This window comes from Triticum aestivum, chromosome 1A (assembly GCF_018294505.1).
Source record: "Triticum aestivum cultivar Chinese Spring chromosome 1A, IWGSC CS RefSeq v2.1, whole genome shotgun sequence".
Taxonomy (NCBI): Eukaryota; Viridiplantae; Streptophyta; class Magnoliopsida; order Poales; family Poaceae; genus Triticum; species Triticum aestivum.
Genome location: NC_057794.1, coordinates 17289041 through 17361129, shown reverse-complemented (window position 1 = coordinate 17361129; position 72089 = coordinate 17289041). Strand labels below are relative to the sequence as shown.

General features: G+C 44.7%; 2 protein-coding genes and 1 non-coding gene across 3 annotated transcripts; 2 read left to right on the top strand and 1 right to left on the bottom strand.

The window, feature by feature from the left end:
• The first annotated feature begins 964 nt into the window (after nucleotides 1-964).
• LOC123072059 (5.8S ribosomal RNA) lies at nucleotides 965-1119 on the top strand. The gene has a single exon (XR_006434821.1). It is a non-coding gene; the product is annotated as a 5.8S ribosomal RNA (ribosomal RNA).
• Nucleotides 1120-33760: 32641 nt separating this feature from the next.
• Nucleotides 33761-36932, top strand: LOC123187029 (putative F-box/LRR-repeat protein 23). The gene is made up of 2 exons (XM_044598784.1): nucleotides 33761-34231; nucleotides 35985-36932. The coding sequence occupies exons 1-2, from the start codon at nucleotides 33900-33902 to the stop codon at nucleotides 36637-36639; spliced, it is 987 nt and encodes a 328-aa protein (XP_044454719.1). The 5' UTR covers nucleotides 33761-33899; the 3' UTR covers nucleotides 36640-36932.
• Nucleotides 36933-37672: 740 nt separating this feature from the next.
• Nucleotides 37673-45538, bottom strand: LOC123187021 (protein RAE1). Its single transcript, XM_044598771.1, has 12 exons — nucleotides 45324-45538; nucleotides 44335-44413; nucleotides 44146-44232; nucleotides 43996-44061; nucleotides 43696-43889; nucleotides 42351-42492; nucleotides 42134-42214; nucleotides 39956-40084; nucleotides 39188-39265; nucleotides 38544-38615; nucleotides 38233-38313; nucleotides 37673-38094 (listed from the first exon to the last, which is right to left on the bottom strand). The coding sequence occupies exons 2-12, from the start codon at nucleotides 44386-44388 to the stop codon at nucleotides 38047-38049; spliced, it is 1032 nt and encodes a 343-aa protein (XP_044454706.1). The 5' UTR covers nucleotides 44389-44413; nucleotides 45324-45538; the 3' UTR covers nucleotides 37673-38046.
• Nucleotides 45539-72089: the final 26551 nt, after the last annotated feature.

The window sequence follows — 72089 nt, the reverse complement described above, 5'->3', positions numbered from 1 at the left end:
AACCAGCGCCCCCTCATCTCGATGTCCGACCCGCACGCCATTGTCACACACCAACTTCCTGCCTTTCGTCCTGTGCCCGTAGTAAGACAGCCCTTTGCATGTAAGAATGTACTCACCGTACACAAAGTGCGGCCGCGGGATACCATGCGTCCCGAAGTTGTAGCGGTGGCTCCACCGCTGCCCCTCTTCCAGAACCCATACGTTACAAAACCAAGCCTTCCATGCACCTCGCCCAGGCGGTAGTGATCGCGTGGGACGGGTACTGGTGTGGTAGAGGAGGCGACACACTCGTCCATGAGGTCAAATGGCACGATCTTCCCGATGTCGTCGGCCTCCGTGACCTTAACCCAGTATGTTGTGCCATCGACGCTGACGATGCCAGCAGCGTGGTTGAAAGTCGCGTCGCCATGCCCGACTAGTACCTTCCACCACGTGGCCTCCCCCTATGGTGAGCACGTAAACAGCGCCGAACTCGTTGACCCCATCGTTGCCTCCCGAGACATGCACCAACTTGTATCGTCCCGTGATCGGGTGGTATGCGAAGCTGTACGAGTCGCCCCTGACCCCTGTTCTGCCAGCCATGGTGCCCGACATAGTGCAGCCGTGGGACGACCAGCGTCTCTACGGTGGCCGGGTTTAACAGGGTAAAGGCGCCGCCTTGCACACTGTTGTCACACAAGCAGAGCAGACCATTGCAGGTGCCGATGAGCTCCATGCCTTCGTAATGGTGGCGCCAGGGATCGGATGCCCTCCATATCTCGGTGCAGCTCCCAGTTGTGGACGTCGGCGACGGCATTGTCCATCGCTCGTCCAATGCCTCGACCACCTCCCCTCCTCGAAGTGGGTGGGGGCTCGGGGTAAAAGAATCCACGGCGCCGAAGGCATCAAGGAACACTGTGTCTAACCCGGGGGCATGGCTAGCTTGCTAGTCATCCCTCGTGTTGCAAAGCTATTTAATCCACACGACTCTCGGCAATGAATATCTCGGCTCTCGCATCGATGAAGAACGTAGCAAAATGTGATACCTGATGTGAATTGCAAAATCCCGCGAACCATCAAGTCTTTGAACGCAAGTTGCGCCCGAGGCCACTCGGCCGAGGGCCGTTTTTCTTCTTTTCCATCAAACACGGTGCCTTGTGCTGTTCTACAGATTAGAAGAAGATCAAAGGTCTCCCCTAGCACAGCTGAACCGATGAATATATGTACTAGAGAAAATTATATTTTTCGTCCCTCAACTTTCGATGGAGTCTAAATTTGGTCCCTTAACTTTAAAACCGGACAACTTGCACCCTCAACTACCGAAACAGGACAAGGTTCATCCCTGGTCTCGGCTTCGAACGGTTTTGGTGCTGACTCACTCCGGTTTTGACCGGTGCTGACTTAAATACGTGTATATATTTCAAATCCGTGAATCTTTTGAAATTAATGTACTTTTTTCAAATGTGTGTACTTTTTCACGTTCGCGTAAAAATTTCACATTCACATACCTTTTTGAAATCCACGTAACTTTTCCAAATTCGCATACTTTTTTTAGTCCGCGTTTTTCTCAAATATGTGTACTTTTTCAAGTTCGTGTACTGCTTTCAAATCCATGTACTTTTTTTAAATTCATGAACTTTTGTATAAAATACGCGGATTTGATAAAAGCACGTGAACTTGAAAATGGTATGCGGACCTGAAAAAATAAACGGATTCGAAGAAAGTACACGAATTTGAGTCAAAACACGGTCAAAACCGGGGAAGTCAACACCAAAACCGGTCAAAACCGTGTCCAGGGACGAACCTTGTCCGGTTTTAGTAGTTGAAGGTGTAAGTTATCCGGTTTTAAAGTTGATGGACCAAATCTAAACTCTGTCAAGAGTTGAGGGACGAAAAATATATTTTTTTCTATGTACTAATACAAACGAGATTCGAATCCAAGTTGGTTCCCAGCTTGTTCTTACGGCTGGAACTTAGGGTTAGTTATTTAGTTCGAGGAAGAAGAAAATTAACAACAGCTGGCCTAGCATGGGAATTTTTTACGGACCCGGCACCAACGATAATCCAAGGAATTGTCTAGCACCTGCTGAGTTGAAACAAAATCGAATACTTTCTCAAAATAAAAGGAAAAACAAACGGAAATGTTAACACCCACACGTGTGGGCGTTTGCACATCGCCCACACGCCTCCATCACCACCCATTTTGCCACGTATAAATAGATGACATCAGCAGAATTTTTTTTGGTTTTCTACTTAAAAATGTTGTATCTCCTAAATAAAAAAACGAACTAAAAATCCGTTTTCACCATTAAACCCGTCTCGACGAGATCTTCAAAACTAGACCCCATGTTGATATGTTTCGACGATTTTTTTTACCAGAAGTTGCCACGATTTTTACACTGCAGTTGCCATAGGGCTTAAACTAAAGTTGCCATGTGGCAATTTTAGTTTGTAAATCATGGCAATTTTAGTATTTTGATGATGGCAACACCAGTACTTTGACCATGAAAATTATTTTTTGTATGAACCATGGCAATTTTACATGCATGTATCATGGCAATTTTAGTTTATGGTTCATGGCAAGTCTAGTTTCTTAATTCCCCGTTTTATAAATGTCAAAATTTACTTTTAAATGTAGAAGAAAATAGCTGAAACATATCATGGCAATTTCAGTGTAAACATCATGGCAATTCATATGCAATAGACATGGCAACTTTTAATTCAAAAAAAATTTTATCAAAACATATCAACATGGGATCTAGTTTCGAAGATCTCATCGCGAGGGATTTAATGGTGAAAACGGATTTTCAATCGGATTTTTCGTTTAAGAGATAAAACATTTTAAAAACTGAAAATTCAAAAAGATTCCTATATGCATGCATGCGATGACGTGGCAATCTGTTTACATTAGAGACGTGTGGTGCGTCTCCCTTCCTACCACACGTGTGGCAGTTAGCGCGACCCAAAACAAATCCTTCCTACTTACGTGCACCCACGTGACGTGGAGAATTTCACTTCTCCGTTACAACTTGTTTTTGGCTTCCATACTCTCAGCTATATATGTTTATTTAGAAACTTTTGATACATTCATCTTCAATCATGACCGTAAAACAAACAATAGTTTTTTCATAAAAAAGCTTGATTTCATCCGACTGATTACTTTCTATTCATAAGCTGTGTCCGACGCCATCGGATCTCCCGTAATCGTGTGGCCGTCACCTTCCGTTTATGTGCACACGTGTCTTCCTCTCCAACCTTAGGCCAACTCCACCGTACGACCCCAAACGGACGTCCATTTTGTCTGGATTCTGTCCGTTTGGGTAGCGATTTGGGGTCATGTCCGGACGTGTCCTGAGATGCGGTGGCCGCGCGATTTAAAATGTCAACCCCAAACGGACGTGTCCTGAGATGCGGTGTCCTGAGATGCGGTGGCCGCGGTGACCGCATCCATTTGCCCCATCCTGTCCGTGTCTATTTAAAAAAATAGAAGCAACGTTTCAAATGCCAATCCCTAGTTCAGGCCAGCGGCCCCGGTTCATCACGCCGGCAACAGAGCCAGCGGCCTACACGTCCATTGTCAGCATCAGCCAGCGACCGGCAACACAGCCAGCCTCCAAAATAAATAGTTTTCCTCGCCGGCAACACAGCCAGCGGCCGGCAACACAGCCGACCACCAAAATGAATGTTTTCTCGCCGGCACACAGCCAGCGGCCCAGCGGGCGGGCGCCACCCATGTCAGCCTCCAAAAAAAACGGCCACGGCCGATCGGACGACCTAGTTTAGGCCTTCGTCTTCGAGCATCTCCTTCTGCTTGACCTCGAACCAGACCCTCGTCTTGTCGCTCATCTTCGACAAGTCCACGCTCATGATCGCAAGGGCCACCTCCTTCGCTTTGGTGGCGGCGTTCGTGGCCTCGATGTAGAGTTGCCTCTGCCTGGCCTTGACGTTGTCGGCCTCGATGTCGAGCTGCCTTTGCCGGGCTGCCTCCTTCATGTCGATCTTCCTCCTCTTGGCCGCCTCCTCCATCTCAAGCTTCTATGTTTGAAGGTCTAGGTATTGCTTCATTTGCTCCTCCTTGCTTTGTCGCTTCTTCTCGTCCCCCACATCCTTTTGGGACATCATGCCATGCAAAGTGGCATGCAATGCCATGGATGAGGCATCACGTATGTCATCAACCTTGGAGCTGGTCTTGCCCCTCGGCCTCTTCAAGGCCTCGCCATCTCCACCTCCGGGGTACTTGGCCGTCTTTAGTCCTCTCTTCCTTTGTAGTTCACGGTATTGGTCTTTGAACTTAGGGCAATTGTTGATGATTGTCCAACAATACGTAAGAGTGAATGGCTTGTCATTGTGTCGGGCCTTGAATGCCTCCAAAGATTGAAATGCCTAAGTCACATGATCAACAACAAGTGAACATGCAAACATATACACGGCTCGACGACCAGGCCGCCGGAACTCGGCGGGGCGTCGGCCATGGACGGGGGAGAGATGGGGCGGCGGGAGGGACGTGGGAGGGTTTGGGGGAAATGGCGCCAAATGGGCGTGGGGGTGGGGGGTTTGCTTTCTTCCACCGACAGGCGGGCCAGGGAAGGACAAGCGCACGCGTCCCGCCTGTCCGCGCGCTGTCTGTTTCACCCCAAAACCAGCGCAAACTTAGGCCGGAGATGGGTCAAAAGCGAACACAAAACGGACAAAAATTCGTTTGCTCCCGCGCGCTGGACCGTCTCGTTTGTCCCTTTTACCTCAAACGGACGGAGGCAGACAGGATAGGGTCACGCGGTGGAGTTGACCTTATCTCTTCGTTTCAACCGCTTCTCTCGATTCTTCCTCTCCCACGTTGTCTCGCTATCCCTCCTTAAATCCATTCCACCCACGGACACAACAATGGCGTGGTGTGAGCCGTGCAAGACCTGCAATCATCTTTGTCGATAATCCAAGCCGTCGTGCGCTCGCTGCTGCGAGCAGCCGGTAGTGCCACAAGCCTAGGAAGCAATGAGCCGTCGTGCGTCGTTGCTGCGAGTAGTCGACGGTGCCCCAAGCCAGCCCGCGTCTCTACCGCATCTTCTAGCCGTCGGAAGCAGTGAATCGTCGCATGTATTTACTGCAACCGCGAGCCATCAAAAGCAGTGAGCCGGCCGACTCTGCAAGGCGGCCGTCAACGTGCTGTGTCTACTACCAGATGTACACCTCAAGATGCAAGACGGTGGTGCATGCCCACCGGTGGCACCTTCTCCTTGCAGACATGCACGGGTGCTTAATGTTAAACGTAGGATTTGTGAGATCTGGCTCAACCCTTTAGGGATGGCCTATCACATATATTTATAAGGTTACACAATATACAGATTACACAGTTGGGCTACGTTACAAAGTCTAACACCCTCCCTCAGTCTCAACTCACTCCTGATGCATCTAGGAGGTTGAGATTGCGCCTACAGACCTCAAACATGGGAGAAGGTAGAGACTTGGTGAAGATGTCGGCAAGTTGATCCTTCGAGGAGATAAACTTGATCTGTAGTAGCTTCTGTGCAACACGTTCCCTCACAAAATGATAGTCAATCTCAATGTGTTTGGTTCGTGCATGAAACACCGGGTTTGTCGGAAGAAACGTAGCACCGATGTTGTCACACCAAAGAACCAGAGGATGTGACTGGGAAATTCCCAGCTCTCGAAGGATAGACTCAATCTAGATAAACTCAGCAGTCGCATCGGCAATGGCTTTGTACTCGGCTTCTATGCTGCCGCGAGAAACAGTGGCTTGCTTGCATGCACTCTAGACGATCAAATTAGGACCCAAAAATACAGCATATCCCCCCGTGGATCACCTGTCATCCGGACACCCAGCCCAATCAGCATCTGAGAATACAGATAGAACAACAGAGGAACTAGGTCGCAGATGAAGACCATAGGAGACAGTGAGACGCACATAACGAAGAATGCGCTTCACAGCAGACCAGTGCACATCAGTAGGGGCATGAAGATACTGACACACCCTGTTAACCGCAAAGAAAAGATCAGGACGTGTGATAGTCAGATATTGCAAGCCACCAACAATACTCCGATACTCCGTAGCATCCATAGAAGACAGAATAGTACCAGCAGTAGCCGAGAGCTTATCAGTAGAGGACATATGCGTGGGGGATGGCTTACACTTGAGCATATCAGCACGGCGCAAGAGGTAAAGGGAGTACTTCTGGGTGAGAGTTAAGCTGCCACGAGACTGATGTGCAACTTCAATGCCCAGGAAGAAGTGTAGTTGGCCCAGATCTTTCGCCGCAAAATCTTTGTCAAGTGCAGTCACAAGAGCATCAGCAGCCGTTGCAGAGGAGCTGACCAGAATAATGTCATCCACGTACACAAGCAAATACACAGTCACACTGGGGCGCTGAAATAAGAACAACGATATTGAATTCATGCTCCAGCCAGTTGCTTCAAAAGTCCGAACTAATGGAGGGAGGTGAGAAATATATTTCAACACTCTCCCTCACGTCTAGACTATTTTAGTCCTTAGAAGTGGGTTCGATATAGGCCACAGAATCGTTTTATTTAATATTGCGTTGGCAGGGTCTTGAACTCAAGACCTCTTGACTCAGATACCATATTAAACGTAGGATTTGTAGGAACTAGTTCAGAGGTGGCCTATCACATATATTTATAAGGTTACACAATATACAAATTATACAGTTGAGCTATGTTACAAAGTCTAACACTTAATCACAGGCCACCCCACGGCGTCACAACTCACAAGATGGAGGGATGCCGCTGCTGTACGCCAAGGGGGAGGAGACCCACGATACTTGGATGAGCGGCCGCTGCTGCAAGTGAAAACCGACAACTGCTGCGACATTCGGAGGTCTGCTGGTAGCCGCGGGTGCGCTGGATGGGCGACCGTTACCGCTGGGTGTGTTTGGTGTTTGACGCATCATCTCAGCATCAGCTTGTAACTAAGAGCAAACTCTGGTATTCTTTCTTCTTCTAATCGAATGGGCAGAACTCTTGCTGGCCATTCCAAAAAAGGGCCGCGTAGCGGCTGCTGCAAACCGGCCGGGGACATTGCGACCGGTGCGGCAAAGGCGATGCATGAGGGCGAGCTTATCGCTAGTTGCTATGACGATAGGCGATGAGCGAGGTGGGCGTAGACTTGAAGCATCTTCAAGGCGTCGGAGCATCACCGGTGGTGCGACGGAGCATTAGTCCAGCCGCCAGAATATCGCCAGTCCTTCGAAGCATCATTCGCAATGCGGTGGAGCATCGTCTGGCTGGCGGAGCATCGCCAACGATGCAATGGAACATCATAGGTCTTGTGATGGAGCATTCGTCAGGCCGCGAGAACATCGCTAATCCTTCAGAGCATCGTCGGTTCTACAATGGAGCATCGCCGAGCCGCCGGGGCATCGTTGATGATGCAATGGAGCATCACTGAGCCGTCGGAGCATCATCAGAGCTGTAATGAAGCATCGCCGAGCCATCAGAGCATCGCCAGAGCGGGCTGATAGGGCGCCTGGCTGGGTAGGAGGCATGGGGATCATGCCCTGTGCCGGCCTAGGTATAAAAGCCCCATGATGATTGTTGTAATTGCCGGAGCGACGGAGGTTGAGCTATGGGAAAAAATGCTTTTCGTGCAACAGACATTCGTGTGCGGGAAAGAAACATTGTGTCCATGGTGCTCCCGCTTCCTTCTTCTTCCTTCGGTTTGAGCCAGCGAGAGTGTTAGTGACGAGAGGTGAACTTGGGGAAGGCTTCGGTGCCAGCAATTAGCATCAGAGCTTTGGTAAGATTCTACCGGTGGCCATGGCGATTATCCAGCACGGCGTCGGAGGGGGCACGATGTCGTTCTCGATGCCAATGCTCATGCCGGACAATTACACTGTGTGGGCGACCAAGGCAGAGGCGATTCTCGATACCCAGAGTCTGTGGGAGGCAGTGCCGCCGGCGAGCAACACGGCGGTCGACAACAAGAAGAACAAGGCGACCATGGCAATGTTGTTCGGCGCGCTCTTTGAGATATCCTAATGCAGGTGTAGACGAAGAAGACACTGGCGGAAGTGTGGACCAGCCTCAAGACTCGCTTCTTCGGAGCCGAGCAGGTCTGGGCAGCGCGGCTGTCCACCCTTCGCGGTGAATTCGAGCAGCTGCGCATGGTGGACGGGGAGACATTGGACGCGTTCGCCGGGAAGATTGGCGGCATGGTAGCACGCTACGCAGGGCTAGGGTCGACTCTGGAGGACCCGGCAATGGTGAAGAAATTGTTGGACTCGGTCCCTGACCGCCTCTACTCCAGCGTCGCTGGGATGGAGCAATTATGCGACGTGGAGAAGATGTCGCTCGAGGAGGCTTCGAGCCGCCTGAAGGCGTTCGACGAGAGGTCGCGTTGGCGCGCAGGCCGGCGGCGAGCGGGCGGATGAGCAGCTGATGCTCACGGCTGCTCAGTTGGTGGCAAGACGGCGTCAGCACGGCAGTGGCTTCGACCACGACCACGATGGCGGCAGCAGCACGGCTTCGGGCGGCAGAGGGAGGCGGTGCGGTCGCTGCTACAATTGTGCCACCCGGGCCAGGCCTGGCGCCGGACGCCAGCGACAGCACCAAGAAGGGAGGGAAGGGGGAGTGCTCGGGAAGGAGGCGCTGGGGGTGCGGCCGGTCGCCCGCGGGGGCGACGCGGTCGCGAGAGCCTGTTTTCTCCTCACCTCAATCAAAATCCAGCCCTAGTGTTTTTCAATGAACCAAGAAACCCTACCTAAACTCTAGGATTTTGTCAAAAAGCCCTACATAAACTCTAGGTGTGAGTGACAACTGTGGATGGATCTCAGGAACTTGGCGGCAGATTCGGAAGCTCGGCTGTCCAACGAAAGAACAACATTTTGATCAGAGGAGTCTATATATTGACACAGGGCGTGTCGTTTGTTTTAGGTGGTTGCTCGGTTTGCAGTGTAAGGCGGAAGCAGTAGCAGCAGGCGTGGTTTTCACGTTGGAGGAGGTGTATTTGTTGAATGTGATGGTCCTATGAGAAACGGGTAAAGTAAATTAGTTGCAGGCCTTCTGGTGGTTAAATCTGTATTTCTTGTTGGGATGTACGTTAAGGTGCGTAGACTGCAATAAAAAATTTCTATTCACGAAACATCCAAGAACATGCTAGCAGAGATAGATCACGGATCGTTACCACTAAACCTGTAGTGCCGTGCAGCGAAAAAAGAGTTGGGGCAGCGCGTCCACGGTGTTCTTCTTCTCCTCGTCCGATCTTCCTCGAACAACCGGTCATCGGATCCCACGTATAGGTTCGCTGAAACAGCGCAAGTGCACCGCCTATAACGGTATTCTCGCGTGCAAGAGGAACACCGTACGGCGAACTGCTAAGTTCGATCACACAGCCGGCGGTGAGTGGAGGTGACTAGTTGCAACACATGGAAAACCCTAGTGACAGCACTGAAACGGTCAACTGAAACCGTATGCCACACCTACAATATATATAGGCATCTGTCTCGGGCTCAACATTTGAGCCTCGCACGGATCCTAAAGTCCAAATTTTGTTCGGCCTAGATTCGAATCCGAGTAGGATCACATCTGACTCGTGGAGTCGGATCCAACCTCACATGTTCCTTCTCTTAAGCGCGCGACCCCTTAGATTCAAGTCAGTTTGGTCACAGGTCGGATCACCTCCGACCTGCCCGGTTGGTAGCATCCTATAACAAGGCGTGCCAACCACCAAGTAAAAAATGAAGCATGTTGGCGAACCTATACAACATACACTTGAAAAACCATTTAGGTAACAAGTGTTCTAACCTGTTGGCGAACCTGGCACCGCCCATAGAGGTAACCAAGTATTTATATATGTCAAATGATGTACATAATTTATTCTCAAATTTGTAAATCTCACAATTGAAAAACCATTTCCTAATTTACAAGACCGTGTAGGTGCATGAGTTGATAATTTGTGTAACTAAAACTAAAACAACGTCTCATAGTACTAAAACTAACTATTTTCACCATAGAGGTAACCAAGCGTTCTATTATTCAAATATATTTAATGATTTATTGTGTAAATACTTAGCGGCTCAGTGGTCTCGACATAGGCAAACGTCTCCTAGTTGCCCTTTCTACCTAAATCTGCATTTCTTGTTGGGATGTACGTTAAGGTGCGTAGACTGCAAATAAAAAATTTCTATCTGCGAAACATCCAAGAACATGCTAGCAGAGATAGATCACGGATCGTTACCACTAAACCTATAGTGCCATGCAACGAAAGAAGAGTTGGGGCAGCGCGTCCACGGTGTTCGTCTTCTCCTCCTTCGATCTTCCTCGAACAACCGGTCATCGGTTCCCACGTATAGGTTCGCTGGAACAGCGCAAGTGCACCGCCTCTAACGGTATTCTCGCGTGCAAGAGGAACACCGTGCGGCGAATTGCTAAGTTCGATCACACAGCCGGCGGTGAGTGGAGGTGACTAGTTGCAACACGTGGAAAACCCTAGTGACAGCACTGAAACGATCAACTGAAACCGTATGCCACACCTACACTATATATAGGCATCTGTCTCGGGCTCAACACTTGAGCCTCGCACGGATCCTAAAGTCCAAATTTTGTTCGGCCTGGATCCGAATCCGAGTAGGATCACATCTGACTCGTGGAGTCGGATCCAACCTCACATGTTCCTTCTCTTAAGCGCACGACCCCTTAGATTCAGGTCAGTTTGGTCACAGGTCGGATCACCTCCGACCTGCCCGGTTGGTAGCATCCTATAACAAGGCGTGCCAACCACCAAGTAGACAATGAAGCATGTTGGCAAACCTATACAACATACACTTGAAAAACCATTTAGGTAACAAGTGTTCTAACCTGTTGGCGAACCTGGCACCGCCCATAGAGGTAACCAAGTATTTATATATGTCAAATGATGTACATAATTTCTTCTCAAATTTGTAAATCTCACAATTGAAAATCCATTTCCTAATTTACAAGACTGTGTAGGTGCATGAGTTGATAATTTGTGTAACTAAAACTAAAACAACGTCTCATAGTACTAAAACTAACTATTTTCACCATAGAAGTAACCAAGTGTTCTATTATTCAAATATATTTAATGATTTATTGTGTAAATACTTAGCGGCTCAGTGGTCTCGACATAGGCAAACGTCTGGTAGTTGCCCTTTCTATCTAAATCTGTATTTTTTGTTGGGATGTACGTTAGGGTGCGTAGACTGCAAATAAAAAATTTCTATCCGCGAAACATCCAAGAACATGCTAGCAGAGATAGATCACGGATCGTTACCACTAAACCTGTAGTGTCGTGTAGCGAAAGAAGAGTTGGGGCAGCGCGTCCACGGTGTTCGTCTTCTCCTCGTCCGATCTTCCTCGAACAACCGGTCATCGGTTCCCACGTATAGGTTCGCTGGAACAGCGTAAGTGCACCGCCTCTAACGGTATTCTCGCGTGCAAGAGGAACAACGTGCGGCGAACTGCTAAGTTCGATCACACAGCCGACGGTGAGTGGAGGTGACTAGTTGCAACACATGGAAAACCCTAGTGACAGCACTGAAACGGTCAACTGAAACCATATGCCACACCTACACTATATATAGGCATCTGTCTCGGGCTCAACCACTTGAGCCTCGCACGGATCCTAAAGTCCAAATTTTGTTCGGCCTGGATCCGAATCCGAGTAGGATCACATCTGACTCGTGGAGTCGGATCCAACCTCACATGTTCCTTCTCTTAAGCGCGCGACCCCTTAGATTCAAGTCAGTTTGGTCACAGGTCGGATCACCTCCGACCTGCCCGGTTGGTAGCATCCTATACCAAGGCGTGCCAACCACCAAGTAGACAATGAAGCATGTTGGCGAACCTATACAACATACACTTGAAAAACCATTTAGGTAACAAGTGTTCTAACCTGTTGGCGAACCTGGCACCGCCCATAGAGGTAACCAAGTATTTATATATGTCAAATGATGTACATAATTTATTCTCAAATTTGTAAATCTCACAATTGAAAAACCATTTCGTAATTTACAAGGCTGTGTAGGTGCATGACTTGATAATTTGTGTAACTAAAACTAAAACAACCACTGGTGGAAAAACAGGCTTCCGTCCAGCCCCATAAGTCGCGAAGCTGTAGGAACCGCGACTAATGGGACCTTTAGTCGCGGTTCTGGAGGTGAACCGCGACCAAAGGCCTGGGCCCAGGGCGCTCGGTGGCCAGCTGGCGCACGTGAGGGTCTTTAGTCGCGGTTGGCCAGGACAACCGCGACTAAAGGCCTTCGGGCACCTTTAGTCACGGTTTGCCAGGCCAACCGCAACTAAAGCCCCTCCCCTATATATACCCATCCAGCAGCCAACACTTAGCCATTTGGAGCCATTCTCTTCACAAGTGGGTGTAGGTTTGCTTTTGGTTCCTCTTATGCACATAAGGTGTTTGATGAAATGCCCCAAGAGCATGAAACAAACATGACATGAAGTGTTGGAGCCACACTCCTCGATCGCGGTTAGCAACTTGATGAACCTTTGATGTGTCATTGATAAAATATGCATGTGTGCAGTTCATTGTTTAATTTATATTGTTTGTAGCTAGTTAGTTTAACAAATGCATGATGGTTAATTATATATTTTATATTATAATAATGCAGATGAATCGGCAATGGATGTACGGTAACCGACTCTCCGGCGAGTTCACTACGGGTTTGAAAGATTTCCTCGTAGTGGCTAATGCGAACAAGCAGGGGGGTTTTGTTATCTGTCCATGTGTTATCTGTAAGAATCAGAAGGGTTACTCTTCCTCAAGAGATGTTCACATGCATCTGCTTCGGCACGGTTTCATGCCAAGCTATAATTGTTGGACCAAGCATGGAGAAAGAGGGGTTATAATGGAAGAAGATGAAGAAGGGGATGATTTCATCGATGAAAGCTATCTTGCTCATTTCGGTGATACTTTCATGGAGGATGCTGAAGGTGAAGGGGAAGGTGAAGAAGAGGCACGTGATGATCCCGTTGATGATCTTGGTCGGACCATTGCTGATGCACGGAGACGCTGCGAAACTGAAAAGGAGAGGGAGAATTTGGATCGCATGTTAGAGGGACCATTGCTGATGAATTGAATTAGTTTTATTTTTCTTAATTTTTTGATATATTATTTGTATTTTTAGAATTTTGAATTGAATTAGTTTTATTTTTCTTAATTTTTTGATATATTACTTGTATTTTTAGAATTTTGAATTGAATTAGTTTTTTTTTCTGAATTTTTTGATATATTATTTGTATTTTTAACATTTTGAATTGAATTAGTTTTATTTTTCTTAATTTTTTGATATATTATTTTTATTTTTAGAATTTTGAATTGAATTAGTTTTTTTTTCTGAATTTTTTGATATAATATTTGTGTTTTTAACATATTGAATTGAATTAGTTATTTTTTTCTGAATTTTTTGATATATTATTTGTATTTTTAAGATTTTCAAAAAGAAAAAGTATTTGGAAAATACCTTTAGTCGCGGTTGGCCTGCCCAACCGCGACTAAAGGTGGTTGCGCGCGGGAACGAAAAACCCGCCAAAAAAGTCCTTTAGTCGCGGGTCGCCTCCCCAACCGCGACTAAAGGTTACCCTTTAGTCGCGGCTCGCCTCCCCAACCGCGACTAAAGGTTTCCCTTTAGTTGCGGGTCGCCTCCCCAACCGCGACTAAAGGCCCTTTAGTCGCGGGTCGCCTCCCCAACCGCGACTAAAGGGGGGGGGCTATAAATACAACCGCCCGACCCGTCGCCTCCATTTCTCTGCTCGTTCTCTGCCGCGCCGAAGGCCTGCCGCCCTCGCCCTCGACGCCGCCCGCCGTCGACCTCGCCCTCGACGCCGCCCGCCGTCGCCCGCGCCCTCGACGCCGCCCGCCGTCGCCCGCCGCCCCCTCTCGCCCACGTACGGCGCCCGTCGCCCCCTTTCGCCCTAGTACGCCGCCCGCCGGCCTCCCTCGCCCACCGCGCCGCCTCGCTGCCCTCAACGCCGGCGGCCGGCCTCGCCGCCCTCAACGCCGCCCCCCAATCCATCCTCGGGCCGCCGGCCTCGCCGCCCTCAACTGCTCTACTGCTCTACAGAGCGATGATCGAGAGAGAGAGAGAGAGAGAGAGAGCAGAGAGAGAGAGAGCAGAGAGCAGAGAGAGAGAGAGAGAGAGAGAGAGAGAGAGCAGAGAGAGAGAGAGAGGGAGAGAATTTTTTAACTAGTTAATTAACAAAAAAAACGGTAAAATTTGATAATTAACAAAAACGGTAAATAACTTAGTTTAACAAAAACGGTAAATAACTTAAAACTTGATAATTAACAAAAAAAACCGTAAAATTTGATAATTAACAAAAAAAACGTATATACGGAGAGGGGGCGGCGAGGGGGGCGGCGATGCGCGCGGTGTTTTTTTAGGGATCGAGAGGGGATGGCGAGGGTTATAAATGTGTTGTCCTCGCCTCCCTCTCCGTGACGCCGTCGTCTGCCGCCCCGTCTCGCGCTCTACCGCGACACCCTCTCCCACCCCTTCCTCGCCCCCTCCTTTTGCCACCGCCCTTTCGCCACCGCCACCGCCACCGCCCCCCTTCTTCACTTAATTAATTTGTTTTTACTACATGTTTTCAGGACTGACATAATGGCGGACGATAGAGCTGACCCGATTATGGACAACTATGATCCGGACGGTGAAGCACATATGTTCGGCATCATAAACGGCGATATTCTATATGTGCCGACCGGAGAAGAAGAAGATGATATCTCTTCTTATCTGAACCTTGACGGTGAAGATGAAGGGCGCCGTCAGCAAGATGATGCCGAACAAACGTCGATAAACGACGATCTTCAAATGGAAGTAGCAACCACCTCCGGCGCCGAGGTATATATATACATTGAGCCTCTGGTGATACAAACTAACTGATTTGAATAAATATGTGTGTACTAACGCGCGCGACTCTTTCTTATTTTAGCCCTCGGCCGGATCGTCGAAACAATCGAGTACGTCGTCAAAGCGTGGCGCAACCAAGACGATGAAACAAGGAGAAACATGCACCATCGAGGTTGTCGACAGTGCAACCGGCAGGCCGCTGGAGCCCCGCAAGAACGCCACCAAGTTTGTCAGCCAATGCGGAGCCATTGTTAGAGACAACGTCTCGATCACCGTCCAGGAGTGAAATGAGCCAAAGAAGGCACGAATTGATGGTTTCACTTTTGTCGATAAGAGAACAAAAAAAGATTGCTTCAAGAAGCTTATGGAACATTTCATTCTACCTCCGGAATACAACAAATTCGATGAGGAGGGTAACAAGATTGAGGAAAACAAGGAGAGGAGGAGGCTAGTCAAACAGTTCGCTCTTCATAAGATGGCCGACGCATTCCGGAAATTCAAGCAAAATCTAGCCCATGACTTTGTCAAGCAGAACAAGACTCCGGATTTCAAAGGACAATATGAGAAACTGAAACATGATTGGCCAGAATTTGTGAAGCAAAAGAAATCGGAGCAGTTCATTCAAATATCGAAAAAAAATAAGGAAAATGCGGCTAAGAAGGAGTACAATCATGTTATGGGGCCAGGAGGGTATCGCATTTGGGTGCCTAGGTTGGAGAAGATGGAGAACGAGCTGAGGGCGCGAGGAATCCGTCCAGGTACGGAGGGATGGGACCCAAGGGCCAAAAGCTGGTGGTACGGGCATGGGGGAACGCTGAACCCGGAGACAGGGGAGTGTGTTTACCGGGGCAAATTAATTAAACCCACCCAAGCCCTTATTAACGCAATGAGGGATGCTCAACAGGGGAAGATCAAGTTCAACAGAGAGAACGACGCGCTGACAAAAGCCCTCGGGAATCCTGAACACGGAGGACGTGTACGAGGCATGGGGCACATTCCGTGGAAAATAGGGTTCCCCCAGAACGATGACCCGTACGGTTACAGAAGCCGTAAGAGAAAGATGGATCGGGAAGCAGATGTTGTGGCGCGGTTGGCATCGGAAATGGATGTGATGAAGAAAACCATGAGTGTACTAGTAGCCGAAAGAGATGCAGCTCGGGTGCAGCATGAAGATCATCCAGCGGATCTCGGAAGCCAGCAGCGGAGAAGCAGCGTGGCTTCCACGGAGGCCCCACCGGCTGGTGCAGATGCACCGACGGTCGAAATTACTGCACCGGAGCCTCTGGTGGTCGAAATTACTGCACCGGAGCCTCTGGTGGTCGAAATTACTTCACCGGAGCCTCCTCGCTACCCCGTGGACGATATAAAGGAGATGAAAGAATGTCATCTGTATTATCCTATCGGGAACATGTCCATGAAGGTAGCCATCGGCAGTGCTTTACCATGTTTACCTGGAGCACTCCACCACAACAACCCCATTCAAGATGGCTATGCTCGTGTCACGGTGGAGGACATAGTCCAAGGGTTTGAGGACCTGGAGATTGACATTGCTACACCTGAAGGGGAGAAAAGACTTGGAGATGTCAAGCGCCATTTCATTCTATGGCAAAAGAAGTTTATCAAGTTTCCAGGCGAGGCGCCAAGGACAACAAGTCCACCCCCCTACGGTGGTGGTGGTGGCGGTGGCGGTGGTGGTGGTGGTGGTGGTGGTGGCGGTTCACCTACACCTCCGTCACGTCAGCCGACGCCGCCCCCCAGTCCACAACGTCCGGCGGGTGATCAGCCGCCGCCCCCCAGTCCTCGTCCGGCGGGTGATCAGACGCCGCCCCCCAATCCACCTCCGGCAAAGAAGCAGAAGCAGTCCTGGATTATTAACCCGGACCCTTATGTACCTAAGATCACAAAGGTACCGGAGCCATCACTGAAGCCTCTCCCCACAAGGCCTTGGGAACGTAGTGCCGAGGAAGTCGACGCGGCCGCGGCTGCTGATTTGGAGAAATGGAAGGAGGACTGCAAGAAGAAAAGAGAGCCCGAGCCCAAGCCAGTATTTTCTGATGAGCAAAAGAAGTGGGCTAAGTCATTTTTGAGCACACCGTCCCAAGCCGCGAAGAATCTGCCTAACGACTATGCACGTGAACTTCGCAGGCAGGCACTCATGTTCAAGGAGAACAAAGAGCGGGAGAAGACCGAAAGTAAAAAAAGCGGGAAACAAGTTGCCCAGCTCGGGGAACAAAGTAAACAATCGATTGCCCCGCTTATAGTGGAAGCCTTCTGTCCGGATGCCCCCGAGATCATACAAGCTGCGGCAGCACAGGGATTGACTGTAACGAGTGCCAGAGAACAAGCGGCCAACTTAGGTATTACTCTTCGTGAACTGTTAGGCCTTGATGAGGCGCCAGTGAAGGAGGTAGTAATTACATATGTCAAGAATGGGCCTCTCATCGAGCCTGCGCAGGAAAAGGATCTACCTCCACAAATGAAAGGTCTGCTGAAATGGTACAAGGGTTACATAAAAAATAAAAACGCCAAAGAATATATTTATGCGGAAGTTAGACATGAGCATCACTTCAAACATTACTATGTACAAATTGAACTGAGTGAATTGTTCCAGCTTTTCAATCTGCGCGAGCTCGATAAATCTATCATCAGTTGCTACGTTCTGTAAGTGATTTATTAATTTCTACCCCATCTCGTTCATATTGCCTGCACTATATATATGTCCTAACTATATTGTTGTGTCCGCTATTATACATGCAGAATGAAGATTAAGGAATGCAGAGTAAGGAACATTCATGATGTTGGGTTCATTGACCCACACATCGTTAATGGACATGTGTTGGAGCGTCACCCCGCCGACGTGGAGGCAGACCTGTGGCAGTTTCTTACAAAGCAGGAACTCAAAAGTGATATTCTATTTCCTTACCATTTTGAGTGAGTGTTTCTGTCTTGAGCACATTCTCTTTTGTTTACTCCATGCATGGTATGTGGCCGGCTAATCGATGAGTTATGCATGACGTACTGTGCATGTATCGTGTCCGCAGGTTCCACTGGATTCTGCTAGTAATTAAAGTTAACACCTCAGAATGTCTCGTCCATGACTCTGTGAATATGGATCCAAAGCTTTGGGGCGGCATGAGAAGAATGTTGCAGAAGTAATTATTTTCATTCATTTGCGCTCTATATCGATCGGCCTATTTCGTTCATTTCCTAATATCAAGTAACTAATTAATAACTCTCTTGTTCATTTAATTTTCTTTGCCTCGTAGGGTTTGGAGACGGTTCGTAGATACAAAGGTCGGTGAATTCAAAAAAGAGCTAGAATTCAAAATGTTAAAGGCTAAGAATGCTGGGGATATTCAGCCACCGGAGACCAATCTATGTGGATACTATGTCTGTGAGATGATCCGGAGATACACCTCTGAGCGGGTTCCGAGTGATACCAATGCTCAGAGGAATAACCTCCGGTGGATGCTTAGTCCAGAAGCTCGCTTCCGACCACTTCAAGAGGAACTAGCTGGATGGTTCAGCAGGGAAGTCCTCCATCCTAAAGGAGAACACTATTACGAGGACGTAGAACTTTATATGCATTAAATCATGTATGGAAACTTGTTCAAAATTGTATATGGTCATCCGATGATATTGAATATATATTGTATATTCCTCTTGAATTCTTTTTGGTTCTAATTTCAAATTTATTTGAAATTGTACATTCATATGCATGTATGTAGTACCGTAGAATATATGAAACTCCTTCAAAATTAAAATAAAGCACAAAAAAATAAAACAATACAAATTAAACAGAAAACAGGTTTAGGGGGGGGGCTAAAACCCTAAACCTGTGGCGGCCTTTAGTCGCGGTTGGCCAGAAGAACCGCGACTAAAGGTCCTCCGCCCCGACGGCCGCCTGGTGCCCACGTGGACGGGCCGTTAGTCGCGGTTCTTAAGCAGCCGCGACTAAAGGTGGGGGGCTTTAGTCGCGCTTATTTGGTCGCGGTTGCGCAACCGCGACTAATGGCAGTTGCGAACCGCGACCAAAGGCCTTTTTTCCACCAGTGAACGTCTCGTAGTACTAAAACTAACTATTTTCACCATAGAGGTAACCAAGTGTTCTATTATTCAAATATATTTAATGATTTATTGTGTAAATACTTAGCGGCTCAGTGGTCTCGACATAGGCAAACGTCTCGTAATTGCCCTTTCTATCTAAATCTGTATTTCTTGTTGGGATGTACGTTAGGGTGCGTAGACTGCAAATAAAAAATTTCTATCTGTGAAACATCCAAGAACATGCTAGCATAGATAGATCACAAATCGTTACCACTAAACTTGTAGTGACGTGCAGCGAAAGAAGAGTTGGGACAACGCGTCCACGGTGTTCGTCTTCTCCTCGTCTGATCTTCCTCGAACAACCGGTCATCGGTTCCCACGTATAGGTTCGCTGGAACAGCGCAAGTGCACCGCCTCTAACGGTATTCTCGCGTGCAAGAGGAACACCGTGCGGCGAACTGCTAAGTTCGATCACACAGCCGGCGGTGAGTGGAGGTGACTAGTTGCAACACATGGAAAACCCTAGTGACAGCACTGAAACGGTCAACTGAAACCGTATGCCACGCCTACACTATATATAGGCATCTGTCTCGGGCTCAACACTTGAGCCTCGCACGGATCCTAAAGTCCAAATTTTGTTCGGCCTGGATCCGAATCCGAGTAGGATCACATCTGACTCGTGGAGTCGGATCCAACCTCACATGTTCCTTCTCTTAAGCGCGCGACCCCTTAGAATCAAGTCAGTTTGGTCACAGGTCGGATCACCTCCGACCTGCCCGGTTGGTAGCATCCTATAACAAGGCGTGCCAACCACCAAGTAGACAATGAAGCATGTTGGCGAACCTATACAACATACACTTGAAAAACCATTTAGGTAATAAGTGTTCTAACCTGTTGGCGAACCTGGCACCGCCCATAGAGGTAACCAAGTATTTATATATGTCAAATGATGTACATAATTTATTCTCAAATTTGTAAATCTCACAATTGAAAAACCATTTCGTAATTTACAAGGCTGTGTAGGTGCATCACTTGATAATTTGTGTAACTAAAACTAAAACAACGTCTCGTAGTACTAAAACTAACTATTTTCACCATAGAGGTAACCAAGTGTTCTATTATTCAAATATATTTAATGATTTATTGTGTAAATACTTAGCGGCTCAGTGGTCTCGACATAGGCAAACGTCTCGTAATTGCCCTTTCTATCTAAATCTGTATTTCTTGTTGGGATGTACGTTAGGGTGCGTAGACTGCAAATAAAAAATTTCTATCTGTGAAACATCCAAGAACATGCTAGCATAGATAGATCACGGATCGTTACCACTAAACTTGTAGTGCCGTGCAGCGAAAGAAGAGTTGGGACAGCGCGTCCACGGTGTTCGTCTTCTCCTCGTCCGATCTTCCTCGAACAACCGGTCATCGGTTCCCACGTATAGGTTCGCTGGAACAGCGCAAGTGCACCGCCTCTAACGGTATTCTCGCGTGCAAGAGGAACACCGTGCGGCGAACTGCTAAGTTCGATCACACAGCCGGCGGTGAGTGGAGGTGACTAGTTGCAACACATGGAAAACCCTAGTGACAGCACTGAAACGGTCAACTGAAACCGTATGCCACGCCTACACTATATATAGGCATCTGTCTCGGGCTCAACACTTGAGCCTCGCACGGATCCTAAAGTCCAAATGTTGTTCGGCCTGGATCCGAATCCGAGTAGGATCACATCTGACTCGTGGAGTCGGATCCAACCTCACATGTTCCTTCTCTTAAGCGCGCGACCCCTTAGAATCAAGTCAGTTTGGTCACAGGTCGGATCACCTCCGACCTGCCCGGTTGGTAGCATCCTATAACAAGGCGTGCCAACCACCAAGTAGACAATGAAGCATGTTGGCGAACCTATACAACAAACACTTGAAAAACCATTTAGGTAATAAGTGTTCTAACCTGTTGGCGAACCTGGCACCGCCCATAGAGGTAACCAAGTATTTATATATGTCAAATGATGTACATAATTTATTCTCAAATTTGTAAATCTCACAATTGAAAAACCATTTCGTAATTTACAAGGCTGTGTAGGTGCATGACTTGATAATTTGTGTAACTAAAACTAAAACAACGTCTCATAGTACTAAAACTAACTATTTTCACCATAGAGGTAACCAAGTGTTCTATTATTCAAATATATTTAATGATTTATTGTGTAAATACTTAGCGGCTCAGTGGTCTCGACATAGGCAAACGTCTCGTAGTTGCCCTTTCTATGTAAATCTGTATTTCTTGTTGGGATGTACGTTAGGGTGCGTAGACTGCAAATAAAAAATTTCTATCTGTGAAACATCCAAGAACATGCTAGCATAGATAGATCACGGATCGTTACCACTAAACTTGTAGTGCCGTGCAGCGAAAGAAGAGTTGGGACAGCGCGTCCACGGTGTTCGTCTTCTCCTCGTCCGATCTTCCTCGAACAACCGGTCATCGGTTCCCACGTATAGGTTCGCTGGAACAGCGCAAGTGCACCGCCTCTAACGGTATTCTCGCGTGCAAGAGGAACACCGTGCGGCGAACTGCTAAGTTCGATCACACAGCCGGCGGTGAGTGGAGGTGACTAGTTGCAACACATGGAAAACCCTAGTGACAGCACTGAAACGATCAACTGAAACCATATGCCACACCTACACTATATATAGGCATCTGTCTCGGGCTCAACACCTGAGCCTCGCACGGATCCTAAAGTCCAAATTTTGTTCGGCCTGGATCCGAATCCGAGTAGGATCACATCTGACTCGTGGAGTCGGATCCAACCTCACATGTTCCTTCTCTTAAGCGCGCGACCCCTTAGAATCAAGTCAGTTTGGTCACAGGTCGGATCACCTCCGACCTGCCCGGTTGGTAGCATCCTATAACAAGGCGTGCCAACCACCAAGTAGACAATGAAGCATGTTGGCGAACCTATACAACATACACTTGAAAAACTATTTAGGTAATAAGTGTTCTAACCTGTTGGCGAACCTGGCACCGCCCATAGAGGTAACCAAGTATTTATATATGTCAAATGATGTACATAATTTATTCTCAAATTTGTAAATCTCACAATTGAAAAACCATTTCGTAATTTACAAGGCTGTGTAGGTGCATGACTTGATAATTTGTGTAACTAAAACTAAAACAACGTCTCATAGTACTAAAACTAACTATTTTCACCATAGAGGTAACCAAGTGTTCTATTATTCAAATATATTTAATGATTTATTGTGTAAATACTTAGCGGCTCAGTGGTCTCGACATAGGCAAACGTCTCGTAGTTGCCCTTTCTATCTAAATCTGTATTTCTTGTTGGGATGTACGTTAGGGTGCGTAGACTGCAAATAAAAAATTTCTATCTGTGAAACATCCAAGAACATGCTAGCATAGATAGATCACGGATCGTTACCACTAAACTTGTAGTGCCGTGCAGCGAAAGAAGAGTTGGGACAGCGCGTCCACGGTGTTCGTCTTCTCCTCGTCCGATATTCCTCGAACAACCGGTCATCGGTTCCCACGTATAGGTTCGCTGGAACAGCGCAAGTGCACCGCCTCTAAAGGTATTCTCGCGTGCAAGAGGAACACCGTGCGGCGAACTGCTAAGTTCGATCACACAGCCGGCGGTGAGTGGAGGTGACTAGTTGCAACACATGGAAAACCCTAGTGACAGCACTGAAACGGTCAACTGAAACCGTATGCCACGCCTACACTATATATAGGCATCTGTCTCGGGCTCAACACTTGAGCCTCGCACGGATCCTAAAGTCCAAATTTTGTTCGGCCTGGATCCGAATCCGAGTAGGATCACATCTGACTCGTGGAGTCGGATCCAACCTCACATGTTCCTTCTCTTAAGCGCGCGACCCCTTAGAATCAAGTCAGTTTGGTCACAGGTCGGATCACCTCCGACCTGCCCGGTTGGTAGCATCCTATAACAAGGCGTGCCAACCACCAAGTAGACAATGAAGCATGTTGGCGAACCTATACAACATACACTTGAAAAACCATTTAGGTAACAAGTGTTCTAACCTGTTGGCGAACCTGGCACCGCCCATAGAGGTAACCAAGTATTTATATATGTCAAATGATGTACATAATTTATTCTCAAATTTGTAAATCTCACAATTGAAAAACCATTTCCTAATTTACAAGACCGTGGAGGTGCATGAGTTGATAATTTGTGTAACTAAAACTAAAACAACGTCTCATAGTACTAAAACTAACTATTTTCACCATAGAGGTAACCAAGTGTTCTATTAATCAAATATATTTAATGATTTATTGTGGAAATACTTAGCGGCTCAGTGGTCTCGACATAGGCAAACGTCTCGTAGTTGCCCTTTCTATCTAAATCTGTATTTCTTGTTGGGATGTACGTTAGGGTGCGTAGACTGCAAATAAAAAATCTGTATTTCTCCGACTAGCCGCATGCCTTTGAGCCCATGGCGCCAAGGATCGGAGGTCCTGCATATCTGGGTGGAGTTCCCTGTCGTCGCGGTCGATGACAGATCGTCGGAGACGTAGCGGTCGATGACAGATCGTCGGAGACGTAGGCAACAGCATAGCTGACGTTCCAGTGGAGGACCCGCGCGCCGGTATAGTGCAGACCTCTTGAGAAAAGTACAGACCTCTTAAAAAAAAGTAACAGTGGAACGTGACGGATACAGGACAGTCTGTCTATCCCTAACAGACCGTTTACAAGAGTATGGCTCGGAAATCATTGGTGATATTTTTTTTACTAGCAAAAATGATCGTGTGTTGCAACGAATGAAAAAAAAAACATATGCCCCTAGCACCATAAGCATGGTTCAACCCTCACAGATCCAGTTTATCTCAAGGTGTTTGAATGTGGTCAATCTCAAGACAACGATTTTAGCTACTGCAAGATACACTTGTCATTGAACCACGCTAGTGTAAAGGAATGCTTTAAACTTTAAAACTAATCCAGTCAAGCTCGACGTGAGGGCCGCCCTCCACAAGCTAGACCATGCACCTAGTTCATACACCGTCCCTCATACTCTCACTTACTTCTAAAATGAATTTTCTTTTAAATACATCATCTTTCTTTCTAAAACATATCAACACTTTTTAAGTGATATGATCTTTTTTCAAAGGCATACTTTTTAAATTACAAACATCTTTTTAAACAGGAAAAAGCATTTCATAATTATATGAACACATTTTAAATAAAAAGGTAAACATTTTCCAAAATGCATCAACATTATTTCAATATGCGAACATTTTTCTAAAAAAAACAACGGGATAAGAGTTCCTCGCATTCCTAATCCAATCATATGGTTTTTGTAAAAAATAATAGTTTGATTTATAAAACAATGTGCATTGACGGGGCATTGAAACTTTTTCGTATGCCCATATAATTTCGTTCTAAAGAAACTTTTTTTATGCCGAAGAGCTCTCCATATATACAGCCTTTTGGATCAAAGTAGCTTGCCAAAGGCGAAGCCACTACGGTTGAAAGAATCTAGCCGGGTAGCACCTGTTGGGGAACGTTGCAGAAAACAAAAAATTTCCTACGGTTTCACCAAGATCCATCTATGAGTTCATCTAGCAACGAGTGATCGAATTGCATCTACATATCTTTGTAGATCACGCGCGGAAGCGTTCAAAGAACGGGGATGAGGAAGTCGTACTCGACGTGATCCAAATCACCGGAGATCCTAGCGCCGAACGGACGGCACCTCCGCGTTCAACACACGTACGGTCAGCGTGACGTCTCCTCCTTCTTGATCCAGCAAGGGGGAAGGGGAGGTTGATGGAGATCCAGCAGCACGACAGCGTGGTGGTGGATGCAGGAGTCACCGCAGCAGGGCTTCGCCGTTCTACTGCGAGAGGGAGAGGTGTAGCAGGGGAGAGGGAGGCGCCAAGAGTCAAGGGTGCGGATGCCCCTCCCTCCCCCCTCTTTATATAGGCTCCCCTAGGGGGGCACCGGCCCTAGGAGATGGGATCTCCTAGGGGGGCGACGGCCAAGGGGTGGAGTGCCCCCCAAGCCAGGTGGGGCGCCCCCCACCCTAGGGTTCCCAACCCTAGGCGCATGGGGTGGGCCGAAGGGGGCGCACCAGCCCAGTATGGGCTGGTTCCCCTCCCCACTTCAGCCCATGGGGCCCTCCAGGATGGGTGGCCCCACCCGGTGGACCCCCGGGACCCTTCCGGTGGTCCCGATACAATACCGGTGACCCCCAAAACTCTCCTGATGGCCGAAACTGCAGTTCCTATATATAATTCTTCACCTCCGGACGTCCGGGATCTCATCCGGGACTCCGAACAACTTTCGGGTTACTGCATATTCATATCTCTACAACACTAGCGTCATCGAACCTTAAGTGTGTAGACCCTACGGGTTCAGGAGACATGTAGACATGACCGAGATGGCTCTCCGGTCAATAACCAACAGCTGGATCTGGATACCCATGTTGGCTACCACATGCTCCTCGATGATCTCATCGGACGAACCACGATGTCGAGGATTCAAGCAACCCCGTATACAATTCCCTTTGTCAATCGGTACGTTACTTGCCCGAGATTCGATCGTCGGTATCCCAATACCTCGTTCAATCTCGTTACCGGCAAGTCACTTTACTCGTACCGTAATGCATGATCCCGTGACCAGACACTTGGTCACTTTGAGCTCATTATGATGATGCATTACCGAGTGGGCCCAGAGATACCTTTCCATCATACGGAGTGACAAATCCCAGTCTTGATTCGTGTCAACCCAACAGACACTTTCGAAGATACCCGTAGTATACCTTTATAGTCACCCAGTTACGTTGTGACGTTTGGTACACCCAAAGCACTCCTACGGTATCCGGGAGTTACACGATCTCATGGTCTAAGGAAAAGATACTTGACATTGGAAAAACTCTAGCAAACGAACTATACGATCTTGTGCTATGTTTAGGATTGGGTCTTGTCCATCACATCATTCTTCTAATGATGTGATCTCGTTATCAATGACATCCAATGTCCATAGTCAGGAAACCATGACTATCTATTGATCAACGAGCTAGTCAACTAGAGGCTTACTAGGGACATGTTGGTGTCTATGTATTCACACATGTATTACGATTTCCGAATAACACAATTATAGCATGCATAAAAGACAATTATCATGAACAAGGAAATATAGTAATAATCCTTTTATTATTGCCTCTAGGGCATATTTCCAACAGTCTCCCACTTGCACTAGAGTCAATAATCTAGTTACATTGTGATGAATCGAACACCCATAGAGTTCTGGTGTTGATCATGTTTTGCCCTAGGGAGAGATTTAGTCAACGGATCTGCGACATTCAGGTCCGTATGTACTTTACAAATATCTATGTCTCCATCTTGAACATTTTCACGAATGGAGTTGAAGCGACGCTTGATGTGCCTGGTCTTCTTGTGAAACCTGGGCTCCTTGGCAAGTGCAATAGCTCCAGTGTTGTCACAAAAGAGTTTGATTGGCCCCGACGCATTGGGTATGACTCCTAGGTCGGTGATGAACTCCTTCACCCAAATTGCTTCATGCGCTGCCTCCGAGGCCGCCATGTACTCCGCTTCACATGTAGATCCCGTCACGACGCTCTGCTTGCAGCTGCACCAGCTTACTGCTCCACCATTTAACATATACACGTATCCGGTTTGTGACTTAGAGTCATTCAGGTCTGTGTCGAAGCTAGCATCGACGTAACCCTTTACGACGAGCTCTTCGTCACCTCCATAAACGAGAAACATGTCCTTAGTCCTTTTCAGGTACTTCAGGATATTCTTGACCGTTGTCCAGTGATCCTTGCCGGGATTACTTTGCTACCTACCTACCAAACTTACGGCAAGGTTTACATCAGGTCTGGTACACAGCATGGCATACATAATAGACCCTATGACTGAGGCATAGGGGATGACACTCATCTCGTCTATATCTTCTGTCGTGGTCGGACATTGAGCTGAGCTCAATTTCACACCTTGCAACACAGGCAAGAACCCCTTCTTAGACTGATCCATATTGAACTTCTTCAATATCTTATCAAGGTATGTGCTTTGTGAAAGACCTATGAGGCGTCTTGATCTATCTCTATAGATCTTTATGCCTAATATATAAGCAGCTTCTCCAAGGTCCTTCATTGAAAAACTCTTATTCAAGTAGGCCTTAATGCTGTCCAAAAGTTCTATATCATTTCCCATCAAAAGTATGCCATCTACATATAATATGAGAAATGCTACAGAGCTCCCACTCACTTTCTTGTAAACGCAGGCTTCTCCATAAGTCTGCATAAACCCAAACGCTTTGATCATCTCATCAAAGCGAATGTTCCAACTCCGAGATGCTTGCACCAGCCCATAAATCGAGTGTTGGAGCTTGCACACCTTGTCAGCATTCTTAGGACCGACAAAACCTTCCGGCTGCATCATATACAATTCTTCCTTAAGGAAACCATTAAGGAATGCCGTTTTGACGTCCATTTGCCATATCTCATAATCATAGAATGCGGCAATTGCTAACATGATTCGGACGGACTTCAGCTTCGCTACGGGTGAGAAAGTCGCATCGTAGTCAACCCCTTGAACTTATCGATAACCCTTAGCGACAAGCCGAGATTTATAGATGGTCATATTTCCATCCGCGTCTGTCTTCTTCTTAAAGATCCATTTATTTTCTATGGTTCGCTGCTCAACGGGCAAGTCAGTCAAAGTCCATACTTCGTTTTCATACATGGATCCTATCTCGGATTTCATGGCTTCCAGCCATTTGTTGGAATCCGGGCCCGCCATCGCTTCTTCATAGTTTGAAGGTTCACCGTTGTCTAACAACATGATTTCCAAGACAGGGTTGCCGTACCACTCTGGTGCGGAACGTGTCCTTGTGGACCTACGAAGTTCAATAGCAACTTGATCTGAAGTTTCATGATCATCATCATTAACTTCCTCTCTAGTCGGTGCAGGCACCTCAGGAATATTTTCTTGAGTTGCGCCATTTTCTGGTTCAAGAGGTAATACTTCATCAAGGTCTACTTTCCTCCCACTTACTTCTTTCGAGAGAAACTCCTTCTCTAGGAAGGATCCATTCTTGGCAACAAAGATCTTGCCTTCGGATCTGAGGTAGAAGGTATACCCAATAGTTTTTTTAGGGTATCCTATGAAGACGCATTTTTCCGACTTGGGTTCGAGCTTTTCAGGTTGAAGTTTCTTGACATAAGCATCGCATCCCCAAACTTTTAGAAACGACAACTTAGGTTTCTTCCCAAACCATAATTCATACGGTGTCGTCTCAACGAATTTTGACGGAGCCCTATTTAAAGTGAATGCGGCAGTCTCTAAAGCATAGCCCCAAAATGATAGCGGTAAATCGGTAAGAGACATCATAGATCGCACCATATCTAATAGAGTGCGATTACGACGTTCGGACACACCATTACGCTGAGGTGTTCCAGGCGGCGTTAGTTGTGAAACTATTCCACATTTTCTTAAGTGTGTGCCAAACTCGTGACTCAAGTATTCTCCTCCACGATCTGATCGCAAGAACTTGATTTTCCTGTCACGTTGATTCTCAACCTCACTCTGAAATTCCTTGAACTTTTCAGAGGTCTCAGACTTGTGTTTCATTAAATAGACATACCATATCTACTCAAGTCATCAGTGAGGGTGAGAACATAATGATAGCCACCGCGAGCCTCAACACTCATTGGACCGCACACATCAGTATGTATGATTTCCAATAAGTTGGTTGCTCGCTCCATTGTTCCTGAGAATGGAGTCTTGGTCATTTTACCCATGAGGCATGGTTCGCACGTGTCAAATGATTCGTAATCAAGAGACTCTAAAAGTCCATCTGCATGGAGCTTCTTCATGCGTTTGACACCTATGTGACCAAGGCGGCAGTGCCACAAGTATGTGGGACTATCATTATCAACCTTACATCTTTTGGTATTCACACTATGAATATGTGTAGCATTACGCTCGAGATTCATTAAGAATAAACCATTCACCATCGGAGCATGACCATAAAACATATCTCTCATATAAATAGAACAACCATTATTCTCGGATTTAAATGAGTAGCCATCTCGAATTAAACGAGATCCTGATACAATGTTCATGCTCAAAGCTGGCACTAAATAACAATTATTGAGGTTTAAAACTAATCCCGTAGGTAAATGTAGAGGTAGCGTGCCGACGGCGATCACATCGACCTTGGAACCATTCCCGACGCGCATCGTCACCTCGTCCTTCGCCAGCCTCCGCTTATTTCGCAGCTCCTGCTTTGAGTTACAAATGTGAGCAACCGCACCGGTATCAAATACCCAGGAGCTACTACGAGTACTGGTAAGGTACACATCAATTATATGTATATCACATATACCTTTCGTGATGCCGGCCTTCTTGTCCGCTAAGTATTTGGGGCAGTTCCGCTTCCAGTGACCACTTCCCTTGCAATAAAAACACTCAGTCTCGGGCTTGGGTCCATTCTTTGGCTTCTTCCCGGCAGCTTGCTTACCGGGCGCGGCAACTCCCTTGCCGTCCTTCTTGAAGTTCTTCTTACCCTTGCCCTTCTTGAACTTAGTGGTTTTATTCACCATCAACACTTGATGTTCCTTTTTGACTTCTACCTCTGCTGATTTCAGCATTGCAAATACTTCAGGATTGGTCTTTTCCATCCCCTGCATATTGAAGTCCATCACAAAGCTCTTGTAGCTCGGTGGAAGCGACTGAAGGATTCTGTCAATGACCGCGTCATCCGGGAGATTAACTCCCAGCTGAGTCAAGCGGTTATGTAACCCAGACATAGTGAGTATGTGCTCACTGACAGAACTGTTTTCCTCCATCTTATAGCTGAAGAACTTGTCGGAGAATTCATATCTCTCGACCCGGGCATGAGCTTGAAAAACCATTTTCTGCTCTTCGAACATCTCATATGCTCCGTGTCTCTTAAAACGCTTTTGGAGCCCCGGCTCTAAGTTGTAAAGCATGCCGCACTGAACGAGGGAGTAATCATTGGTACGTGTCTGCCAAGCGTTCATAACGTCTTGTTCTGCAGGGAGAGCAGGTGCTTCACCTAGCGGTGCTTGTAGGACATAATCTTTCTTGTCAGCTATGAGGATGATCCTCAGGTTCCGGACCCAGTCCGTATAGTTGCTGACATCATCTTTCAGCTTGGTTTTCTCTAGGAACGCGTTGAAGTTGAGAACAACGTTGGCCATTTGATCTACAATACATGTTACAAAAATTTTAGACTAAGTTCATGATAATTAAGTTCATCTAATCAAATTATTCAATGAACTCCCACCTAGATAGACATCCCTCCAGTCATCTAAGTATAACATGATCTGAGTTAACTAGGCCGTGTCCTATCATCACGTGAGACGGACTAGTCAACATCGGTGAACATCTTCATGTTGATCGTATCTTCTATACGACTCATGCTCGACCTTTCGGTCTTCTGTGTTCCGAGGCCATGTCTGTACATGCTAGGCTCGTCAAGTCAACCTAAGTGTTTGCATGTGTAAATTTGTCTTACACCCGTTGTATGTGAACATTGGAATCTATCACACCCGATCATCACATGGTGCTTTGAAACAACGAACTGTCGCAACGGTGCACAGTTAGGGGGAACACTTTCTTGAAATTATTATGAGGGATCATCTTATTTACTACCGTCGTTCTAAGTAAACAAAATGCAAAAACATGATAAACATCACATGCAATCAAATAATAATAGTGACATGATATGGCCAATATCACATAGCTCCTTTGATCTCCATCTTGGGGCTCCATGATCATCTTGTCACCGGCATGACACCATGATCTCCATCATCGTGTCTCCATGAAGTTGCTCGCCAACTATTACTTCTACTACTATGGCTAACACATTTAGCAATAAAGTAAAGTAATTTACATGGCGTTTCTCAATGACACGCAGGTCATATAAAAAAATAAAGACAACTCCTATGGCTCCTGCCGGTTGTCATACTCATCGACATGCAAGTCGTGATTCCTATTACAATAGCATGAACATTTCATACATCACATATATATCATTCATCATTCATCACAACTTTGGCCATATCACATCACAAAACACTTGCTGCAAAAACAAGTTAGACGTCCTCTAATTGTTACTGCAAGTTTTTACGTGGCTGCAATAGGGTTCTAGCAAGAACGTTTTCTTACCTACGTGAAAGCCACAACGTGATTTGTCAACTTCTATTTACCCTTCATAAGGACCCTTTTCATCGAATCCGCTCCAACTAAAGTGGGAGCGACAGACACCCGCCAGCCACCTTATGCAACTGGTGCATGTCAGTCGGTGGAACCGGTCTCACGTAAGCGTACGTGTAAGGTTGGTCCGGGCCGCTTCATCCCACAATACCACTGAAGCAAAATAAGACTAGTAGCAGCAAGAAAGTTGACAACATCTACGCCCACAACAAATTGTGTTCTACTCGTGCAAAAAGAACTAAGCATAGACCTAGCTCATGATGCCACTGTTGGGGAACGTTGCAGAAAACAAAAAAATTTCTACGGTTTCACCAAGATCCATCTATGAGTTCATCTAGCAATGAGTGATCGGATTGCATCTACATACCTTTGTAGATCACGCGCGGAAGCGTTCAAAGAACGGGCATGAGGAAGTCGTACTCGACGTGATCCGAATCACCGGAGATCCTAGCGTCGAACGGACGGCACCTCCGCGTTCAACACACGTACGGTCAGCGTGACGTCTCCTTCTTCTTGATCCAACAAGGGGGAAGGGGAGGTTGATGAAGATCCAGCAGCACGACGGCGTGGTGGTGGATGCAGGAGTCGCCGCAGCAGGGCTTCGCCGTTCTACTGCAAGAGGGAGAGGTGTAGCAGGGGAGAGGGAGGCGCCAAGAGTCAAGGGTGCGGCTGCCCCTCCCTCCCCCCCTTTATATAGGCAGGGGGCGCCGGCCCTAGGAGATGGGATCTCCTGGGGGGCGGCGGCCAAGGGGTGGAGTGCCCCCCAAGCCAGGTGCCCCCCCCCCCACCCTAGGGTTCCCAACCCTAGGCGCATGGGGTGGGCCAAAGGAAGCGCACCATCCCACTATGGGCTGGTTCCCCTCCCCACTTCAGCCCATGGGGCCCTCCGGGATGGGTGGCCCCACCCGGTGGACCCCCGGGACCCTTCCGGTGGTCCCGGTACAATACTGGTGACCCCCGAAACTCTCCCGATGGCCGAAACTGCACTTCCTATATATAATTCTTCACCTCCGGATCATTCCGGAACTCCTCGTGACGTCCGGGATCTCATCCGAGACTCCGAACAACTTTCGGGTTACTGCATATTCATATCTCTACAACCCTAGCGTCACCGAACCTTAAGTGTGTAGACCCTACGGGTTCGGGAGACATGTAGACATGACCGAGACGGCTCTCCAGTCAATAACCAACAGCAGTATCTGGATACCCATGTTGGCTACCACATGCTCCTCGATGATCTCATCGGATGAACCACGATGTCGAGGATTCAAGCAACCCCGTATACAATTCCCTTTGTCAATCGGTACGTTACTTGCCCGAGATTCGATCGTCGGTATCCCAATACCTCGTTCAATCTCGTTACCGGCAAGTCACTTTACTCGTACCGTAATGCATGATCCCGTGACCAGACACTTGGTCACTTTGAGCTCATTATGATGATGCATTATCGAGTGGGCCCAGAGATACCTCTCCGTCATACGGAGTGACAAATCCCAGTCTTGATCCGTGTCAACCCAACAGACACTTTCGGAGATACCCGTAGTATACCTTTATAGTCACACAGTTACGTTGTGACGTTTGGTACACCCAAAGCACTCCTACGGTATCCGGGAGTTACACGATCTCATGGTCTAAGGAAAAGATACTTGACATTGGAAAAACTCTAGCAAACGAACTATACGATCTTGTGCTATGTTTAGGATTGGGTCTTGTCCATCACATCATTCTCCTAATGATGTGATCTCGTTATCAATGACATCCAATGTCCATAGTCAGGAAACCATGACTATCTATTGATCAACGAGCTAGTCAACTAGAGGCTTACTAGGGACATGTTGGTGTCTATGTATTCACACATGTATTACGATTTCCGGATAACACAATTATAGCATGAATAAAAAACAATTATCATGAACAAGGAAATATAATAATAATCCTTTTATTATTGCCTCTAGGGCATATTTCCAACAGCACCCTAGATGCACCATCGAACTCCTGATTTGGCACCTTCGCGCGACAATATCAGAGAAGGAAACCTGACCTGTCAACCTTGAACCATGAATCCACCGTCTCCTAGTTGTCGCCAACAGAGAACAACACCAGCACACGCTCCTGAACAACCTATCGTCCTCCACGTCGATGCAGAGCAAACGTCGTCGTAACGGCAGAGACCGAGGACACAAATTCACCATAGGAATGATGTCGCGGCCACACCATCCCCACTCGAACAAACTAACACCCGGATCCAACACCCATCAAAGAACGGAACACCATGTCGGGAAAGGACACGAAGCTTTCCTATTCGACGCGGCCGACGCCCTCGCTTTAGCCATGACATCAAGCGTCCAAAACCAAAACTATCAGGGCCCTACAAACTACATGATCTGCATGCGTGGGATTCAGTTGCCCCCTTACGAACGACAACCAAGAGGTTGGCAGCAAGGGGAGCCGCGGAAGTATGGCACCGGAAAGCTCTAGTAGCTCTTGACAAAAGAGATCATCTTTTTCTCTTTCACTACACACGGGTTTTGATTATACCGTTTCTGTTTCAAAATAAGTGTCGTTGATTTGGTATATACTAATTTAACACAAGCACACTCATGTATGTAAATATCTGTGGGGCATACATTGTTGTGTTTTTGGGGAGCGGGCCGTAAAAATTACCGCTGCATGATTGGTGAGTGAAGTCTCTCCGTCCTCCTCCTCACCCACCCCCACGCCGACCACCTCTCCTCCCCTCCCCATTCCGGCAAACCCTAGCCTAGCCCCGACTCACCGCCGCCCATGGAGGAGGACGCGGGCGAGGGCGAGGGCGAGGTCGAGATCCGCGACTGGGCGGGGATGCCGTCGGACGCGCTCTTCGCGGTGTTCGGGAAGCTGGACGTGGCCGACATCCTGACGGGGGCCGGGCGGGCGTGCCGCGCGTGGCGCCGCCTCGCCGACGGAGACCCCGCGCTGTGGCGCCGCCTCGACATGACCCACCACGGGGACATCCTCGAGACCGAGGAGGCCGAGGCCATGGCCCGCGCCGCCGTCGACCGCGCCGCCGGCACCCTCCAGTCCTTCTGCGCCGACACCTTCGTCACCGACGCCCTCCTCAGCTACATCTCCGGCAGGTCGCTCGCCGCGGCTCTCCCCCTTCCTGTTTCACATGCCCATTTCTCTCATATACGATGGGGATTTTTTTTCCCCAATTTGTTGATGCGGCGCTTCATTTATTCATTCAGTTAGACGGACGGTTGCTGGTAAATTAAAATGCATAGAAGAACTCTTGAACTGAAAATAAGTCTGTATTCTTTAGTTGGAAATGGACCTTTCTGCTGTTTGATTTGACAAGTTAAAACAAAATTTCTTGGTAACCTGACAGAATTGGATGAAGTAGTAAAATGGTACCCAACGGCAGATTGCTTGCAAGTTGTAACATATCACATGAGTCTCTAGTGCTATGTCTTTGTGCGACCCAATGTGCCTTGCTAAATTCTGTCTATTCCGTAGCGTTGGATATAATGTGGAGCAACCTGGAAAATGTATATAGTGTAGCACACTGAAGGTTTGTTTTCCTGGAGGGAATTGGCCTGTTCCCACTAATCTCAGCTAAGACCCGGATTTTTGGGACTGGTCAGAATGGGGGTATCATTGTGCTCTTGGATGTAACATAGGGACCGACCAATCCCTAAAACATACAAGGATAGTTGAGTCTCAGCATGGAGACTTTACAGGGGGAAAGGCCATCTGAACTTTTCTGTTGGTTTCCAGCAGATTACTTGCTGTAAAAGGTCTGTAGAAAACCAAATGATCACTTTGACAGTTGAGTACCATTTTTTTCTGATAAAGATGTAGGCAGTTTCACTGCAAGATTGATGCATGATGGAATTTGGCATTTCTGACAATCCTGCCTTCGGTAGCTGCAGATTTCTCTGTTAATCTTCCAGTAACTGTTTTTGGTTCATGCATCTTCCAATACCTTTCACTTGTACACAGTTCTCTCCTGCATTTAGTTTATCCAGAAACTTGCAACCTGGGAAACTTTCACACTTTTATCCAACAATCCATCAGAATATTTCCAAAATAACTCTTGTACTTCAGGATGAACGTTTTCGTGTGCCTGCACTCTTCATGTATAGTTAGCTTACATATTGGGTGGGCCCACTGCCTGGGTTCAAATCATCATTTACTCGAATTGGGTCATATTGATTATACTGTTGGAGCCACCACTACAACATTTCCTTGTATACAAAAAATTAAGGGCCTTACTGAATGCCCATCCAGTTACCACTGGTGTAAATCTGTATCGCATAGTATTAACAATCAGTCAACAACTATGCAGTGAAACGATAAATATGTAAAACTGTTACTGGCTACTTTCTGTTATGGTATTGCGACTGTTATATCCCCTCACTGAAGCAAAACCCCTAAGCTGTCTATAACTCCATATTCGTGTGACCATTTGTTTGCTTGGTCAGCGTAGTGGTAGTCAGAGTTGCTATTTTCTTTTCGTTGTGTTGATCTTTTGGTGCATTGAAATAAACAGATCCCACTTCTTTACCACCTAAAACATGGCTCGTTGTCCTCTTCTTCTAATGGTTTGACTAGATGTGATATGTAGAGCTAAGACTTCAGATACAGTATCAAGTCATGTCGTATTTTGTTTAGAACTGCATGCTGAAGTTCATTTGCATGTGACTAGAGTTAGACTTATTTGAAGACTATGATGAATCTAACAGCATGGAATGTTTTACTTTCACATGGTTATTTCAATCAATTCTGTTGTTCTAGTGTTATTTCTTGTCCTGAGCTTGGAAGCATGATTGGGTTTCGCATTAGCTTAAATGTTTGTGTTAGATAAGAACTTGCCATGTCTCAATGCAGGGCACCCTCGCTGAAGAGCCTTCAACTCAGCTTGTGTGATGAAGTATCCAACGAGGCGCTGGCAGAGGCAGTCAAGGGCTTTCCTCAGCTTGAGGAGCTGGAGATCACATTCTGCTCACTGAACAGCAACGTGTGCGAGTTAGTCGGCAGAGCCTGCCCACAACTGAAATCATTTCGGCTGAACGAGCGCTGGACGATCCTCCAAAGGGGGTTCGCGGCCTTTGAGGGCATGGATGATGACACGGGAGCGCTCGGGATCGCAAGCAGCATGCCTGAGCTCCGAGACCTCCAGCTGATCGGCAACAACCTGACCAACACCGGACTGGCCGCGATCCTCGACCACTGCCCCCGCCTCGAGTCCCTCGACGTGCGCCGCTGCTGCAACCTCCAGATGGACGACGCCCTGAGGTCCAAGTGCGCCAGGATCGGGAACCTCAGGCTTCCTCGGGACCCCATCTCCGACTTCAAGTACCGGGCTTACCTCACTATCAGTGATGACTACCCCGGCGGTTCCGACATCGAGGTCGACATGTACGATGATCTGCTGGACGTGGTCACCGACGACGAGGATGCTGATTTCGATGACATGGATGATTATATCGACGGCGTGGGCTCGGATGCTGACATGTATGATGACGTGTTCGATGATGTCTGAAGGAGCTGTGACCAGGACCGGGTTCTCACGTGGAAGGACAGGGAACTTGGTGCCGAAGCAATGTGGTCTTTACCTGTGTTGAGATTCTTGAAGCTGGGTTCACGCACTTTGTTATCGAAGGTCGATTCTCGTATGTTTGTGTCTCCGGTGTGTTAACTGGTCTACTCTCGCTGTGAGACTGGGTTCGCTTTATATCTGTGATTGTAATTTACGCCGCACTTGTGATTCGGTCACGCAATAAAATCCTGTAAATTAAGTATTGACACCAATGTTATGTCGTGTTAGGTTGATGATGTCCTAGTGTTTGCCCGTGTCGTGGTTATCGAATCGTGTTGAGCTGAATCTGTTTAAACTGACGGCATAAAGCTCACAAGCTTGTGCAGTTGTTGCTTGCAATAATGAAATGCCGGCTTGTGCACCCAGTGACAGATGAGACTTCTGTGGAACTATTGCAACTCAAACGTAACTGTGACGTGGCCGGTACTGAAGGACGGATTTTTGGAGCACATTATGTTAAACAACTCGAAAATGGCATTTGGAAGTTTTGAAAAGAGTTTTCTTTACACGGATATATGTATGGATGTTTGCTACGCTTCTGTTAACTTTCGTTCAATAATACACTGCACGATAAAAGAAAAGAATCCAGCCCCAAAACATCAAAAACAAGCCAATCTTTTGCATGTATTTTGTCTTTTTGGTAGTCTCACATACAAACACATATATTGATGAAACTTGTATAGATACACTACACATCTATATATAGGCACGGAAAATACATCGGAATTTTTCTAGCCATATTTTTTTTTCAAACATAAAACATAGCATGCTCGATGTGGCCATGCTCCAAGTCCAAAGTGACTTGCGGCTGGCACGACTTACAACTTAGATAAACTGGGTTCACGAACATGGTCAGTGTAATTTTATACGTTGTAAATAAGATTCAAACCATAAATCGTCAGAACTACTTGTCTTAGATTTGTCTAGATACGGATGTATCTAGCACTAAAATGAGTCTAGACAAATCCAAGACAAATAATTTAGAACGGAGGGGGTATATATTATATATATGGTCTCAGAATAACTCCACCAAATATCATGCCCATATTTCCAAAGATCTACACCACATACAAGGCACTGAAGACTTTCTCCTTTTCAAAAGACTACGCACTGACCTGACTATATCACAACAGAAGAACACCGGAAAACATTCCTTCGGACAACTATGCATTACAGGAACAGCTATGTGCTACGACCTACGGCTAAGTAACCTATCACTGGTTGCTGGGAGTAGACTTTTCATCTAACAGGTGGCCGAACCAAGAACAACCAGAGGACACGTCAAGGCAAGGCCCTTGAATATACATCATCTCTTGCACAACTATCGACTTTTCAGCAGGCAGGATGCCATCACTTCCGTCCTGTTGCGATTCTTGGCTTTCCTTTCACCTCAGCTTCCTGTTCAGAATGAGGCAAGTTGAGTGCCAAAAGATAACATAATAAAATAAAATAAAAACAGGAATGGATGTCAAATTATATCCATGATCTCGAAAATATAAGGGGAATTTCACAGTGATATCAGCACTCGAAGACTACCTGGGGACTGTGGAGATAGATGGATGTCTTTGCATTTGCAGGATTATGGTTCTCAGCACCACGGCTCCAGTCATAGCAGACCTACTCCCCAGCAATGATAATTATGGTTGTATTCAGAACTTGGAATTCAGAGGACACGACAAGATAGCAGTTCAAAAGGAACATGAATTATTTATCGAGCTGATACATCAGGAGCTGATTTCTTCCGCATATTAAATAAGGCGCAGGAAAAATAACAGACATGTCACATATCTAAACTGGACCCAATCCAAAAACATGGTGATAACAAGACACTCAAAAGCATCACTTACCCCGTAAGCAAATATTGAGCCATCATTATTGAAGCTACTGCAAGGAATGGGTTGAGGACACCGACTGAAAGCCTGTATAGAAGCAGTGTAGGGCAAATGTAAGAATATGTTATGTGCAAAACACCAGAAGGTGTATGATAAATGAGAGAACTCAAGAAATAAAACTTGGGCACACCCAGATAGCCCTCTATGCTAAGCAAGTAAGCAACTGTCAGAATGCAACACTCTGTATGCTATGTCTACAAGCTAAAATGTTATCTGATCACAAATTACACAGATGCCTCTTACTGCAGAGGTTCCATGCAGTTGAGTAATAAATGTATAACATGCTTTCATCAAGAATAAAAAGAAGTGCATACTAAACGCCAAAGAAGGCAGGATGACAGGGCTGGGAAAATCAGAATTGGTGATAACATTTATGAACTAATATTTTTTCTGCTCATGGCCATGATAGTGAGTTTATTATCTTGAGCTCAGGTTGATTTCACCTATGCATGCACATCCACAAAGAATTTATATGCAGACCATCAATGTCCACAGATCACAACAAAGTGAAGCCATCTTGAAATCATTGAATACAATCAAGAAAACATAGGCTAACAAGAGGGGAAAACAGAAAGAAAAAAAAATAGGAATAGACAAACCTTAAGTCTCTGCTTGCTATCCTTATCCCAAAAGTTGAAAGCACCATCAGATCCAGCTGTGGCAAACGTGTGATGAACCTGTGCCAAGTGGTAAATAACATGAAATCCCATAAAGTAACTTCACTAACTGAATTTCCATACTTCACAATTATCACCAGTCAGTTGCATTTTCCAGTGAAATATATAGCCAATAAGAACACTCAACTAAATGGATGTAAAGTATCATCACCCAAGCATATACCAATCCAATGAATAAGATGCCAAAGTTAGCAAAAGAAGAATCAGAAACGCTTCTCTTCGATGTGTCTGTAACAAATAGGTACGATTTTGAGTTGCTCAATTAAACTGAAGCTAATCTGTTGGGATTTTTATTTGTGCAAAATATTGCTTGATCAATTTGGAGTAGTTTACAAACATATGTATGCCTTCACGCATAGTGGTTATTATATTAGTTTGAGTATGGTAGGTATCTGTATCGAATAAAGCTCAACACATATTGTGGAAGACAACGAACTGAGCTTTCGGTATTTTAGAAATCATGATGACGGAGACATATAGACTAAAGCTCAACAGAAGTCGCCATTAGCATTTTCCATAACAGCAAAAGTGGACTAATGAAATACTCCCTCTGTCCCAAAATAAGTATCTCAACTTTGTACTAACTTTAGAACTTTGTACTAAAGTTAGTACAAAGTTGAGACACTTATTTTGGGACGGAGGGAGTAGAAGAATGACACAGAGATAAAGAGAACAAGATAGAGATCTTACAGGGTGAAAGTTGAGTGAATTGACAGAGAAGATATCATTTCCTTCCCTGTGACATTTGAATGTGAAGTTTTTGCTTTGCTGTGAATCATCAATATGATGCACACCAACTCTTCCTTCTATGGAACCCACCTTTAAACAAAATCAGGTGTCAGTTACATGTAAAAAAATCCTTTTGCCCAAGTCATATGGAAAGAACAATAAATAAAACTATTGCCAGGTATCGACCAGCTTTATCCAATATAGGCAGTTCATTGATGTAGAAAAAGATCATTGTGCAACAGCAAAATTTGATTGATCAAATCCCATGATGAAACCACCACCCATTATAAAAACACCCACAAGCAGATGAAGAGTAGGCAAATGTGGAACCATACACATCTAAAGATTTGTAGTTCAAAAACAATTGCTTAAAGCCTTGAATGCTTTTACTATTTGTAGTTCTGTCACACCGGCATCATCAGGACCTGATGCGGTGGACGTGTGATTCGGTGGGCCCCGCTGCCTACTGGCACGGACCCACCTGTAAGGCGAGTTGCCAAGTGTTGCCTGGCTATATAGCCAACTGGAGCAAGTAGGTGTGCGTGTGTGGAAATTATGTCAAGTCTCTGAACCTCTCACCTAATCTGTACCTCCTCCCTTGGGAAGAAATCCCCCCTTCTCCAAGTCTCGATCTCATCCCCCTTCCCCTCTCCGATCCCCTTTGCAAGGATGGGCTCGTGACATTTGCTATAGACTAAGATCCGTTTCTACAGTTTTGGTGAAGGAAATTGTTTGCAACACAATTGGAGTTGGTCAAAACATTAAGGTAAACTGCATCCTCTTCTTTTATGCAGCTTTTGAGACTAACTAGAAAGATGCCAATTAGTGACATTTATATTGGATTAACATTCCTAGAATACACCCTCCGTCCAGATATACAAGGCATATTTTGACTGCTCGGGTTCAATCTTTGGCCATAAATTTCTTCTATCATATTTTATCAAAATCATAACAAAGTACTTCTGAAAACGAATCCAATGCTATCAATTTTGTGTCACTAAATCACATATTATAGGATTTATAGTCAGTCAAGTTTGATTTCACAATCAATATGCCTTATTTATCCGAATAGAGGGGTAGGAAGTTTGAATGCAGATCACTGAAGGAACAACACCCATTAGGGCACCCAAAATGCTTAGAGGCTGGCTTGCCTCCAAACTGGGACCCACGTCTGGCTGTTAGAGTCAGCTCAAAATTCCTTAGTGTTATAGCAAATGTTCTCTGCCTCTAAGGTGTCCCCACGAGGAATAATACATTGATTACCCAAGGGGCTCCTTCTCATCCTCTTGACATGAGATGCAGTCTCCTTCTATGACATGTAGGGCCAGCAAATTATTTAATTTCATGGAAATAATTGGAGGCAGCCTCCAAGCATAGCGTCGATGCAGTCTCCTTCTATGACATGTAGGGCCAGCAAATTATTTAATTTCATGGAAATAATTGGAGGCAGCCTCCAAGCATAGCGTCGACACTAAGCAAATTTAGCTTAGAGGCTATTCTCAGAGTGTATGGTGCCTGCGTCTATGGCCTTAGAGGCTGCCTTGGAGGCAGCAAAACGTAACACTGTGGATGCTCTTACACAGCAAATGATGGCAGGCCAACGCCTAAAGCTAATTCAAGTAAGGTTGTAACATATCGACCAAATGTTTAATGTTGAAAACTCATGCTACTAGATAAAATTAACGTAAGGCAACATAAATACTCCCTCCCTTCTGGTTTATAGGGCTCAATTTAAAAATCTCACCAACCAAGGTAGATGGTGAGTGGTGGAATAATTTATGGGGCTCGTCTTCCTCAAGAAATTGTGTTTACCAACGTATTAATTGCAATGCATGCATGCATGACCAATAAATGAACAAGAACTTTTTACATGCATTGGTGGGTTTTATCTTTTCCCTTCCATGCAATGATTTAATGCACCTTGAAATCTGAACATGTGAATGGGAGCAATAAAATTGAGACATATAAAATGGGGAAAAAATGACATAAACCCTATAAACCGCAGAAAGCAGGGAGTAATTATGATGGGATAGGTAGAGAAGAACATGTGATTAAACTTCAAGCATAGTAACAACCAGTTATGTATTCGAACAACGGAAGTATGCTTAGAGTAAAAGACACAAGAAAATATGGCATTACCAGGAATCCTTGTTGATCTGGAAAGGCAGCAACGCACCGTGTCTGGTATTTCAGAGGTGATTGAATACGCTTAAACTCAGTCTAACATCACACCAGAGATGAAATTAAGTCAGTCAGTTCAAAATATAAGTCAATGACAGTAAAAGCATGAGCACCACCACCAAAAGAACTGAAAATAAAAGGAGCACATGCATAGTCAGTTAGGAAGCAAAATTACCTGAGGATTCTGCAAGTTGAAGATCACAATATTGCGATCAGCTGTTCCCACAATCATAAGGGGATAATTCACAGCAAGTGCGTAGCAACGATCAGGAAGTTGCTGAACATGGGCAGGATTTGGCTGTCTTGTGTCCCAATACCTACAATAGTATGATGGTCAGCATTGACAGCGGACTAGAAACAAGTCATAAGGATCAGAGCTAAAAGTTGTAATGAGAAGGAAGATCAAAGCACAACCCAAATGTATTACTTTCAGCATGATACAGACAAAGGAAAATAAGCAGACAACACGAACACACAACAGAAGTGCCACATGAGGTCCATGTATCAAAGAAGGCACCACGCATCCAGACCTCCAGCTGAACAGGAGTTGCCCCGGGAAACCTAGGACTAGTCAGTTTCAGCTTGTCCTTGTCCCACTCTGTTTTGGCATGTCTGAGACCTAGATGACTTCAGCCTGAGCCCGTGCCCTAAATGGTGTCTTGGTATTTGCAGCATTCAGTTTAGGGAAGAGTCTTTGTTTGTTTTGTTTCTTAGTCATATGTTAAGGCCAACCTCTACAAAATGATGCAACCACATTTTTTATGAATTGGCTACGAAGTCTAATCCCCAATGTTTCTTTCTCTGTTTCTTCCTGCCTTAATTCCAGTGTCGTGTCCCATGCACCCCTTCTGCTATCACGGGTACGCCGGCAGGTCCCACAAGGTTCCCGGTCACTGGCCTCCTACCTACCATGATTATCGCCTATGCTCAATCTGTGCTCATGTTTAAACTGACAGCCAGAACCTAACTTGATGCTTCCTAAATAATCTTCATAAAGATGATGATAAAACTTGAAACGAACATTTCTAACACTAATCACAAGATGTACATTTAATATAGTAACTGTCTCTACGTCAACAGTTACTTTTATAAAAACTTCTGCCGAAAAATCCACTGCGGCCATAAATAGTACAGATGATACCCAGAAAGTGCACAACCTTTGATAAGAATAGGGCAGTATGATTCAACAAGCAGTAGAAAACTCTTCAGGATCAAAGAAGGCATACAAAATGAGTGGAAATATAAACTGCTTGAGATAGACCTTCTACAATATTTGGTTAGGGCTTGTGAAACTCCATAATTGCAGTTTCTTCATAAATTGCATGAAATCGCCATTAAAATTGGCCAATGTGTGAACATTAATGCAAAACACATGAAGTACAGAAAAGATACCACAAACAACACGAATTCCATAACGCAAAACAGCCATAAATAACAATTTAGGATCAGACATGGGTGATATGCGCTCAATTTCCATGTAAAAAGAATACCGAGGGTGGAGAGGAATATTGTTCTTGCACCTTAGCGTCTTGTCCCAGCTTCCCGAGACAAGAAGATTCATCTGAGAAATCCAAGAGACCTCCTTGACAGGTGCATCATGCATTGCAACCGTCTGAGCCTGCCCACCAGACAGCAGAGGCCACATTTTGACCTGTTTATCACACCCTCCAGAGAAGACAGTAGTCCCATCATCTTTCCAGGCTGAGCAGAGCACCTGATGGAAGGAAACAAATCAATCATCATACCAAGTAAACAGGTAAGGAACCACTCTAATATGTAAGATGAAAGTACTATCAGGAGAAATATGTTTGAGAACATACTGGCTGATCATGTGATATGGATGCCTTTGGCTGACTGTTACCATTACCTATCTCCCAACACCTCACCTGCACAAAACTCAAAAGACACTCCTAGTAAGATACATCACAATAATGAAAGCTCACTGAAAATTACAGCAGAAACAAAATTACCTGGTTATCCCAGGAAGTTGCCACCAGAAGATTGCTTTTCGGGCTAAAACTGAGGCTTGAGAGGGAGTCACCCGGATTAGGCAGGACCTGCACTTGAAAGCAACCGTTGCAGAGAACATGTAGCATTTGCAGAATGACAAGACGCAAAAAATAAAAGCAGGACAGACATGGCCACAAAAAGTATCACACCTCGAATGACTTGTTTGGATTCGGGTTTGAGGCAAGGCTGGTTAGAGTTGCCATCTCTCCTGCTGTGAACCTTCAAAATCTGGAAAAGAAACATCACAATCCAGTGACCATGAGAAGCAGGTAAGAGAAATCAGCATGTGGAGTCTCCCACGCACACGAGAGCATACGTAACACAACTTAAAGTAGCTCAGCCTACGAAAACGAATGATTTTGACAGTCCAAAGTCCATGGTAACAGAACCAGTGTTCAACATTAGTGAAGTCATTATTTAAGTTTGCACCACAAAATCCTGACAAAAAAGGTGTCGCGCCAAAACCCGAATAAATGCTACCCCCTGATACGTGCCACGATAGTGCAGGTCCAAATTTCGTCTAAATGTCTGGTCATAAAACCTGGGATCGCTCCACTACAAATGCCTACACCCCGACCACCCGATTCCCACAACCCAACAGTGAAATCACTAGGAGGGAGCCCCAAAAGTTTGCATACACAAAATCACCGCGCCAAAGCCAGCATAAACGCTATCCCCGCAACAATGCAGGTCCAAAATTCGTCAAATGTTAACCTGCTGAATGCCTGGATCCGAGTGATAATACGAGCTCCTGCAAAGGCCTACACCCCGACCACTCAATCCCCACCACGACAGCGGAATCAGTCAGAGGTAGCCCCGCAAGCGCGCGCAAGCTGCCCCTCTCGGCCTGACCAACGGATCCTAAGCTCGCACTCGTTAGGGAAACAAACGAACTATCCTGAGCTCGCACGGGCCGCTGGATGCGGCCGATTTGCTGCGGAGACCGCGAGCGAGCGAGCGAGCAGCGCCGGCCACCGGATCAGAGCTTCCTCCAAACCAGCAGCGCGGCGACGAGCATTGCGCCGAGGCGCGGCCCCGGCGCGCGAGCGAGCGCCGCCGAATCGGTGCCGGGAACCCTAGCTAGCTAGAGAGACGGCGCGAGCGGAGCGGAGCAGCGAGGAGGGCTCGGGGGGCTTACCTGACGGCCGGACGGGGAGCGGTCGGTGACGGCGCGGTTGCGGCTGGGGGCTGCGAAGTGGCGCCGAGGGAGGTGTGGGGAGGAGGATTCTCGAGTCGTCTGGGAGGAGGAGGCGGAGACGGTCGCTGCCGCTCAACTGCTTTTTTTTTCTCAGCATCAGTACAGACACAAACGCTCGTATACACACGCATACCCTTACCCCTATGAACGCATACACGCACACCCTACCCCTATGAGCACCTCCAAAAGACTGAGCCGGTATATGATCTTGAGATTTACGAAGTCACCGTAGGCGCCTCGTCGTTGACAGGAATGTCTCCTTCCATTAAAAGCGCATCGCCGAAAATCCTAAAATAAATCCAGAAATAATGCGAGCATTAGGATTTGAATCCTGATGGATCGGGAATACCACTGTCCACCTATCCAACTCAACCACAGGTAACCACTGCTGCTCAACTGCTGAAGGGATGTATAGGCTGGTGTAGCGCGTCGCGTCGGATGCACGCTGGGTGTGGCCTCCGCGGCGGCCCGGCTCGGCCCTTCCAAACAAATGGCTTGATCGGCACGCTGAGGTGGTTGATGCGGACGTTGACTTCGCTCTCGGTTCGGATGCTTGATCGGCCCGTGGCTTACTTTTCCATTCTTTTTCGGAAAATGTCCAAAATAAACCGATGAAAATAAAACCAATTTTTTATGTTTCAAAAAAGTGTTCCCATTTTTACAAAGTTGTTCATTTTTAAAAAAAACATTCCCTTTGTAAAAATATATAAAAGCGTTTAGATCACTACATTTCTTCACGGAGGGAGTATTCAACATTTTCCTCACACATTTCATGTTCAAAAAGTTGCTCCAATTTTTGAATTTTTCAGAAAGTGTTTGCATTTTTTATTTTGTCCAGGTTTCAAATTTTGTTCCCATTTTTTCCAAAAACTAGTATGTTTAAAAAAGCGGATATGGGTGTCCGTCGGGCTGACCCAAACGGACAAAAGCGTCGTTCGTTTGAGTCGGCGTGTTGGAGTTGCTCTTGCTAATACATTTTTTTCAGAGTCGCCCTTATCACTATTGTTAGCCTAAAATTGTCGTATATTTTGAGACGGAGGTAGCGCTTCGCAACTAACTTAAGGGCATCTCAAACATGGACCCCTACAATGTACACGGTATCCGTCCATGAACGCGTCCGCGAGCAGTGATACGAGAGCCGGCCGTTCAACTTTTGGACCTCCTTTGGTTTATAGGATATGAATATTATAGGAATAGGAAAAATTGTAGGAAATGAGATGTCATATACTCCCTCTATCCATATATATAGGGTCTAATGCATTTTTTGAGACTAACTTTGACCACATGTTAGAGCAATGATATATGACATGCATGTTACACAAAGCATACCGTCAAATTTGTGCGTGAAAGGAGCTTCCAATAATATAATTTTCATATTATACATCTCATATACTATTAATCTTATGAATAGTCAAAGACAGTTTTGAAAAACACATTAGGCCCTGCATATACTAGTGAATGTGCACGTGCAATGCACGTTAATATTCAGGCAATATATTAATTGCACGTGGATATTAGGTATGCTATTATTTGTGTGATAGTTCTGTGATTAGTGTAATATTTGGTATGATATTAATTACATGTTAAACATGTTGAACGCTCGCCATTGGAGCAGTGTAGGTCGTTGGATTGACCCGGTTTGATGGTCAAGATCAGTTGGATCTGTCCTGGGTCTTTTTATATTGGTATAGATATAGATGGATGGAGTGAGTATTTCATATCCTATAAGTAGGGAAAAGGAAGAGAGATGTCCTTTGGTTCACATTATATTATTTTTTCAATTGAGTCTAACCTAGTGTTTATTTTACTATGAAATGTGGAGGATAGAAAGAACTCCTCCATAGAAATAGGATTTTACAGATCAGGATGTAATTTTAATTACTTCTGGTGTTTGTTGTATTGCCGTTTGGAGATGAATAGGTCGGATGTTTTCTTGCAAAAGAAAAAAAAAGAATTCTATTCCTACAAATCAAAGGCCTCTAAAGAAATTTTTTCCCTGCAAAATTCCTCCAAACCAAATGAGCCCTTATGTAAAGTGACAACATTTTTTGCACCTCAACCTATCTATTCCATCTAACGGATCCAACCTAACCCACAGAAGACAATAACTACCACACACCTCATGTGGTGACTTTGTTCCTTCACAAAAAATATATCAGGACTGAAGCTAAAGGGGGTAAAATCTGTTCATGAGTACTCGTGAGTGCTCACGAGCTTTAAATGAACGAAGCCGATCCGAGTTTTTTTTTTGCTCGTAAGCTTAGCCGAGTAGCTCGTTAATCCCCCTACTCTCACCGCCCATATGTCCAACTAATACTCATAATTTTCCTATCTCAAATGTGCCACCAAAAATTGTATGTAGATTTGGGGCACGCAGGTGCGAAGGTACTGAGTCCCTCGCGTGTGCTTTTTCTTTTGGCTTTTGATTTTCAAACTTTCATATCTTTTGAATAAAAATTCCAAATTATGTTCTGTTTTCATATTCATATTTCTCGTGACGAGGGCTTTCAAATAAGATCCATTTTGAATGTTTCTTCATGAATTTTGAAAAGAAACTTAAATTTGAACTCTTGATACTTGGTATGAGCGACCAATGAAATCACAAATTTAGTACCTGCGTCCGACAAAAAATGGCCTAAAGTTTCAACTCTAAAACTGGATACTCGGAACCGACAAAATCAGAATTTCCAAATGCAAAATTGGAAGTTTCAACGATTATAAATTAAAACTTACGATGTCCCTCGCGGCCGGGCAGGGCTTGGCAGATGCATGCCCCTCACACCTGCGTGCCCATGCGAATTTCCGACTAAATTTTTACACTGTGAACAGATTTAGCATTATCATTCATTTTTTCTTGAAATTCTTCCTATCTATTGATAAGACTAGCAAAAGGGTCTGTGTGTTGCAACGACAGAAAAATCAAGAACATCTTTGCTGCATCACCGAGATACACTATAATTCTCAATTTTCATGAAATCATGATCATTTTTTAAAACTCATGCACATATTTGAAATCATGAACACTTTTACAAATTTTCTAATATTTTTGAAAATCAAGAATATTTTTTGAATTCATGAACATTTTATGCTATTTGAAAATACTTTTAATTTTTTAAATATTTTTTAAACAATTTTCTTAAACGGGCGAACATTTCTAGAATCAACAAACATTTTTTAAATTCGTGGAACAACTTTTTAAATTCATGAACATTTTTTTATTTAAGAAACACTTCTGAAATGCATGATAACTTTTTGAATTACCGAATATTTATGAATGACTAAACTATTTTTTAAGTCACGAACAGTTTTTGAATTTTTAGGATATTTTTTCATTCGTGAAATTTTGTTCAATTTCATTAATATTTTTCAATACAAGAATTTTTTAAAAACTCATGAACATTTTTTGATGTCCCAGTTTTTCCCCAAAATTTAAACATTTTTTGAATAAGCAAACATTTAAAAAATCTCTAACATTTTATGATTTGTTGAACATTTTATTTCAAAATTCTCATATTTTTTGAATTTTCTGAAATTTTCGAAGTCCCAAATTATTTAAATAATAAAAAAGTAAAACATAAAAAATGAAAATAAATAACGAAATTTTAAAAACTTGCCGCACGGACATGGACCAGCCCAAACGGGTGCGTTGCGTCTTCTCCCAGCGCATGGAGCGCAGTATAGGAGGTCACTACTGCATGGGCCGACCCAAGCCGGGGATTCCTCTATGTGAAATGTTTTTTATCAGATGGCATTGGTGGGTAATATTTTGTAAGTTTGACGGCAATTTTCATGAAGTACCACTAGAAGCAATAGCGCTTTATTATTGGGTATATATAGCAAAAAAGCCCGTGTGTTGCAACGGAAGAAAAAAATAACACACGCCACTCACCCAATAATCATGACTCAAGACCTCAATAGGTCCACGTTCTTTATTTCAACATGACATCATTGCCCACACAGTCACAACGCGTTTGAATGAGTTAATCCTAATGCATCTCTCTCTTGGCATAAGATCGGAAATTTGCTTTTTTTGGCCCCTGCGAGGTTTTGCCTACGCGTGCATGTGTTTTTGATGGGTTGTTCATTTTCTATCTGGATCTGCATCGATACGAAATAAAGATGAATCATTTACTATTTATCAAGGTTGCACCCAAAACAACATTTTAAAATGATTAACAAGTAAAATAACATAATATTTAGATTCTACACATTTTTTAATCAAATTTTATATATAACATGTTAAAATTGAAATTACGGTTTAAAAGATATGACAATTTTTTTAAACATGTGATATGAATTGCGGGTTGAATTTAGGAAACTGTAGGAGGCTTTTTTTCCATAATGCGAAACATTTTCTTTGGTCACTTAAAACAGTACTGCAGTTTAATTATCAAAAATTACAAGGGGTTATGTGAAATGAAGCGTTTTTGTCTGTTTATGACTTGGGACTATACCGTGGCTTAAATACTAGTAACTATAGGGAGTTTTCTGCAAACCAACACGACAGACAACCAAAAGCATTCAATTCTTTATTATTAGGTACAGATGTATCTGCAACACACAGATCCACCAAAGTAAAAAAGATTACAATTAGGTCCTAGGTCCATGTACCATTTCCGACCAAATGCGTCACAGACCAAAGCCTATCGGATCCAAATGGCTCCGTTCGAGACACACCTCCACACACCATACGCCGTCATTAGATGCACCGTTAGAGCGGGGATAAGGGCGTGTGGACATTATTCTGACTCTAAGATGTCGTTGCCTCGCCATTCCGACCAAGACACCGCGCACCGCTGCCACCGTAGCCATGGCCAAAGCGTCGATGACTCAACAACACTAACTACATGGGAAAACCCCAAACTACTGAACCACAAGATTTGCATCATCCTCTCCCCCGACGTCAGTGAGGTCGGTGAAGAACATGGGAGGTTGGCGATGCAATAGGAGAAATGCATGCCTACTAGGGTTCACTTTTTGGAGCGGCACGCCTCTTAAGTGTTGATTGTGCAACTAATTAACAAATATATTTTTTGTTCTCCTTCTATTTGTATTGTCCACTAGTTAGAAAATATCTCTACTTAAAAAGAACATAAGGTTCCGTCATTCACCTTGTCCTTCTTTCAACTTACATATGCTTCCCCAGGCATGGCTGTCTCACATGTTGGAGCGCTCGCTTTGGGACAACCCTAATGGGAGAGTGAGCAACCACTCCATTAGAGAGGATTAGAGGGATCAATTAGGATGGTCCCTTCTGAAATTAGGAAGAGGAGGGGGCGCACTACTGGGAAAAGCCTAGCAGTAGCGCGGGTACCCGCGCTACTGATATGGCGCTACAGCTAACGTTTAGCATTAGCGTGTTTGACACGCGCTACTGCTATACCTACTTACCAGTAGCGCTTTTCATACCAGCGCTACTTTACCAGCGCTACTACATTTTCTCATATCTTTTTTTGCTACGTATTTGCGATGTTTTTGTATAGCTTTTATACGATATTCTAATCATATCATAGACATGCAATATGTTCATCATATCATACACATAATAGTCTCATCATATCATCCAACATAAATCTTGTCGTCACATCATAATCACGATATAGCTATGCAAGTTATATGACATGTCTCATCATACATAATGTAGTGCTTCTTGAGGCGTCGGTTCGTATCCCTCTCTTGCACTAGCATGAACCTAAACTAACTACTAGCTATCGCTCGGAAACCAGAAACCGATACACCTGAGCCTGACACTCCGGCCACTCGTCGTATACTCCTGGCGTAGCACTTCTTTGCCATTGATGATCTATGCACATGCATCGTCACATGAGTCGATGATATGCAACATATATAGTTGAGCAACAAAAAGAGACAGACTTGGCCAAAATAGAAGCAACATATCATAAGCATAAATAACAAAGTTCATCGTACGCACAAAGCCCTAACTAGAGTGATCTTCGCTAGTTGAGGAGGACGATTTAATTACATCACAAATAAAGTTTCGTCGTGCATAACTCAAAGTTTCGTCATAGAGAAAGTATGGACTAAATGGACACATTGTCATATATGGTCAATCACTCCAACATGTCGTGCCATCCAAGTCAGGGAGATAGTCCCCGAGCGCAGTGAAAGGCTTCAGGTCGAGACGCTGAGCGGCTACGCATGTTCAGACGTCTTTCCGCGACATTTGCCCTTCTTCATAGAGTATCCCTGTTTTTTCGAGGACCTCCTTCATGATGATTTGGGCAAGTTCACGCTGGATGTAATAGAACTCAGCTCGAAGTCGATGATCCGGGATATCTCTTAGGTTCTTTGACCATTGCAAAATATGGGCATCACCGGATCTAGGTGACATGCGGAGTTTCCACTGATCCTGTATGTACTCCAGCATGTGGTGGAGGACATAGAATCCATCACTAAGAGTACCACTCGGTTGCTGGATGCAGCAGAAGTCGGTCTTATGGCCAAAGCAGGGCGTGCGCTTTCTTGTCTTCTTTTGCATGACCTCTCCACCCTGTAGGTCGTAGCTAAAGATAGCGCTGTCGAGAACAGACTTGATGTGGGTGTAATCCTTTTTCTGCATGCTCTTCGACGAGTCCAAGTAAAGAGCGTGGGAGAATCGGGGGTAAAGGATGATAAGGACGGCGCGCCCGTTGCTGCGCAAAATAAGTATACCTCAAATTAGCCTCCATGCGTGCAAATAAATGATTGAAATAGAAGGAAGGATATCTGCAGATGACTTACATGGGATGATAAGGCACGAGAATCGTCTCCTTGTCCTTATTGCGGAACATGAAATCAGCGATGTAGTTACTTGCGTATTCACGGTGCTTTCGCAGACTGCCAAGAAGCTCTCGTGCATGAAGTACGGGTTAACGACACAGATATAAGGTATCTGCTCAATCCTAATGATGTAGTTCATGTACAAGGCAAAAAGACGGACAAACGTAAAATCCAACTTTTTCAAGTGAAACATGTCGAAGATGTAATCGAATCAAAGGAAGAACTTTTCCGCGGGGAATGTGTCGACATACGACCTTTACTGCAGCACGTTAACGACGTAGAGCGGGTATCCTGGATTTTGCAAGGCGATCAGGCTTTTCTCTCTTCGCAACACATCATCATGAAGTCTCCTGAGATCGCCGTATATGGCCTCTACCGCTGCCTTAGGTAGGATCGGTTCACCGGGGATATGGTATTTCTCCGCACCCATGACAGGTATACGGACTTGAACCCGAGGCTGCAGAGGCAGCTGGATCATAAAAGCATCTTTGTTGCCTTTCCTCGCTCTCTTCCTATGCTTCTTTGGTAGTGGAAGGTCGTTTATAATACGTTCATCCTCCGGCAATTCAGGCACCGACTCATCACGCTCAAACCGTGAGTACTCATACCGCTGAGCCATCATTTCTCCGTCGTCATAGGCGCCAGTATTGAGATACTTTAGAGGGTCATCGTCATCCTCGTCGATGGCATCATGCATTGCTTCTTCGACGGCGGCGATGTCATCAGCGACTATTGGAGCCTCTTCCTCACCCCGTCCGCTATCACCCGACACGACAGCCGACGCTAATTGGGTAGGTGGGGTGTTCATGTTCATACCCTGCTGAGGCTGCGTGGTTGTGGGCGTGCTCCCGACCGCCTCCAGACGAAGCAGACTCTTTGGCCACAACAGGACCCAAGTATTGCAATCGCAAAGCCGCCGCGAGGTCTTGTTGTCATCTCCCCTAGTACCGGAGGAGCCAAATTCTCGTGGCCCGGTTTGACACTGGCCACGCAAACCTTGAAGACGTTAGGGGGGATCGGCTGGCTGTGGAACAATTGTTCCGTCGGCTTCACTATCATCGCCTTCCCCACGTCCACCTTCTGGCCGCTGATGGTGTACAGTATGGTGCACGCGGTTACATCGGCCTGCAAAGACATGTCTGCGACGTGAGACATCCGAAAGGCAACGGAAATAGGAGATTATACATATATTGAAGAGGGCCGGTGTGATAGGTACCATGAGGGCGTCGAGCTCAGCCAAAGACGAAGCACCGCCGAGCACGTCCGAGACGGAGGACGGGCTGCTATGAGCAGGTGCGGGAGCCGGTGCAGGAGCAAGTGCATGAGCAGGGGCAGGAGCAGGTGCGGGAGCAAGTGCTGGTGCAACACTAGTCGAGATGCTCCCGAAGAAATTGGAAAGGGGAAAGTCCAATTGGATTTTGCCTGCTTCAAGTGACGATAGCCGAAATCAACACACCATAGGAAGCTGCAATCTCCTATTTTGCGGCGGCTACCGCTGTTGTGACTGTCTCGGTTTATTTCTTATCAACCACAATCGCAACCTTCTTGTCAATGTTTTCTTCATTTAACTTTCGTCTTTCCTTTCTCTCCTCCGTGGACTCACGGTAGTAATTCTTCCACGTGGCGCCGTCTCCGACGCCATGCACGCGTCCATACGACGGCCGAATGTCCACCGGGAGTCCTTTCAATATGTTCAAGGCCCGGTTGAATGGGGTGTCCCACTTGGGCCTCGCCAACTGATACGTCCATTTTGCATCATGCTTTTATATCAATATTTATTGCATTATGGGCTGTTATTACACATTATGTCACAATACTTATGCCTATTCTCTCTTATTTTACAAGGTTTACATAAAAGAGGGAGAATGCCGGCAGCTGGGATTCTGGGCTGGAAAAGGAGCCAATATTAGAGACCTATTCTGCACAGCTCCAAAAGTCCTGAAACTTCACGGAAGTCATTTTCAGAATATATAAAAAATACTGAGCGCAAGAAGTTCACCAGGGGGGCCACACCCTGCCCACGAGGGTGGGGGCGCGCCCTACCCCATGGGCGCGCCCCCTACCTCATGGGCCCCCTGGTGGCCCTCCAATGGCCATCTTTTGCTATATGGAGTATTTCGATGAGGAAGGTGAGACTCCGCCGCCACGAGGCGGAACCTTGGCAGAACCAATCTAGGGCTCTGGCGGAGCTATTCTGCCAGGGAAACTTCCCTCCGGGAGGGGGAAATCATCGCCATCGCCATCACCAATGATCCTCTCATCAGGAGAGGGCAATCTCCATCAACATCTTCACCAGCACCATCTCCTCTCAAAACCCTAGTTCATCTCTTGTATCCAATTCTTGTCTCTAAGTCCGGGATTGGTACCTGTGGGTTGCTAGTAGTGTTAATTACTCCTTGTAGTTGATGCTAGTTGGTTTACTTGGTGGAAGATCATATGTTTAGATCCTATATGCATATTAATACCCCTCTGATTATGAACATGAACATGCTTTGTGAGTAGTTACGTTTGGTCCTGAGGACATGGGAGAAGTCTTGCTATTAGTAGTCATGTGAATTTGGTATTCGTTCGATATTTTGATGAGATGTATGTTGTCTCTCCTCTAGTGGTGTTATGTGAACGTCGACGACATAACACTTCACCATTATTTGGGCCTAGAGGAAGGCATTGGTAAGTAATAAGTAGATGATGGTTTGCTAGAGTGACAGAAGCTTAAACCCTAGTTTATGCGTTGCTTCGTAAGGGGCTGATTTGGATCCACATGTTTCATGCTATGGTTAGGTTTACCTTAATACTTTTGTTGTAGTTGAGGATGCTTGCAATAGAGGTTAATCATAAGTGCGATGCTTGTCCAAGTAAGGACAGCACCCAAGCACCAGTCCACCCACATACCAAATTATCAAAGTACCGAACGCGAATCATATGAACATGATGAAAACTAGCTTGACGATATTCCATGTGTCCTCGGGAGCGCTTTACATCATATAAGAGTTTTTCCAGGCTTGTCCTTTGCTAGAAAAAGGATTGGGCCACCTTGCTGCACTTTATTTACTTTTGTTACTTGTTTCTCGTTACCAATTATATTATCACAAAACTATCTGTTACCTATAATTTCAGTGCTTGCAGAGAAGACCTTACTGAAAACCGCTTATCATTTCCTTCTGCTCCTCATTGGGTTCGACACTCTTACTTATTGAAAGGACTACGATAGATCCCCTATACTTGTGGGTCACAAAGACTCTTTTCTGGCGCCGTTGCCGGGGAGTGAAGCGCCTTTGGTAGGTGGAATTTGGTAAGGAAAAATTTATATAGTGTGCTGAATTTGGTAAGGAAAGTAATTCTCTGAGGGGCTTGTTCGGGGTATCTTCAACCCGACCAGTAGAGCAAAGAGTTGCTCCTCAACCTACTGAACCTACTGAAAATGAAAATGAAAATGAAAATGTCTGCTTTGAATTCCTTTGGGTATGTTTGATAAACTGCTAGCTAATCCTTTTGCAGGAGATGGAACAAAGCATCCTAATGAGCACCTAATATATGTGGATGAAGTTTGTGGATTATTTAAGCTTGCAGGTGTACCCGTAGATGTTATTAAGAATAAGGTCTTCCCTTTATCTTTCAAGGGAGATGCATTGACATGGTATAGGCTATGTGATGATACGGGGTCATGGAACTACAAACGATTGAAATTGGAATTTTATCAGAAGTTTTATCCTATGCATCTTGTTCATCGTGATCGCAGTTAATTATATATATAATTTTTGGCCTCGCGAAGGAGAAAGCATAGCTCAAGCTTGGGGGAGGCTTAAATCAATGTTATATTCATGCCCCAATCATGAGCTCTCAAGAGAAATGATTATTCAAAATTTATATGCTCGGCTTTCTGATAACAATCGCACCATGCTCGATACTTCTTGTGCTGGCTCTTTTATGACGAAGACTATTGAATTCAAATAGGATTTATTGGAAAGAATTAAATGCAACTCTCAAGATTGGGACCTCGACGAAGGTAAGGAGTCACGTATGACACCTAAGTTTGATTGAGTTAAATCTTTTATGGATACCAATGTTTTCCGTAAATTTAGCACTAAATATGGACTTGACTCTGAGATAGTAGCTTCTTTTTGTGAATCTTTTGCTGCTCATATCGATCTCCCTAAGGAGAAGTGGTTTAAATATCATCCTCCCATAGAAGTAAAAGTAGATGCACCTATTAAAGTTGAAGAAAAGACTATCACTTATAATGATCCTATTGTTCCTACTGCTTATGTTGAGAAACCACGTTTTCCTGTTAGGATAAAAGATCGCGCTAAAGCTTCAACTATGGTTCGTAAAAGCAATATTAGAACTTATACACCTCCTGAGCAAGTTAAAGTTGAACCTAATATTGCTATTGTTAAATATCTCTTTTCTGATAATATTGATGGGCATGTTATTTATTTCTGTGATGAAACTGCTAGAATCGCTAAACCTTGTGCTAAAGATAAACCTAGACCTGTGGTAGGCATGCCTGTTATTTCTGTTAAAATAGGAGATCATTGTTATCATGGCTTATGTGATATGGGTGCCAGTGCTAGTGCTATACCCCATGACTTATACAAAAAAATATGCATGATATTGCACCTGCTAAGATAGAAGATATTGATGTCACAATTAAACTTGCCAATAGAGATACTATTTCACCAATTGGAATTGTTAGAGATGTTGAAGTCTTGTGTGGGAAAACTAAATATCCTGCTGATTTTCTTATTCTTGGTTCCCCACAAAATAGCTTTTGTCCCATTATATTTGGTAGACCCTTCTTGAACACAGTTAATGCTAAGATAGATTGCAAAAAGGATGTTGTCACTATTGGTTTAGGTGATAAGTCTCATGAATTTAATTTCTCTAAATTTCCAAGACAACACCATGAAGAGGAATTACCTAGTAAAGATGAAATTATTGGTCTTGCTTCTATTGCCGTACCTCCTAGTGATCCTTTAGAACAATATTTGCTAGACCATGAAAATGATATGTTTATGAATGAAAGAAGGGAAATAGATGAAGTATTCTTTAAACAGGAACCCATCCTGAAACACAATTTGCCTGTTGAAATCCTAGGGGATCCTCCTCCACCCAAGGGTGATCCCGTGTTTGAGCTTAAACCGTTACTCGATACTCTTAAATATGCTTATCTTGATGAGAAAAAGATATATCCTGTTATCTTTTCAGAGCATGAAGAAGAGAGATTATTGAAAACTCTGAAGAAGCACCGTCCTGCTATTGGATATACTCTTGATGATCTTAAGGGCATTAGTCCCACTCTGTGTCAACACAAAATAAATTTGGAGGAAGATGCCAAACCAGTTTATGATCATCTACGACGGCTGAATCCTTAGATGAAGGAAGTGGTAAGAAAGGAAATACTAAAGCTTCTTGAGGCAGGTATAATTTATCCCGTTGCTGATAGTTAGTGGGTAAGTCCTGTCCATTGCGTCCCTAAGAAGGGAGGTATTACTGTCGTTCCTAATGATAAAGATGAGTTGATCCCGCAAAGAATTATTACAGGTTATAGGATGGTAATTGATTTCCGCAAATTAAATAAAGCTACTAAAATAGATCATTACCCCTTACCTTTTATCGATCAAATGCTAGAAAGATTATCCAAACATAAATTTTTTTGCTTTCTAGATGGTTATTCTGGTTTCTCTCAAATACCTGTGTCAGCCAATGATCAATCAAAGACTACTTTTACTTGCCCTTTTGGTACTTTTGCTTATAGACGTATGCCTTTTGGTTTATGTAATGCACCTACTACCTTTCAAAGATGCATGATGGCTATATTCTCTGACTTTTGTGAAAAGATTTGTGAGGTTTTCATGGACGATTTTTCCGTCTATGGATCCTCTTTTGATGATTGCTTAAGCAACCTTGACCGAGTTTTGCAGAGATGTGAAAAACTAATCTTGTCTTGAATTGGGAAAAGTGCCACTTTATGGTTAATGAAGGTATTGTCTTGGGTCATAAAGTTTCTGAAAGAGGTATTGAGGTTGATAAAGCCAAGGTTGATGCTATTGAAAAGATGCCATGTCCCAAGGACATCAAAGGTATAAGAAGTTTCATTGGTCATGCCGGTTTCTATAGGAGGTTCATTAAGGACTTCTCAAAAATTTCTCGGCCTCTGACTAATTTATTACAAAAAGATATACCATTTGTTTTTGATGATGATTGTGTAGAAGCATTTGAAATACTTAAGAAAGCATTGATCTCTGCACCTATTGTTTAACCACCTGATTGGAATTTACCTTTTGAAATTATGTGTGATGCTAGTGATTATGATGTAGGTGCTGTTCTAGGGCAAAGAGTTGATAAGAAATTAAATGTTATTCAATATGCTAGTAAAACTCTAGACAATGCTCAGAGAAATTATGCTACTACTGAAAAAGAATTCTTAGCAGTTGTATTTGCTTGTGATAAGTTCAGACCTTATATTGTTGATTCTAAAGTAACTATTCACACGGATCATGCTGCTATTAAATACCTTATGGAAAAGAAAGATGCTAAACCTAGACTTATTAGATGGGTTCTCCTGCTACAAGAATTTGATTTGCATATTGTTGATAGAAAGGGAGCTGAGAACCCCGTTGCAGACAACTTTTCTAGGCTAGAGAATGTTCTTGATGACCCACTACCTATTGATGATAGCTTTCCTGATGAACCATTAAATGTCATAAATGCTTCTCGTACTACTCCATGGTATGCTGATTATGCTAATTATATTGTTGCTAAATTTATACTACCTAGTTTCACATACCAGCAAAAGAAAAAGTTTTTCTATGATTTGAGACATTACTTTTGGGATGACCCACATCTTTATAAAGAAGGAGTAGATGGTGTTATTAGACGTTGTGTACCTGAGCATGAACAGGAACAGATCCTATGCAAGTGTCACTCCAAGGCTTATGGAGGACACCATGCTGGAGATAGAACTGCACATAAGGTATTGCAATCTGGTTTTTATTGGCCTACTCTCTTCAAGGATGCCCGTAAGTTTGTTGTATCTTGTGATGAATGTCCAAGAATTGGTAATATTAGTAGACGTCAAGAAATGCCTATGAATTATTCACTTGTTATTGAACCATTTGATGTTTGGGGCTTTGATTATATGGGACCTTTTTCTGCCTCCAATGGATACACACATATTTTAGTTGTTGATTACATTACTAAGTGGGTAGAAGCTATTCCAACTAGTAGTGCTGATCATAACACTTCTATTAAGATGCTTAAAGAAGTTATTTTTCCAAGTTTTGGAGTTCCTAGATATTTAATGACTGATGGTGGTTCACATTTTATTCATGGTGCTTTCCGTAAAATGCTTGCTAAATATGATGTTAATCATAGAATTGCATCTCCTTATCACCCACAGTCTAGTGGTCAAGTAGAATTGAGCAATAGAGAACTCAAATTAATTCTGCAAAAGACTGTTAATAGATCTAGAAAGAATTGGTCCAAGAAACTTGATGATGCATTATGGGCCTATAGAACTGCATATAAAAATCCTATGGGTATGTCTCCGTATAAAATGGTTTATGGAAAAGCATGTCACTTACCTCTCGAACTAGAACATAAGGCTTATTGGGCTATTAAAGAGCTCAATTATGATTTCAAACTTGCTGGTGAGAAGAGGTTATTTGACATTAGCTCACTTGATGAATGGAGAACCCAAGCCTATGAGAATGCCAAATTATTTAAAGAAAAAGTTAAAAGATGGCATGACAAAAGAATACAAAAGCGTGAGTTTAATGTAGGTGATTATGTATTATTATACAACTCTCATTTAAGATTTTTTGCAGGAAAACTTCTCTCTAAATGGGAAGGTCCTTACGTTATCGAGGAGGTCTATGTTCCGGTGCCATAAAAATCAACCACTTCGAAGGCACAATCCCGGAGGTGGTGAACGGTCAAAGAATTAAACATTATATCTTAGGTAATCCTATAAATGTTGAAACCAATGTTATTGAAACCGTAACCCCAGAGGAATACATAAGGGACACTTTCCGGAACGTTTCAGACTCCGAAAAGGAATAGGTGTGTGGTATGGTAAGTAAACCGACTCCAAAACAGTTATAATGGCAATTTTCTTCTATTTTGGAATATTTAGAAAAATAGAAAAATAAGAAGCAGTCCGGGAAGGACACGAGGGCTCCACGAGGGTGGAGGGCGTGCCCTACCCCTTGGGCGCGCCTCCTACCTCGTGGGCACCTCGTGTGCTCTCTGGACTCCGTTTTCTTACACGTTACGTATTTTGGTTGGTAAAAATTCATTATATAATCTCCCGGAGGTTTTGACTCCCGTATCACGCAATTATCCTCTCTTGGTGTTTCGAGCTGTTGTTGTCGCAGATTAGAGCAAGATGTCTTCGCAAGAGTAATTCGGGGAGAGCCGGGTGTCTCATCCGGCACCTAGATCAATGACAAACAACAATGTTGACCACTTTGGGCCAGCAATGGAGGAAGAGATGGAGGCTGATTTGAAGAGAGTAGATGCCATGGAGGAGGATCAAGAAGTCACTTCTCGCTTCCGAGCTGAATTCACAATGGGGGAACTGCAGAGCTCGACTATTCCAAACTCGGTTATCCCTTCCAATGTTAGATTTCTTTCTTATGAGAATATGAAAAAGAGTTTAACTGGTTCTCCCGCAGCTATGCAGCACCCTTGGGTGCAGGGAGCTTTGGCTGCTACAGGAAAGCTTCGAAAGGAAATAGTGGACCTCAAGCAGCAAGTCAATAAGCTCGAGGAGGAAAATTGTATCCTGAGGGGCATCATTGCCAAGAATACCACATCACCATCCCCGAAAAGAGAGACATAATCACATGGGTATGGGCACTCCCCTTGGCAACTACCAAGCTTGGGGGAGTGCCCCGGTATCGTATCACCATCACTTTTATCTTTACCGTTTTTCTTAGTTCGATCCTTTTGGTAATATCTTGATCTAGTAGTATAAAGTTTTTAGTATGATCTAGTTGTGAGTTTTGCTTTATGATCCTTCTATGTAATCGAGTCCGTGAGCTGTATATAATAAAGATTAGTGTTGAGTCAAGGGCTTGATTATTTTGCCATGATCCTTGAGTGAATAAAAGAAAAGAGAAAAGAATAAAAATAAATAAAAGAGATCATATGGATCTTATGGAGAGTAATGAGCTCACATAGAAAGAGTATGATGAATAAAAGTTGTTGAGAGTTGACAAACATAGTTTTGGTCATCGTTGCAATTAATAGAAAGTAATAAAGAAAGAGAGGTCTTCACATATAAATATACTATCTTAGACATCTTTTATGATTGTGAGCACTCATTAAAATATGACATGCTAAAGAGTTGACGTTGGACAAGGAAGACAACATAATGGGTTATGTTTTCTTACATCTGAGATAAATTATATTGTTGTGGATCATCCAACATGATTGAGCTTGTCTTTCCCCCTCATGCTAGCCAAATTCTTTGCACCAAGTAGAGATACTACTTGTGCTTCCAAATATCCCTAAACCCAGTTTTCCCATGAGAGTCCACCATATCTACCTATGGATAGTAAGATCCTTCAAGTAAGTTGTCATCGGTGCAAGCAATAAAAATTGCTCTCTAAATATGTATGACTTATTAGTGTGGGAGAAAATAAGCTTTATACGATCGTGTGATATGGAAGAAATAAAAGCGATGGACTGCATAATAAAGGTCCATATCACAAGTGGCAATATAAAGTGACGTTCTTTCGCATTAACATTTTGTGCATCCAACCATAAAAGCGCATGACAACCTCTGCTTCCCTTTGCGAAGGGCCTATCTTTTAATTTTATCTCCAACCTTGCATAAGAGTCATGGTGATCTTCACCCTTCCTTTTTACATTTTATCTTTTGGCAAGCACAACATGATGGAAAGATCCTGGTATATATGGCTAATTGGATGTGAGTTTTCATGAACTATTATTGTTGACATTACCCTTGAGGTAAAACGTTGGGAGGCAAAATTATAAGCCCCTATCTTTCTCTGTGTCTGATTAAAACTCCATACCCATAAGTATTGCTTGAGTGTTAGCAATTGTGAAAGACTATATGATAGTTGAGTATGCACTAGTAGAAAACAGGGCTTTGGTCCAGGCCTGGTCAGCCCATTAGTCCCGGTCCAGTCCAGAACCGGGACCAATGTGGGCATTGGTCCCAGTTCGTGAGCCCAGGGGGCCGGCCGGGCCACGTGGGCCATTGGTCCCAGTTCATTTGGACCTTTTGGTCCCAGTTGGTGGGATGAACCGGGACCAATGGGCCTCGCTCCTGGCCCACCACCATTGGTCCCGGTTCGTGGCTTGAACCGGGACCAAAGGCTCCCCTTTAGTCCCGGCCCATGTCACCAACCGGGACCAATGACGTGCCTATATATACCCCTCGCTCGCGAGCAGAGCACCCCAGTGCTCTGTTTTTCTCTGGCCGAGGGGGAGAGGGCTTGGTGGTGCTCTAGCTCACCTCCTATGCACACAAGGTGTTCGATGGAATGCCCGAGCCACACTACTTAAGCTTTCTCCTCTCCAAGCTCGACCTCCAAGCTCCATTTTCCATAATATTTGTCTAGGTTTAGCGGTCCATCACGCCCCGTCCCCGTCTTCACCGCCGTCGATCACCCGCGCCGAGCTCATCGCCGGCACCACCGTGGTGAGCCTCTTGTTCTTATCTTCTTTCTGAAAGGAAAAATATTCTTACTTGTATGTTTACATAGATACTTGTATTATTTTCTTACTTTTATTATTGCATCTTATATAGTGCGATGGTTTTGCTATCTGCCCCCGTCGGCCCTCGTCCTGTCTATGATTCGGATGTGGTATATATATTATCTTTATAACTATTGGTTCATTTATTGTTTATGAAAATTATGCCGACCAACGTGACATAGATTTTATTTATGTAGGATGTATGTGAATCGGAAATGCCAACCGACCCTATTGTCGAGAGGTTAAATTTAGTTGAAGAAGAAAACAATTTGTTGAAGGAAAAAATAAAAAAAATTGAGGAGGAGAAGATGATATTGGAGTTGCATGTTGAGGATGTCGTCGATGATCACAAGATCAAGATGGATGCAATGCGCTTGAAGATTAGAAAGATTAGAAAATATGCCATTCATACCGAGGCTTGGTATCATTATGCCGTTGGATCAATTGTTACCTTGGTTGCGATTATGATCGCATTTGTTTTCGCATTGAAATGTTTTACATAGTTTCAATGTATGGTTTAATTAATTAGATGCTCTGGAGAGCTATATGTTGTTAGATGAGAACTATGTATGCACTTTGGTTTTAAGGTGATGATGAACTTCTATTAATTTGGACACTTAATTATATATAATGCACGCAGATGAACCGGCAATGGATGTACGGTGACAGACACACCCGCGAGTACATTAAGGGCGTGCATGAGTTTCTCGATGTGGCTGAGGCAAACAAGCAGAATGGTTTTATGTGTTGTTCATGCACTGAATGTGGGAATACGAGGTCTTACTCTAACCGAAAAATCCTTCACTCCCACCTGCTTTACAAGGGTTTCATGCCACACTATAATGTTTGGACGAGGCACGGAGAAATAGGGGTTATGATGGAAGACGACGAAGAACAAGAGTACGATGACAACTATGTGCCCCCTGAATACGGTGATGCTGCAACGGGGGGGGGGGGAGCTGGTGAAGATCAAGAGAAACCAGACGATGTGCCCAATGATGCTGCAACGGGTGAAGCTGCTGAAGATCAAGAGGAACCAGACGATGTGCCCGATGATGATGATCTCCGCCGGGTCATTGTCGATGTAAGGACGCAATGCGAAAGTCAAAAGGAGAAGCTGAAGTTCGATCGCATGTTAGAGGATCACAAAAAAGGGTTATACCCCAATTGCAAAGATGGCAACACAAAGCTCGGTACCGTACTGGAATTGCTGCAGTGGAAGGCAGAGAATGATGTGGCTGACAAAGGATTTGAGAAGCTACTGAAAATATTGAAGAAGAAGCTTCCAAAGGATAACGAATTGCCCGACAGTACATACGCAGCAAAGGTCGTATGCCCTCTAGGATTGAAGGTGGAGAAGATACATGCATGCCCTAATGACTGCATCCTCTACCGCGGTGCACACAAGGATCTGAACGCATGCCCGGTATGCGGTGCATTGCGGTATAAGATCAGACGAGATGACCCTGGTGATGTTGACGGCGAGCCCCCCAGGAAGAGGGTTCCTGCGAAGGTGATGTGGTATGCTCCTATAATACCACGGTTGAAACGTCTGTTCAGAAACGAAAAGCATGCCAAGTTGATGCGATGGCACAATGAGAACCGAAAGAAAGATGGAAAGTTGAGAGCACCCGCTGACGGGTCGCAGTGGAGAAAAATCGAGAGAAAGTACTGGGATGAGTTTGCAAAGGACCCAAGGAATGTATGGTTTGCTTTAAGCGCGGATGGCATTAATCCTTTCGGGGAGCAGAGCAGCAAGCACAACACCTGGCCCGTGACTCTATGTATGTATAACCTTCCTCCTTGGATGTGCATGAAGCGAAAGTTTATTATAATTTTTCTAAAACTAAAAGCAAAAAGAATTAAAAAATAAAGCAAAAAACAAAAGAAAATAAATAATGCAGAAAACAAAACAAAAAAACTGGAAAAAATTAAATATAGCAACAATAAGTATTTTGTTGTAAGTAGAAACAAAAAAACAAAAAAAAACAAAAAAAAGTGCCACCTACTGGGCACCCACGGCCTGAATACGACTAGAAACCCTACCATGGGCCAGGATTCAGGCCCGTGGGAGGCCCAGTAGGCCCACAGGCACACATTGCACGGTTAGGCCCGAAAGCCTGCTTTAGAGAGGAGCTCGAGAGGGAAGGCGCACCGCACCTTATAAACAGGTGCGGCTCCCTCTCAACTAGCAAGGTGAGACTAAACATTTGGGCGCGGGGCAAAGGCCTTTGGTCCCGGTTGGTGGCACCAACCGGGACTAAAGGGGGCATTGGTCACGGTTGGTGCCACGAACCGTGACCAATGCCCCTCTGTAGTCCCGGTTGGTGCCACCAACCGGGACCAAAGGCCGCCGCTTCCCGCCCTTTGGGCTGCTGAAAATTGGCCTTTGGTCCCGGTTGGTGGCACAAACCGGGACCATAGGTAGGCATTCGCCCCGGTTCGTGCCACGAACCGGGACCAATGCTCTGGCTATATATACAACACTTGGGAAATTTCCGCCAACTGCTCCCATTCCTCATCGTCAACACCGCCAGGCTGCCCCTCTCGCGTCGTCGCCGCCGCCGAGCCCTGCCCCTCGTCGTCGCCTCCGCCACCGCCGAGCCCTGCCCCAACGCCATCAGGCTGCTCCACTTCGCCGTCCTAGACGCCGCCGCCGAGCCCTACCCCGACGCCTTCCCGGCCCGCTCCCACTGTGAGCCGCCGTGCCGTTCCCCTCCTCTCCCCCCCGCCACGCCCTGCTGGTGAATAAAAATATAGCTCCAAGTAAATTACCGATGGAAGTGGACGAAAGAGGGGATGCCTTCCGGGGCATCCCCAAGCTTTGAATTTTTGGTGTCCTTGGATTATCTTGGGGGTGCCATGGGCATCCCCAAGCTTAAGCTCTTGCCACTCCTTGTTCCATAATCCATCAAAAGAATTCACCCAAAACTTGAAAACTTCACAACACAAAACTCAATACAAATCTCGTGAGCTCCGTTAGAGAAAGAAAACAAAAGACTACTTTAAGGTACTGTAGTGAACTTGTTCTTTATTTGTATTGGTGTTAAACCTACTGTATTCCAACTTCTCTATGGTTTATAAACTATTTTACTAGCCATAGATTCATCAAAATAAGCAAACAACACATGCAAAACAGAATCTGTCAAAAACAGAACAGTCAGTAGTAATCTGTTACTAACGCAAACTTCTGGAACCCAAAAAATTCTACCAAAATTAGACGACCTGGGCAATTTGTTTATTGATCAGCAGCAATTGGAATCACTATTTTATCACGTTCTGGTGATTTTTGACAATTCGGGCACTGAGCGCAAAGATTCTGGAAATTACAGCAAGATCAAATAACTATCTTCCAAGAAGATCTAATAGGTTTGACTTGGCACAAACACTAATTAAAAAATAAAACCACATCTAAACAGAATCTAGATGGATTATTTATTCCTAAACAGAACCAAAAACAAAAAACACAAAATAAAATTGGGTTGCCTCCCAACAAGCGCTATCGTTTAACGCCCCTAGCTAGGCATAAAAGCAAGGATGGATCTAGGTATTGCCATCTTTGGTAGGCAATCCATAAGTGGCTCTCATGATAGATTCATATGGTAATTTTATTTTCTTTCTAGGAAAGTGTTCCATGCCCTTCTTTAAGGGAAATTAGAATTTAATATTCCCTTCCTTCATATCAATAATTGCACCAATCGTTCTAAGGAAAGGTCTACCAAGAATAATAGGACATGAATGATTGCAATCTATATCAAGAACGATAAAATCTACGGGCACATAATTCCTATTTGCAACAATAAGAACATCATTAATTCTTCCCATAGGCTTTTTAATAGTGGAATCCGCAAGATGCAAGTTTAGAGAGCAATCATCAAAGTCACGGAAATCTAGCAAATCACACAAAGCTTTGGGGATAGTAGAGACACTAGCACCCAAATCACACAAAGCATGAAACTCATAATTTTTAATTTTAATCTTAATTGTAGGTTCCCACTCATCATGGAGTTTTCTAGGGATAGAAACTTTCAACTCAAACTTTTCTTCATAAGATTGCATTAAGGCGTCAACATTGTGTTCGGTAAAGGCCTTATTTCGACTATAAGCATGAGGAGAATTTAACACGGATTGCAACAAGGAAATACAATCAATTAAAGAGCAATTTTCATAGTTAAATTCCTTTAGATCCAAAATAGTGGGTTTAGCAATATCTAGATTTTTATTTCTTTCAATCCCTTTTTTATCAATTTCATCATCAGGATCTAAAAACTCAGAATTCTTAGAACGCCTTCTAGGTAAGGGAAGATCATAATCAGATTCATCAAGATTCACATTGCAAAACAACGATTTAATAGGGGACACATCAATAACTTTCAGATCTTCATCTTGATTTTCATAGGATTTAGAAGAACACGCTTTAATAAAGGCATCTTTGTAAGCACGCATCCTAGCGGTTCTTTCTTTGCACTCATCAATGGAAATTCTCATGGCTTTGAGAGACTCATTGATATCATGCTTAGGAGGAATAGATCTAAGCTTTAAAGAATCAACCTCAAGAGAAATTCTATCAACGTTCCTAGCCAAATCATCAACTTTAAGCAATTTCTCTTCAAGCAAAGCATTGAAATTCTTTTGCGAATTCATAAATTCTTTAACACTACTCTCAAATTCAGAGGGCATCTTATTAAAATTTCCATAAGAGTTGTTGTAGGAATTTCCATAATTATTAGAAGGATTACTAGGATAAGGCCTAGAATTAAAATTCCCTCTATACACGTTGTTACCAAAACTATTCCTACCAACAAAATTCACATCCATAGATTCATTATTATTCTCAAGCAAAGTAGATAAAGGCACATTATTGGGATTAGAAGAAACACTCTTAACAAATAAATTCCTAAGTTCATCCATCTTTTCACTCAAAACATTGATTTCTTCTATAGCATGCACTTTTTTATTAGTAGATCTTTCAGTATGCCATTGAGAATAATTGACCATAATGTTATCTAGGAGTTTAGTAGCATCTCCTAAAGTGATTTCCGTAAAAGTGCCTCCCGCGGCCGAGTCTAAAAGATTTCTAGAAGCAAAATTCAATCCAGCATAAATTTTTTGTATAATCATCCATAAGTTCAAACCATGAGTAGGACAATTACGTAGCATTAATTTCATTCTCTCCCAAGCTTGTGCAACATGTTCATGATCAAGTTGCTTAAAATTCATAATATCATTCCTAAGAGAGATAATCTTAGCGGGAGGAAAATACTTAGAGATAAAAGCATCTTTGCACTTGTTCCAAGAATCAATGCTATTTTTAGGCAAAGATGAAAACCACGCTTTAGCACGATCTCTAAGCGAAAAAGGAAATAGCTTCAATTTAACAACATCATTATCGACATCCTTTTTCTTTTGCATATCACATAAATCAACAAAGCCATTTAGATGAGTAGCGGCATCTTCACTAGGAAGGCCAGCGAATTGATCTTTCATAACAAGATTCAACAAAGCAGTATTGATTTCACAAGATTCTGTATTGGCAAGAGGAGCAATCGGAGTGCTAAGGAAATCATTGTTATTGGTATTGGTAAAGTCACACAATTTGGTAGCATCTTGGGCCATCATGACAAGCAAGCAAACTAACACACGAGCAGACAAAAGGCAAAGGGAAAGAGAGGGCGAATAAAACGGCAAGGGTGAAGTGGGGGAGAGGAAAACGAGAGGCAAATGGCAAATAATGTAATGCGAGAGATAGAGATTGTGATGGGTACTTGGTATGTTGACTTTTATGTAGGCCTCCCCGGCAACGGCGCCAGAAATGGCTCGTTGACGGGAGAGTAAATCTTGACTTGACTTGGCGTAGGCCTCCCCGGCAACGGCGCCAGAAATCCTTCTTGCTACGTCTCGAGCTAGTGTTGATTTTCCTTGAAGAGGAGGGGGTGATGCAGCACAGTAGCGTAAGTATTTCCCTCAGTTTTTGAGAACCAAGGTATCAATCCAGTAGGAGGTCACGCGCAAGTCCCTTGTAACTGCACAAAACGGTAGCAACTCGCAACCAACGCTTAGGGGTTGTCAATCCCTTCACGGTCACTTACGAGAGTGAGATCTGATAGAGATAATATTTTTTGGTATTTTTGGTATAAAGATGCAAAGTGAAAAGTAAAAGCAAAACAAGGAAAATAAAGTAATGGAGATTGATATGATGAGAATAGACCCGGGGCCATAGGTTTCACTAGTGGCTTCTCTCAAGAGCATAGATATTCTACGGTGGGTGAACAAATTACTGTTGAGCAATTGATAGAATTGATCATAGTTATGAGGTTATCTAGGTATGATCATGTATATAGGCATCATGTCCGTGACAAGTAGACCGACTCCTGCCTGCATCTACTACTATTACTCCACTCATAGACCGCTATCCAGCATGCATCTAGAGTATTAAGTTAAAAACAGAGTAACGCCTTAAGCAAGATGACATGATGTAGAGGAATAAATTCATGCAATATGATAAATACCCCATCTTGTTATCCTCGATGGCAACAATACAATACGTGCCTTGCAACTCTTTCTGTCACTGAGTAAGGACACCGCAAGATTGAACCCAAAGCTAAGCACTTCTCCCATTGCAAGAACTACCAATCTAGTTGGCCAAACCAAACGGATAATTCGAAGAGACTTGCAAAGATAACTCAATCATACATAAAAGAATTCAGAGAAGATTCAAATATTATTCATAGATAAGTTGGATAATAAACCCACAATTCATCGGTCTCAACAAACACACCGCAAAAAGAAGATTACATCGAATAGATCTCCACGAGAGAGGGGGAGAACATTGTATTGAGATCCAAAAAGAGAGAGAAGCCATCTAGCTACTAGCTATGGACCCGAAGGTCTGAAGTAAACTACTCACACTTCATCGGAAGGGCTATGGTGTTGATGTAGAAGCCCTCCGTGATGGATGCCCTCTCCGGCGGAGCTCCGGAACAGGCCCCAAGATGGGATCTCGTGGATACAAGAAGTTGCGGCGGTGGAATTAGGTTTTTGGCTCCGTCTTTGGTCTAATGGGGGTACGTAGGTATATATAGGAGGAAGGAGCACGTCGGTGGAGCTCCGAGGGGCCCACGAGGCAGGGGGCGCGCCCAGGGGGGGGGGCGCCCTCCACCCTCGTGACCTCCCCGGAGACTTCTTGGAGTAGGGTCCAAGTCTCCTGGATCATGTTCGGTGAGAAGATCACGTTCCCGAAGGTTTCATTCCGTTTGGACTCCGTTTGATATTCTGTTTCCTCGAAATACTGAAATAGGCAAAAAACAGCAATTATGTGCTGGGCCTCCGGTTAATAGGTTAGTCCCAAAAATAATATAAAAGTGGAAAATAAAGCCCAATATAGTCCAAAACAGTAGATAAAGTAGCATGGAGCAATCAAAAATTATAGATACGTTGGAGACGTATCACCTGCCGCCGCCGCCAGCCGTGCTCTCTTGCCGCGCCCCGACGCCGCCGCCCGCCATGCTCTGCCCCGACGACGCCGCCTGACCGTGCTCCGCTTGCCGCGCCGCCGCCGCCCGCCGTGCTTTGCCTCGATGCCGCCACCTGGCCGCGCTCCGCTTGCCACGCCGTCGCCGGTTTGCCGCCGCACCCCACCTCCGCCGCCCGCCTCTGTTAGTTTTTTTGAGATATGTATGCATGTGTGTAGTGTATATGTGTATGTATGTGTATGCGTGTGCAGTGTATATGTGTGTGCATGCAGATATGTATTAGTTTTTTTATTTAGGTTGTTAATTAGTAGATATTAATTTTGTTCATATATGTATGGATGCATGTGGCTATGTATGTATGTATGTATGTATCGGGTATGTCATTGTCGATATACCCCCTACCAGATAACTTCGACATGAGGGGGGTCGATATACCCCCTCCCCGATAACTTCGACATGATGGGGGGAGGGGGTCGCCGAGGGTTCGAGGGTCACCGAGTGTTCGAGGGTTCGTGGGGGCGAGGGTCGGGAACTAACTAGGGTAGAGGGTCGAGGGCTGCCGAGTGTTCGAGGGATCGAGGGGCAAGGGTCGGGAACTAGCTAGGGTAGAGGGTCGAGGGTCGCCAAGTGTTCGAGGGGGCGAGGGTCGGGAAGAAGAGGAGAAAAAAAGAGGAGAAGAAGAAGGAATAGAGGAGAAGAAAACTTCTTCTCTATTCTTTCTTCTTCTCCTCTTTTTTTCTTCTTCTTCCTCTTCTTAAGGGGTCAAGGGTCGAGGGTTTCAGGGTTGAGGGTTCGAGGGTTCTATAGGGCCGAGGGATCGAGGGTCGAGGGTTCCAGGGTCATCTAGGGGTCGAGGGTTCCAGGGTCGTCGAGGGTTCGAGGGGTCGAGGATCGCTGAGGGGTTGAGAGTGGTTTCCTAGTGTCAAAGTATTGAAGAAATCCATGGCTTCATCATTAACCGAAAGTAACCAGGGCATGACGAAGTCCTCCAAAGTTATTTTGGAATGGTGTCCCGGATAGGATAATTTGCCTTTTTGTATGAATTTCAGCAAAGGCCTTCCAAATAACGATATTTGGAAGGTTCTTGCTAAACTTTGTACCAAAAAGCAAATTATCCTATCTGGGACTCCGTTCCAAAATAACTTTGGAGAGCTTCGTACCATCATGCACCTGTTACTTTCGCCTAATGATGAAGACATGGTTTTGTTGAATCCTTTGACACTAGGCAACCTCCCGACCCCTCGGCGATCCTCTCGAACATGAGAGGAAGAAGAGGATAAAAAAAGAAGAGGAAGAAGAAAAAAAAGAGGAGAAGAAAGAATAGAGGAGTTCTTCTCCTCTATTCTTTCTTCTCCTCTTTTTTCTTCTTCTTCTTCCTCTTTATTTTATCGGGAATGAGGGTCGTCGAGGGTCGCCGAGCGGTAGAGGAGAAACCCTAAATAGAAAGTATCGTCGATGTGAGATACATGTACTGTCGGTGTCGGACACTACATCCACGTCCCACAAGTGGTGCGGGCTTCGACGCCCGCGCCACTTGTGGGACGTGGATGTAGTGTCCGACACCGACGGCCACATGTATCTCACACCCACGATACTTGCTATTTAGGGTTTCCTCTACCGCTCGGTGACCCTCGACGACCCTCGTTCCCGATAAAAAAAAGAGGAAGAAGAAGAAAAAAAGAGGAGGAGAAAGAATAGAGGAGTAGAACTCCTCTATTCTTTC

What these genes read in the sequence shown, in the direction of transcription:
- LOC123187029 (XM_044598784.1), top strand. Translation starts at nt 33,900, where the DNA reads ATGGAGGAGGACGCGGGCGAGGGCGAGGGCGAGGTCGAGATCCGCGAC. An exon ending in CTCAGCTACATCTCCGGCAG is followed by an intron (nt 34,232 to 35,984) that starts GTCGCTCGCCGC and finishes GTCTCAATGCAG; the next exon opens with GGCACCCTCGCTGAAGAGCC.
- LOC123187021 (XM_044598771.1), bottom strand. Translation starts at nt 44,388, where the DNA reads ATGGCAACTCTAACCAGCCTTGCCTCAAACCCGAATCCAAACAAGTCA. An exon ending in CCATATCACATGATCAGCCA is followed by an intron (nt 43,890 to 43,995) that starts GTATGTTCTCAA and finishes TCCTTCCATCAG; the next exon opens with GTGCTCTGCTCAGCCTGGAA. An exon ending in AGCTGGGACAAGACGCTAAG is followed by an intron (nt 42,493 to 43,695) that starts GTGCAAGAACAA and finishes ATACTATTGTAG; the next exon opens with GTATTGGGACACAAGACAGC.